This window comes from Metopolophium dirhodum, chromosome 4, assembly GCF_019925205.1.
Source record: "Metopolophium dirhodum isolate CAU chromosome 4, ASM1992520v1, whole genome shotgun sequence".
Taxonomy (NCBI): Eukaryota; Metazoa; Arthropoda; class Insecta; order Hemiptera; family Aphididae; genus Metopolophium; species Metopolophium dirhodum.
The window spans coordinates 23,305,346-23,377,434 of record NC_083563.1 but is presented as its reverse complement, the minus strand read 5'-3'; the positions used below and the strand labels follow the sequence as shown (position 1 = coordinate 23,377,434).

At 28.6% G+C, this 72,089-nt stretch overlaps 4 protein-coding genes and 1 long non-coding RNA gene across 11 annotated transcripts in view; 1 reads left to right on the top strand and 4 right to left on the bottom strand.

Moving 5' to 3' along the window:
* Positions 1–20,121: 20,121 nt before the first annotated feature.
* Positions 20,122–24,318, top strand: LOC132943686 (uncharacterized). 2 transcript variants are annotated; one of them, XR_009664355.1, is made up of 3 exons: positions 20,122–20,334; positions 23,154–23,334; positions 23,540–24,318. It is a non-coding gene; the product is annotated as an uncharacterized LOC132943686 (long non-coding RNA). The 2 variants fall into 2 exon arrangements; XR_009664354.1 differs by lacking the exon at positions 23,540–24,318 and having other exon boundaries at positions 23,154–23,439.
* Positions 24,319–25,889: 1,571 nt separating this feature from the next.
* LOC132942490 (transcriptional activator Myb) lies at positions 25,890–47,000 on the bottom strand. Of its 6 annotated transcripts, none has more exons than XM_061010909.1 (15): positions 46,497–47,000; positions 36,279–36,441; positions 36,004–36,153; positions 35,706–35,938; positions 35,159–35,372; positions 34,836–35,089; positions 34,636–34,775; positions 34,459–34,580; positions 32,878–32,958; positions 31,809–32,090; positions 31,619–31,741; positions 31,408–31,545; positions 30,273–30,371; positions 26,677–26,820; positions 25,890–26,596 (listed from the first exon to the last, which is right to left on the bottom strand). In XM_061010909.1, the coding sequence occupies exons 1-15, from the start codon at positions 46,502–46,504 to the stop codon at positions 26,447–26,449; spliced, it is 2,301 nt and encodes a 766-aa protein (XP_060866892.1). In that variant the 5' UTR covers positions 46,505–47,000; the 3' UTR covers positions 25,890–26,446. The 6 variants fall into 6 exon arrangements, with proteins under 6 accessions (XP_060866892.1, XP_060866890.1, XP_060866889.1 ...); XM_061010907.1 differs by lacking the exon at positions 46,497–47,000 and adding an exon at positions 38,497–38,708 and having other exon boundaries at positions 35,201–35,372; XM_061010906.1 differs by lacking the exon at positions 46,497–47,000 and adding an exon at positions 38,497–38,706.
* Positions 47,001–49,525: 2,525 nt separating this feature from the next.
* Positions 49,526–54,806, bottom strand: LOC132943389 (T-cell immunomodulatory protein). The gene is made up of 4 exons (XM_061012364.1): positions 54,407–54,806; positions 52,731–53,373; positions 50,971–51,626; positions 49,526–50,911 (listed from the first exon to the last, which is right to left on the bottom strand). The coding sequence occupies exons 1-4, from the start codon at positions 54,419–54,421 to the stop codon at positions 50,396–50,398; spliced, it is 1,830 nt and encodes a 609-aa protein (XP_060868347.1). The 5' UTR covers positions 54,422–54,806; the 3' UTR covers positions 49,526–50,395.
* A 2,166-nt stretch (positions 54,807–56,972) lies between these two features.
* LOC132942779 (E3 ubiquitin-protein ligase MGRN1) lies at positions 56,973–61,520 on the bottom strand. Its single transcript, XM_061011418.1, has 12 exons — positions 61,238–61,520; positions 60,512–60,630; positions 60,087–60,289; positions 59,832–60,019; positions 59,618–59,772; positions 59,341–59,562; positions 59,121–59,278; positions 58,812–58,905; positions 58,618–58,743; positions 58,382–58,484; positions 58,195–58,313; positions 56,973–58,091 (listed from the first exon to the last, which is right to left on the bottom strand). Exons 1-12 carry the CDS (start codon positions 61,323–61,325, stop codon positions 57,966–57,968), a joined length of 1,701 nt encoding a protein of 566 aa, XP_060867401.1. The 5' UTR covers positions 61,326–61,520; the 3' UTR covers positions 56,973–57,965.
* Positions 61,521–68,644: 7,124 nt separating this feature from the next.
* Positions 68,645–72,089, bottom strand: part of LOC132943105 (fatty acyl-CoA reductase wat-like) — a 6,361-nt gene continuing 2,916 nt past the window's right edge. Inside the window, exons 7-12 of the mRNA XM_061011913.1 lie at positions 71,722–71,831; positions 71,363–71,555; positions 69,588–69,756; positions 69,372–69,496; positions 68,999–69,256; positions 68,645–68,928 (exon numbers count right to left, since the gene is read on the bottom strand). Coding sequence (XP_060867896.1) covers positions 68,841–68,928; positions 68,999–69,256; positions 69,372–69,496; positions 69,588–69,756; positions 71,363–71,555; positions 71,722–71,831 — 943 coding nt within the window. The 3' untranslated portion in view covers positions 68,645–68,840. The remainder of the gene's footprint in view (positions 68,929–68,998; positions 69,257–69,371; positions 69,497–69,587; positions 69,757–71,362; positions 71,556–71,721; positions 71,832–72,089) is intronic.

The following is a 72,089-nucleotide window of genomic DNA, read 5'->3' as shown; positions in this document are numbered from 1 at the left end:
TGTCGTGATACATTAAGTGTACTGTGTACCTATTCGGGAAACTTATTCCGAGCGGAGTTCAGAATTGCACTTTTCGATATATCTTAAACATTTTCAACGGTTGTCGGTGTCTTCTATACGCTTAGGAAATTGGAAAATGGATCTCTACGGTCAGGCGTCTACCAGGCATGAAGGTACTACATACAACTTTTGGAGCACCTTAGAATGAAAACACTCATAAAAGTATTTATAAAGTAATAGTTAATATATGTTTTTTAAACTATTGTACAACTATTAATTAATAATTATAATATAATACAACCTATCTCGCTTCACTCAAGATGTATAGAATAGTATGAAAACCTCATAATATATATATATAGGTGTTTAGTAATTAGTTATGATTTATATATTTTATATTTGTAAAGTAAGTGAAACAAGAACTTAAGTTGAAGGTAATAGGTATAAGGTACTTTGACGTGTATATAATAATGAACAATAACTAAACGAAAACGAGTTGATTATAAATTGTAACATATTCCATAAAATTAAGTAGCTATTACAGAATAACCTGTAATATCCGAGAAACGTCGCATAAAAAAGGTGAACTTTTGTTTCCATTTAAAGCGTACTAACTACTTATAACTAATTTCTAATAGTAATATAGTATTATATATTAGGTACCTACAACATCGATTTATGTATTAATGTCATGGATGAGCATCAGTATACATAAGCCTAGTGTATCACTATTCAGTAATCACTAATCAGTAGGTATATTATTATACATCATATTGATCTTGGCCTGCAGTATATATTGTCGAGTCGAAGAAATTGCATCGACAGCACACAACCTACTGAAAGTACCTATGTATAAATATAATATAATAATAATATAATCAATTGTCACACGATGTCTTGACCCTCGAGTATTTTAAAACAAACACTCCTCACTCGTCGACCCAACAATCGCACGGTGGTTTGATTTTAAATTAAATTTAGACGAAACGAATATGGTTTGGAGCTGAGTGATTTTGAGATTTTAAATAATAAAAACTTGGCCAACGAGTTTCGCCAAGGTTCTCGCGTCTTATTCGAGTACCTATACCTAACGCAATTATTCTCCATAACGAGAATGACATTTTATTTTTAGAGTATTAGAAACATTGCTAATGAAATCCCACCTAACCTTAGAAGAGAAAAACTACTGCTATTATATTGTGCCAGAACCAAAAGAAATATCAACAATCCAGCCATCAAAGTAATAAATGCACACATACAGCAAGCCGAAAAAGAAAATATAAAAATAAACAATATTTTAGAAAGAAAACCGTACATTTTTCCCCCTTGGAACACAACATTCAATGTTAACCTTACTTTAACTCAATTCAAAAAAGAAAACACAATGCCATCCATATATAAAAACATGCTCAACAACATATTGCAAGAACACCCAAACAGTGTACACATATACACTGATGCATCCAAAACAAATGACGGTGTTGGTCTCGCTATGATAATAAACAATTTTATTTTTTTCTATCATTATATGATCGTATACTATAATATTATATATTTTATTCGAATGTAATTAAATAATTATGTCATTATGCATCCAATAGTTTCCCAAAATTTTAGTAATTATTATTGTTCACGTGGAAATTACCATTCCGTCGTCCGAAGTATAAAATTCTAATTACTTTATAAAGTCATTAATTACAACTAACGAGTGTATCTAAATCAAAATCAAACATTTTACATAATATGCACTACCTACGGAATATCGTTTTTTTTTTCTGTAACCAAATGCAAAAGAAAATGTACCCGCACTAACCATATAAATAACATAAGTTGTCGAATCACATTCGACGCATTTTGTTTTCTTAAAATATAATATATCTATACCTAATATGTCATGATTTCGGAATCATCGCGAGATAAAAATATATTATAATTTATAACACATATTCCTATTGAACGAATAAACAATATATACCTATAATATTTTGAACATGACCGAAATAACGATTTTCAACGACAGCTACATAAGTGTACTCGCGTCCGTCTAATTTGTTATAATTATTGCCACTTTAATTATATATTTCGTATGTATATGGTTTAAACGTAGGTACATGTATAATAATAATAATAATAATATGTACGTAGGTATACATAGCGTCTCATCGATAGTGTGACCTTTTCGATCGAAAACGATTCTAGGCAATCTGGTTTCCATATAAATTACGTGTGTGCGCGCACACGACATAAACATAAACTTGTGCACAACTTTGATATACCTACCTTGGTTACTCATGATAAAATATAATTTTTATTTTTTATACTCTTAAGAAACCATGAAATTTGCAATCGTTTGGCTGTCTCTGTTTATTTTTATTTAGACATCTCTGTTCAATAACCTAGAGTTGTGTGTATACACACGATGTACTACACACGCACGGTGGTTATAGAAGGCAAACACTGTTGTAAGTGACACATTTTTCAGGAAAGCTGAAAATCAATAATTACATTATAATATATTGATATGTTTCAAAAATCGGTTTTCAGATAAACAATTTTAAGTTATTTAACCTACCTCGTGTATTCAGCAAGCGATTCTTATAATAATTATATCTAAATAATAATTATCTATTTTAAAATTAGTTTACAATTTACACTTTTGAAAAATCATAGAAAGTAAGGTATATTGAGTATATACATATATAGGTATATTGAGAATACATTGGAAAAATATCAACTGGATCTTGTAATCGATATCCGTAACGTAATGTAAAACACTAGATTCAATAAAATTATAGACCATATTTATATTATATATAGTTAAATACGACTGGACAGTGGACATTATGATGTAGGTATACAGATTCCACAAAATAGTGAATAATAAAAGTTGATTACTGGAGTGTAGAGTGTATATATTTTTTTTTTTTTGTTATTAAAGTATTTTTTATTCGATTTGTTTCAATACATGAACAATAAGAATAATTGATGAAAATAAATAAAATAAAAATAAATGACAGATTATCCCGTATGTAGAGGCCTCCCAGCGGAGGTACTACGACATGAGTAAGAGTGTATATTAATTTAATTTTAATAACGAGTAATTTTATATATTTGTTTGTGAGTTTATGACTGTGAAAAAAACATGCTAGCTGATAAAATAAGTCGCTTACTACATCATAATAATATGCTATATGCATATATACAGATATATATGATGATAATAAAAAATATAGCTGTATGTTATACACCCTGTTACGTTACATGTCATATTACAATTAAATAATCTTTACACTCGTTGGTGGTAAAATCAAATTGCAAGTCGTACACATCAAAATATTATAGTATTATTGCTGACTTTTCTAAAATATAGCAATGACTATATATAGGATGATGACAAATATTTTAAATATTGTATCAAAATGATCCTTTCATGTATGGTCATGTCTTTTACAAAAGAAAAAATGAAAAAAATTACCGCTTATAAGAGTTTATGTGTACCTATATAAAAATTATGTGCATACTGCATACATACTGCATCAACTGCAGTTTAAAAAAAAGTTGTCAATTTATCAACTTGACGTGCGACTTGTTGTTTTCTCGACTCATATAATTTATTTGTATATTCATTCGTATAAAATATATAGGGGGATTTTTGCCCCTTCTCGTCAGTGAATGTTTGACACGGCCGGAAGACCTCGTCCTAGTTCCGGCTTAATAGACAAAAAAAAATGACAAGTGTGTTCGAACGTAATTAATAATAATCAGCTAACAACAATAATATGAGAATAAAACCAACTCGTGTTTATATACGTACGTCTCACCAACCATCGTGACGTACTGAGTACTACTAACGTACCAAATGTATATAATATAAATACATGTCATACTCATATATTATAATATATTAATATATGTATAATAATATGTACTGTACCGCTGTGGTTCACCTGTCGCTCATTTTCGATTATATAATAATATAATACGTATTATGTTTAGGTACTAGTCGCATGACGTACGCGCATGACTCGATTCAAATCGTCTCCAGACATTCGAAAATCCGTTCACTTTTATTCAGTCGTCGGAGTTCAACAGACACGGGCAGCTGATGAATAAAAAAATTCACTAAATTACGGCCGGTCTATTTTTTCAATTCCTATTCGAAACGGTTAAGGCCACAAAATGTACGGTAATCCTCGAGATCCAGTGACATCGGTCCAGCGATTCTCTCCCAGAATATTTTTGCGAATAGTTTTTTTTCTTCTTTTTTTCAAACAGAGATAAAACGAGATCGCGTTTACGAACACCCAGGCACCCAGCTATTAGTCATAATCCCAATGCTTTCTGTCCAGTAAAGGACACTGCCGTGCTATGCAATAATAAGGCTTGCGAATTTTGCTTGTAATGACAACAGATAAATCTTTCAAATGTTTGGTTTATCGACGAGGATGTCTGATTCCTAATGACTAATAATGAGCATTGTTGTCAAAAAACACTTTTACTACCGAAACTGTATTAGGTACATGTTTGATGAGGCACAATGAATGACCTTAAATTAATTTCAAACCTATATAATATTGCAGTTATGATAATATATATTTTATCGTGTGTGTTTTTTAGCTACCGGCAATAACAGTTATTTATTGCCAACTCATAGGAAATGTAAAGGACCTCCAACCGTTCACCGATCAGCGTTTATAAGTTAAACTGTGTAGTGTGTACATACATGGGTTAATGTACAAATAAGAACTAATATTATTAGTGATGAGGACAGACCTCCTCGGTGCATATTGTTCAACGGGAATATTATAATATTGTTCTATTCGCACATAAATAATATCATATGGGACTCGCATAATTCGAAATAATTATCTATTTACCTATATAGGTACCAGTATGCTGACGGCGCCTATATAATATATACACGTCTATGACGTATATGATTATATATTTCAATCGAAATCCCGATACACAAGGACGAGTGGATCAGTGTCCTGAGAACAATAAATAATATATTTGTATAACAGAAAAAAAAAACGTCAAAACGTGTTTTTACTTTTTGTTTTAATTAAATCTAACGAAATATCTTTTCAGTCTTGTTACGCACAAGTCCACCATCGATATATTATTATTTATAACCACTAATCAAAAAATTAAACTTATAATATTCATACACACTGCCCTTAAATTATTCGCGATTCCCTTAAAATATCCGTTTCCCCCGATCATTGCGCCGCAACCGGCTATTATAACGCGGTTTCTGATTTGAATTTTGAAACGCCCTATACCGTTTACCTTGGCACACACATGGCCATTCACCGAGTGTGTTATTATTATTAATTTTCACATTTCTAATGTACGAGCTATATTAGCTATAATATACTAATAAGGTTTGTATAATAAATATACTAATATTATAATACCTATCCATATTCGTTTTTATTAAATTAAATCGAATCTAATATGTATCGTCGCGCGTTTTATTCGAAGAATCTACAACATAATGTTACACAGGGTTGTTCACAGTGTACATGGCCTTGTGCATGCACAGTCATACCACTCATACCCACTACCCGAAGGCCTAACATTTATATACGTAGAATATATGTATATATATGTCCACGTACTCTTCTATACCCGCCTGAAAATGCATTCTATATTACTACTATAATAGGTTACTTTGAACGTTTGAAAAATTATTTGACAGTTGTAGTTTTACATAGGTGCCTCGTACCTATTTTAGTATCAGCTAATAATTAAAATTTTAATTTTTTTTTTTATTAACCAGATACCTATCTCAAATTTTAAAGTTTCACGAAAACAAATATTTTAATTTATTTTTTTTTTTAGTCAAGGTAATTTTAAAAAAAAACTTCAAATTGTTATAATGCGTGTTTAATACCACAATGATAAATTCTAAAGTATGTATTTGATAAAAAGTTAGAAATTACCTCTATAATAGACATCGAATTGTTATAAACATGGTGAGATATTCGAATATAATAATTATTACCTATGTGTAATAAGTAATAACTACTAATAGGTGCACATATAGTGACACACATATCAATATACCTATTATTGTTTTCGAAAACAGATCAGTACAAAAATGAAAATGTGTGTAAGATAGGTATCAGCATAGCATTTATAATAACGATATGAATTATTATTTATATTAATCTTGTTCCTATGAAATAGCTAATAATTTACTTAACTGTTATTATAACTAACTTAACCCTTTCCCTTACGAGTTTGACCACATTGTACAAAAATAAAGCGATACATTTATACAAATTTACCAAACATTATAGGCACAGCACACAATTAATTCATATTTTTATTATGATACATAGTATACGCGCGCAGACATCGAATGAGTAAAGGTACTTTAGTAATAATAAAGTACATATTATATTGCACCATGTCTTTGTCCATTCAACTTATTGTCAAGCCTGAAGCCACTCAGCCAAACGTATATTCTATATTTAGTTATTGCTATAATTTATAATTATTATTGGTATCACTGTCATACATAATACTTCGCCGCGGTTTTTAATAGCGTTTATAATGTGAGCCGAGTGCGACGAGTGGGTTATACGCACTTATACCAAACTTCTAACGAAGAACTTGTGTAGTTTTTAAATATATTACAAGTACCACAATTGCACCTTTATATATATTATATAAATGATCTGTGTGCGTCGTATTTTTGTAAACAATAAAATGCAATATAAACAACGTGCACTATATATATCTAATTAATTGTATAAATATTAAAATTTAGTACCTGGTGCTATAGCAGAAGCCGATATTTAATTTTCATCACTCCACTTTTTTACAACGTATAAATATTAAATATTCTATTATGTAATACAAAATGAAAAAAATCACTAAAATCTTTAACATCAATTTCAAAATCAAAACTTACACCTAAGGGCATAATATATTTAATATAATGTATTATATTATTATATTATAATATTATAATATTATAAATATTAAATAATGCCTGGTAGGTTCTATAGCAAAAGACGATATATAATTTTCATCTCTCCGATGTTTACAACATAAATATTAATTATTTATAATATTTATATGTAATATAAAATTAAAAAATCATGAAAATCTCCAACGTCAGTTCAAAATCAAAACTTGTACCTACTGTACCTTCATAGTTCATACACATATAGCCATATAGGTGCGTATATTAAATAAGTATATGCATTATAATATTATAATATCAGTTTATTCATAACGCTTCAAATTATAATATATTACGTATAAGGTATTATAGAATATTATAATATCAATTATATTATTATATGCAAATATTATAAAATATTATGAACATGTCTCTGTAGGTCAGTATATTATATACTGTATAGTGTATTAGTGTATAATTATAATTATATTATAACTATATAAGATGCATATTATTATATTATATTATCGTTATTCGTTATTTGTTATGGTTTACCTACTTGGTTTAGTATATACAGGACCGTTTAAAACTTTATTTAAATTTATGCTCACACTCATAAGCAAAATGTTGACCCCTATCGTTTTATAGAAATGGTTGGGGCACTCGGGGGGCAATGATATCGTTTTCCCTCCCGTTTTCAGTTTTAATTTATTGTATATTACAACACGTTTATTTATTTTTGAAAAGAATTTTTTTTTTTTACGTTTTATGTAATTATGAATTGATTATTCAAATATTAATATTGTAATTTGTAAAGGTACACATATTATATAATTTAAGTTATACATATTACACATTTTAATTTGGATAGTATTAACTTGATATAATATTATTGTCGTTAATTTTACAATTCTACAACACTTCAAGCCTTCAAGGACATATATACAGTGTTTACATTTATAGAATAACTATTGGTAAATTAGGGTGGTCCCTCACTTTATAATCACATTGAGTGAAAAATATTAATATATATTATATAAAAAATATAATATATATTTTCCCCAAAAATCCAAGTTACACCACTGCAGTAGCCAGTAGCACACATTAAGTACATACATATATAATCTCTCCCCCTAAAAACTCGTCCTCAAGTGTTCAAGGAAGAATAAATTGGTTGCAAATAGATTTCGTGTTGATATTGTTAAACGATAACCAATAAAAAGAAAAACATGTATCTTTTATTATTGTTATCTATATATATATATATATATATATCAAAGAAATCGGTATTTAAGAAGAATACGACCTCGCAGGTGCCAAGGCGAAATCCATCATAGTAATAATATTTAATTTAATATAATACATTATATATTTATATCTGTGTGTGAAAAAAGCCAATAAAGTACATTGACATTCCGATCACAGAATTGAGGCGTTCTGCATACTAATATATAGGTGTAGGTACTATAGTCTATAGGTAACCCGTGATGAAGACAAAATTACAATATTTTTTATGTAGGTACATGTAATTTATGGCATTTCGATGAGGCCGCGTTACCCCGTGACGAGCTTCATTTGGACACAGAAAGTTCAACAATATGTTATGCGCGAATGGTTATTTTAATAGATAACACTAATAGATAGTAAATAAAGATTTTATTCATTCCGATTTTCGATTATTCTATAAGAATCTGTCGTTTGTAAATTGTAATATTGTAATATTATATCATAATACTATTACAAATAATAAACAGGTTTGAAACCCTTAAGAACATTTTTACAAATTGCATAATTACAACAATACAATAACACTCACAACAGAATATTCAATTAAATTAACCTATTATATACCTATCACCATAATATTGTACCTATATGATGTGTTTTCTCGGACGTCGAGATGAAACTAACGAAATTATAATAAGTACCGAGTAATGGACGAGTATATTATATTATGGATATTTTACACGTATGCTATTATATAAGTATTAGTGATAAATGATAATACCTAATTTATTGTTGTATACTATTTAAGTATAGGTAATTACTAATTATAATTAATTCATTGACCGAGAAAGTCATTATTTTATACTCAAACCACGCGATTTGTGACGTAACGCATCGAAAAAAACCCGTTTTTTCATCACTCTTCATCGTCGTATGAACCGGCCGCCGCGCCGATACAGATTTGGTGGTTTTCGCGTAATAAAATATTCGTAATTCGTCTACAGTAAACTCTATACAACATTACACAATACACACAATCTACAATATTATGACGTGTATATTATAATATTGCGGTATATGCGGTACACCGTATAACCTACACAACATTCAAAACACGGTACCATACGCTCGGTAGGTAATGTGCTCGTCGATTTAATGTGAGTACCTACTGGCTACTACCTAGTACCTACCTATGCGTATTTGACGATGATAACAATAATAATAATTAATAACAATAATAATAATAGTAACGATATTGCACTCTTATGTTATTATAATAATATTATATTATATTGTATACAGGTTGGGTAGTGATTATATTAGTATATGTGTATGGCGCGCGTTGCGCATATTACGGAGACGTGAAATAAAAATCACATTGTCGAGCTCTGAACAAACAAAATAATATTTCCTTTCGACCGGTAAGGTCACCCGGGTTGACCAGCGAGTTGGGTGGGTGGGTGGATGAATCATTTGGTACAGAGGACCTCGACCTACTTAATCCAGTCAACATTAAACCAGCCAGGAAAACCCGTTTGCGTGTATATATTGTTTTTTTTTTCGCCAACTCTACCGACTTCCTTCGAATTACGCGATAGCCATTTTAATAAACGGTCGTATACATATTATATTATATTATTTTTTTTAAACGTTATATAAATATAATATATATGTATTCATTAAGTAATAAAAATCTTTTAAAAATGAACGTTAAGGCCATGTACGATTACTGTTTTCGATTTGCATGTCTGAAAAGAACTTATCGTTTGTCGCGCGTGTACACGTGTGCTTTAAATTCCGTACGACTATATATATTATGCATGGTGTCGCGATACTGCACTATTGGTACCTACGTATGTAATAAGACTTATAAAACTATCTATGGGAACTATTGGACCGAAGTCGGCTTGAATCGTACGTGAATATATTCCGTATTGAACGTTTAATGTCGATTATTGAGGTACATCTAACCAGTTCAGAAACGACGTGACCGTGACGCAAGATCCGATACCCTTATTCATATATATTATTATTTATTTTACCCGTATAGGCACGTAGTACAGTAAACTGTACATGTATATTGTATATAGATACATTAACCGTGTTCCTAATGAGTGGCTACTACTGTGCTAGGTATTATAGGTATGATATAATATTATAGAGTTTACGATGGCGTGGCGTCTGTTAAAAATTTTGCAACGGTCGAGATACAAAATAAATTTTATACGTATAAAATATCGTGTACCTATAAAACGGCTATACAATACGACGGTTGTCAGTTTATGTATACACTATATATCATACAGGGTGTATCAGTTTTACATTAAAATCGCATGACATACCTATGTCATATTATATTCCGATATTCGTGATACATAATTAGGTTAGGTAGGTATATATTACCCACATATTATATTATTATGTTACAAGCATTAATAATTATGCTAATACTATAAATTAGTGAACGTGAACCACTATAGATTTGGCTATGATATTGTGCTGTAGCATTCTTATCATATATTATTATAGGACTCAGACTTGGGTAGTATTCCGAATAAACTATAATTTTAAAATACAGCTGTAAGCTATTTCCCAATAGTATTTACTATTTAATGCTGTATTATGAACACACTCTTGAAAGTATTTTTTGAATACTTTGAAGTTTGAGTACTTTATTCAGAAATATTTTATTATGTTGTAAATAATAAAATATCATAGTTTTATATTATATTCAAGTACAATATATTTCAACATTGGCCATAATTTCAAATATTCCCGATTTCCCGAAAACAAATACCTATCACCTTTTTAATACCTACCTATCTACAACAAAAAATATTAACAAAAAGTATTTGAAATACATTTATACTATTTTTATAAGTATTCCAGTATGAAATACTATATAGTAACCTACTCGTATATAGTATTTAGAACAAAATTTATTCCAAATAATTTTTAGAAGTATTTTACCCAAATATTATTGGTACTGATAGGCGATTTTAGTTATATTTAATACAATCATTATGAACTCAAATAAAAGGGTATATATTTCATAAAAACAATATTACGGTAATTTACTTGGCAGGGTCAATTGTGGGGAGGGGCCAGTGGGGTATTTGCCAGGGGCCTCTCAAAATCACAAAGCATATTATTATTTATTATATAATATATCTCCGCGTTCCGTTAGGTACTGCACATAAGTACACTAGAATCATATTGAATTAAATATACAATCATCGAAACTAAAAGTTGCATGATCTAATACTTAAAGTAAAATTATAAACGCTAATACACTATTAGTTGCAACTTGCAAGTATATTAAATCACGTTGTCTATTTGTCACAATTATCTACGTTGTAAATTAACTGTATCCTGAATAAATCATTATAATGGTATACCGTATACCTACATTTTTTACACATACTAACAATAGTCATTTATTGAATTATAGTTATATATATTTACTAAACCACGAATTATATATTAAATTTCACTAATCAAGGTCAATATTTAATGAGACTTCTGAGTTGTTTTACACGTTGTTTCATTTTATTATGTTGTAATAAAATAAATATTAAGTAGATGATACTTTCAATGAAATTCTAATATTATTCAATCGGTGAACTTCAAATTGATTTATATAAAGGATAATTGACAGTTGCAGACACTCATCATTACTTATAAACAAAATAATCGTTTTTACAAAAAATAAGAACAAATACGTGGTGATCCATTTGACGTAAGACACTCTTTATTTCAAAAAACACTGACGTTTCTGTAGATATACAGGTATAACACACATAAATTAAATTAACGGTATAGGTATAGATAAGTAGATAACTATACATTAGTAGCCACTAAAACTATCTAATTTAAATCTAACACATAGATAATAATTTAAATGATTCTTTCTATTTTAGATTCTGAGTGGGACGATGAATGTATTGATTTTACAATAATGTGTGTTTTTTATTTTATGTGTGTGTCTATGTACACGATAAGTAGTCGAGATAATACTTCGATTTTGACGGATTTTCAACTTCAGTATCTTGTTCGAAGGGAAAGTGAATATTGTTGGTTCATTGGGAAGATCAAAATTTAAAATTCCCAATAGTATTCAAAAGCGCCGGGAAAAACAACATAATAATTAAGAAAAACAGAATTTTTTACGCAAAATCAGTTTTCCCAAAATCGATTTTGGTTTTAGGTGTAACTCTAAAACTAATGAACGTATATACATGAAATTTTCACTGGTTGATTATATTTGCATTTTCTATACACGATAAAATTTTCAAAATATTTTGATTTGTTTTGAACTGTTTAGGAACATTTTCTGTTTCCAATTTTATTAGTCTCTTTTTCTATGAATGTAAATAAAACTTTATTTGTTGGGTAAAAAAGCTTGAAAATTTAATATAAAGCTCCTACTATATTGTTACAATGACATTTGAAAAATATTAAAAATCCTTAGTCACAGTTTTTATTTATAAGCATTTAAAGTTCAAATCTTGACAAAATAAGAAAAAATCACAAAAATTAGCAAATTATTTTGAGTTGAGAATTCATAAAAGTTTTTCTTTTTAAATATAAGATTTGCAAAATTAATAAAAGATTCCTCATAAGTTTTTCTATCATTATCAAAAAAAATGTCAACAAGCAAATCAAATTAAATGTTTTTGAACATGTGAAATTCATATTTTTACAATATTGGATTTTCACTCGATTTCTCATGTAGCGGTTTTGTTATTTTATTGTTATTCGAAAATGAATAACTGTAAATACATGAAAATTTTACTGAATGTTTATATTTTCATTTTCTATACACGATTAAGTTTTGAAAATATTTTGACTCTTTTTGGGCTGTTTACGGACATTGTCAGTTTTCAATTTTTTTAGTTTTTTTTTTCCATAAATATCAATAAAATTTTATTTGTTGGGTAAAAAAGCGTTAAGCTTTAACGCAAGGCTCTTAATATATTGTTACAATAGCAGTTGAAAAATATTTAAAATACATAGGCACAATTTTTTTTATAAGCATTTAATGTTCAAACTTTCACAACATTTATCAAATTTAAAATTTAATAATTATTTTGTAGTTAAAAATGTATAAAACGTTCAACTTTTATAGTTAAGGATTTAAAATTTAAAACAAGGTTCCACCTAAATAGGTATATATATAAATTACTTTATTCACAATAATATAATACTAAGTAATAATACTTAGTAATATCATATAGGCTGACTGACCGTTTTCGCTCAGAATCGTTTTTCTTATACAATGATATTATATCATTGAATTCAAATTTAACACCATCCATTACAATTACCCACTTATAACCTACTGTACAGCAGAACGACATCCACCTACCCACATTTTTTTTTTAATTGTAATTTAATCAAAAATGAAATTATTATAAATACTTGTTTCAAAATTATGAATAAATTATCTAGTTTAATAGTTGGTATATATTATTTACTTGTATACATATTTTGTTGAGGACAATTTTTCTCAAGGGTGTATCGTATATAGATCTGACAGAAGTAATTTTGATTTGAAACGTTTATAAAATAACGATACCTATGTGTATCTTATTAAGGTCATTTTATACATTGGTGTGTACCTGTTTGGCTGTTTATATAGAGTAGGTACAGTCTCGTACAAAATATACTAATCACCTATTGCTCATCTGACATCCATGACACTTTTGATTCCGAACAGAGTGCTGCTAGGTGCCTAGGTATTATAATAGTTTTACAATAAATTATTACATTATACTACCTATATATTCTATGAAAAACTCTTTTTGGGTCCAGTATTCTTATAGTTTCGTACAGATCGTGTAGCTCTATCGAACGATTTAAAATTAAACACTATTCATCGCTGTAACAGTACCTATACCACTTATATTACTTTAGGGGTTATTTACAAATATTTATATTTAATTTAAAATCCAGTAATATGGATACGATATTTTAATTATAAAAATATCTGACCAAAGAAGTTCTGCACATATTTGAAGGCAATAATGTATTGTTGCCCCCAGGTGTGTGAAACTGTATAGTTGTATATACACTATTATATACTAGTGTCCTCTAATATCCTAACACTAAATCCTGTTCATACTTACTACCGCTTTGTAATTTCCATTGTGTTTTTTCAGTCTAAATAATAACAATAAAATCTGTATTCAGCCCGTAACCATTGAGCTGGTGGTGGAGAGTGCAGAGTCTGCCGACCTGCCATGGCACCAAAAATAATAAACACACGACAAATATTGTATTATTTTATATGATATATTAGTGGCCAATTGACAATTATAATCGCATACAAAACGATTCCATAGACAATGGTCCCATGACCTATGCTATTGTAAAAGTATATTACAATTAAAATTATAGGTATTTAAAAATAAACCGTTCTATGAGCTACCGAAAAAATCTCGATGGGCCGGTAGTCAAAAATGCCCGGTGGGCCATTATTATTTTTGGACAAAAATAATATTTAGTCTTTGTAGACAGTGGTATATATAGAAGGATATGATAATTTATAATAATCCAAATTGATGATTAATATATTAATTATCATATTATAACAATGAATGCATCGGTTGTACATAGTATATTACTGTATTGGGCATTCTATTTCAGAAAAATATAAACTAGAATTTTCTAATAAAACTGAATATAAAAATACGAACAAGTGGGTACCACTCCGCGTCTCCGGTATACATTAGGTGTCGTGTGGGTCACTGTAATGTGTTAAATTTGAATTCAATGGTATAAATGTACTACACTACTACACGGTAGATCAGGGGTCGGCAACCTTTTTATCCATGCGGGACATATTTTTTTTCAATTTTTCATCAAGGGCCGCATTAATAAAAAAAAATGTAGGTACATATGATATAATAGTAATAATTTAGTAATCGACGATATATACATAATATACGATTAAATTACGACCTAGATAACGTTCTCCCTCATACCTTATTTCACTCTAATAGTCATGATTCGATTTTATTTATTACAATTTAAGATATAAAATTAAAATTTTAAACACCATGAAATATATTTGGAGGGTCGCGGGGTTGCCGGTGCCTGCGCTAGACACTAGACTTGAATTATAATGTAATAAGTTATTGTAATGTGAATTAATAATGTGTTGTAAATTTGTAATTATTAATGTTATTTAAATAAATAAATAAATCTACAGTAATTGTACCTATACCTACGATTCTGAGCGAATACGATCTGTCAGCGTATGTTCCTAAGGATATTTTATTAATTTATTAAACCTATGTTAGAATCACTAACTCATTTGGTGACTCATTTTTCTACTAAAATATGGTAGGCTGCACTAATTATTTTCGAAAACAAATCGCATATTATGTTATATAATTATTATTGTTTCCATGAACATTTTCGTAAAGTCGTAACTAAACGATATTTGTATTATAAAAATATGATTTACTAAAAAATGTATCATGTAGATTATAGGTAGCGGTACATTTCTACTCGTATTAAATTAGTAAATACTAAATTCACTTAAATACATTTTAATTTTTCAATAGCATGTATTATTTATATTTTTCTGCAAACATTTTTGTTATAATTTATTGAATTGTATTAAAACTATCTACAACGCAATTAGATAATATGCCTAATTATTATATATATAGAGTTATAGCCTATAATCTATATGATTTTTTGAAAAGTAAAAACTACAAATTCAGACCGCGGGAGCTGGTATCTAGTCATCTCGCTTCCGCGATTAGCGTGGGAGTCGGGAGAGTGTTCAAATTGTAAGTCCGGAATATTATATTTTAAAATATATTAATAAGCCATTGTATTCTAAAAACTTTTCTAATTGAAACGTAAAAAATGGAAAAATAATTTCTTTAAAGTACCATCCAGACTGGATTTTTACCTAAAAAAATAAAATTGCTGAACCAATTGAGCATTTTAACTCTAAAAAGTAGGTATATACTGAAAAAGATTTTAAAAATCACTGTAAGACCAATAGAATTGTAGGAACTGTTTCAGAATCTTAAAGTTCTCTAAGTAGCTATAGGGTTCTAAAATAAAGAACCTTCTATATATATTATGTGCCTATATTTGTGGTTTTTTCGAATCACATAATTTATGCCTATTATTTACGCACAACAATTTTATATTATGAATATTAATATGATGAACCGAGTCGAACGTATAGATAAATTAAATTATATATAAGGTCATACGGGTTTTGGAGGTTATATACCGTCCATAAGTGTATTATTATTTATTAAAGTAGCAAACATAATAAAATTGTTTTAATACAAAAATAAAAAAAAAAACGTGAATAATACAATATTACCTAAACAATAAATGTTGATAAAATAAATACTACCTATATGTATGCGATTTTGATGAATATATATTGACATATTGCTTAGGTATATAAGTATATTGTACAGTATGTGCATGAACCGCTGTTTCGTAACTATATATAATATATTGACACCTCAAATCTTCCGCCATCGTCTGTACATTTATTACCTATACTGGCTATACTGGTAATACGATCATATTATTTAACATGATTCACAAGTCAATGCCAAAATCGTTATAAAATATATTCTATCGATAAAGTTAAGTTACATATACTGATATACGTAACACATCGCGTGTATCATAATGTATTAATCATAATAAAATGACAATAAAAATATAGCAATAAACTATATATAAAAACGCATAATATTCTTCCTATACGAATATGAATTTCATTAATATAATATTTTCTTGGCGGACAGTTGTATAGGTAGCTGTACTAGTTGTACTTATATGTATATATTAGAGTTTAAGACTCTAAGTTGTAAGTTATAACTATCTAAGTATTGTTGTCAATATTTGCTCGCGGGAAATACCTGGCATCTGATATAGGAGTGAATAAAATAGGTAGTATAACATTATATTTTACTGATAGTTTTGCGTACCTATTTTATACTGTTTTATGTAGTCAATCAATATAATCACTATGTATTTAACTACCTTAAAATACCCTCTTTTAACTCTTATTTTCTCAATAACGAGATATTAATTTATCGGCAGCCAGGCAGCGGCAGCCTATAACGTTATAGCTAGGTACTCGCGCGTACTTTTCTTTCCCTGCACCAACAATTTGCATCTTCTCTGGTTTAATAAGTTATAGTTCTTATAAAAGTTATGTGTACCTATTATATATAAGTTAGGCCAAGAAAAAAAAATGATTTGTTTAAAGAATCAGTAGGCAATAATTATTCTCATGGCCAATTATCTAAAGGGTGATCGAACAGGTTGCAGGGTCTCCTTTTTTTTACGCAACCAAGACAATGTATAATAATATTAATGTTGTGATATAGATTATGATATGTCATAATAAGGTGTATTATATAAAGGGCATGCCATAGCCCGTAAGTGACAGTCGCCTAGGGCGCCGTTTTTTTTCCAGAGACTACAACCTTGGACGCTTCTACTCTGAAAACAAAAATAATTATAATTCGCATACAATACGAGTTATAGGGACGTAGGTTATTTTAGTGAAACCACTTTGGCCATGTGAAATTTATACCATTAAGGCATTAACGCCACTCAACTGTAGATTATAAATTATAATATAATAAAGAGTCTATATAGCTTATAAGTTGTAATATTGTAATGACGTCCTCATCAGTCATCAGTGGTCAACGTTTTATGCTGCAGTCTGCAAGAGTCTTAGACTCTACGCGTATACAAGAAAAATGTTGTATTATCTCAAGCTGCGGATAAATATGCCTGGTAAACTCGGTCCCAATTCTCAATACTGTAAAAAATTTAAAAAAGTATAAAGCATATTTATATATTTTCTAAATTTAAATTAAATTCATTTTACTGAACTTTTATCAATGCGGGAAAATGCATTTTTATGGGCATTACCGACCAGTCACCATTAAATTCAATCAATTAGTTCCTTTGTTATAGTTTATACTTTATTATGATTATATCGTATAAAACAACTAATTAAATAACGGCATACACGTACCCTATATTGTCAGTAGTCAGTGCTGTGCTATCGCATTCAAATAGATATCTCAAACTCAATACTTCATATTATACAGTCCTGCATTCATACCTAGGTCATTAATATTTATTAATACATTCAAATACTTTATAAGAATGAAGCAAATAATTATTAAAGTTTAAAGTTTTAAACCCATACTAAAAAGCATATGTTAAAAAAAACTAATGATCCTGTATAAAAAAATATCACGATTCATATTCGTCAAAAATTCGTTTCTTTTAGGTACGTACTATTCAGGTATACATTTTTACCCGCAGTACAATATAAAAATGTTTAAAATAACGACAAAATATGGGTAGAAATATTATGTTAAATATGCTTGAAAAATTATTACTCAAACAATTTTGTATGAAAACTACAATGCTGACAACTTGTTTAGATGTTCCTTGGATAATGTTACCACCAACGGTGCGCACGGTAGGGTATGTGTTCTGGGTCCTAACCTTGGAAAAATCCTGCAGGTACTACATAGTTATCACTTAGTATACTTACCTGTAGCTGGTAAACTTTGACTATTAAATAATATTATTGGGACTAGGTTGGGCGCCTAATTGAACAACCCACTGACTCGATGCGTGCCAAAACGCCAGATAAATCTATTTCCGCTACCTCTAGCGCTCGTTGATGGTCTTATTACTCTTAGCCGTGAAATTATTACATAATAATAAAAATATAAAATAATTTTACGGTGTATCGTCTTTGCAGTGGACCGCGTAAAAAGTTATTTCCGCCCCTCCTACGCCACGCCACCCGATTCCGGGTATAAGGTCAAGAACTTCACGACTCGTTTTCACTTGCGCCAACTATCCGATTAATGACTGCAGTTCAAACACGACTCAATGTCGTGGACAACCCACCCCGTCGTCCACAAACAATCGTTTGAAAAAAGAACTCATTTTTATATTATTATTTTATATTTATTAACTATTTTCAAAGAAATTAATATATTTTTTTTTTAAATTGTGATTATAATATGGTAACTATTATAACAAAAACAATAAACTTTAGAGATATCAAAAATACAAATTATTTTTCCGATCGTCACCGTCTACTTATATTCATTAATAAATAGGTTTTATATGATATAGGTATAATATTATGAAATAAATCGGAAAAAGTCAAAAATGTGTTATCTACTATCGTGTTACATGGCCACGATCATAACGACCAGCACACAATCAACGTAATCTACAATCTGTGCCAAATCGTTCACCAAACCAACCCGGGCAACCCGCTTCTTACTGCTTATGTGATATACTGATATGCCGACGAAATCTAGATCACTCGCACAAAATCCAAACACATAAATTCACACAACTGTCTCCACCCCAATTCCAACAAACAATTACAAGAATAAAACATATTTGTTTAAAAAAAATAATTGGATTATTCTCAAATTCAGTTAGGAGACTGTAGAAGTGGACCAAAAACCAATGCCCAACAAACAAACTTCTACTCAAATCAAAGCTCCATGGCCCATCTGCATTAGTGCACAAAATGATAACTTTATTAATCTTTCTGTGATAATAATATTATCGAAAGGAGAATTATTGTTATGCAAAAGAACCACAAACGGCATGAAAGTATGAAACTATGTGCTAGCTCTCAAGAATCATACCGGTTAGGTTGTCTAAGTTAGTTTAAGTCAGTGATTCCCAACCATATGGGGTCATCTTACGTACCAAATAGGAGAGAATCGTGCGGTCTGCTGTGGGTTATTACTTATTAACTACCCATCAATAATAATTTTATCAATTCATACCTATACGCCTACCTACATAAATAACATTAATATAGGTATTTCCCAAGCGCGCTATCGAAATTAATCAAATTATCGCTTGCGCTTATCGCTGTAGCCTGTAATGCATTTTATGAGACGACGATCGACGACTAATCGGTCGACTACGTACCACAACTCACAGTTCATAGATGTGTCGCGTCGTCACAATAATAGCAACACAAATGTCAACCAAATTGTGATCATTTTTGACTTTATACATAATGCAACATTACGACTGAATTTTAATGAAATACTTTGGAAATGTTTAATGAGTAGTAACTATATACGTGTAAAGAGAAAATATCTACGAATCATATTATAGCACTAGTAAGTATAATATTATATAAATATTTTCAAAATCTTATCTAACCAGCTTATTATTAAACAAACATAAATTACGAATTATGATTTTTTAAATTCAATTTATTATACCTACGTAGGTAAACATTAATGCATTATGTAGTTTTTAAATTAATGTCGTATTATATACGATTTGACCCTGTACATTTTGAAAAATTTGATCATTTTGATATGTTCTCATCACACCCATTTTCATTTAATATTTATAACATTTCAAATTGACTTTTTAGTACAACTTTTTATAATATTATATAACAATTAGAAAAATAATATTTAAATTTCATCGAACTTATAACATTTACATACTTTTATTTACATAATAGTCACCTATATGTAGATATTATATACTTTATGTATAAAATAGTACAAAGTGTTCGCGTAATGTATGTTATTAAAATAATGGACCGCACACTCACTATTAACTCTCCCCTTAGATCCCGGAGTGATTTACCCACGCATAGCCGCATTTTCACCCACAGTGGGATTTGGGTCCGTAGAAACTCGAATTTGGCGACCGGCGCCAGTAGGCGTATATTTTCTATCTCATTCTCGTTTCAATGGGAGCGCCTATTGGTGTACTTGTTAGTTGTTATATTTTAACTGGCAAGGTTACAAATTTTAAATTTACAATACTTCACGCAAACGAACCATCGGAATATATTCAAAAATCGAAACACTATAACTTCTAAACTATGGCTGAGCGAAAAAATCCGATTACACCATCGTTCTTACTTGTTGAAAACACGCAAGTATACTAATTTCAATAAAAAAAAAATCTTCATAATTCGTGAAAGGCGTGGTAAACTTTAAAGGGAATTTATGGGAATTTCCTATCAGAAAACGTGGTGTTGAAGAAAATCAAAGCATTTCACTGTCCCAAATGTGATGACAGACACACACAAAAAAACACACATCATTGTTAAATCAATATAGTGGAGCGATAAGCTCAGAATCTAAAATGTATATTCGTCTGGTTAAGTCATTTTGTCCCAAAAGTTCAATCTTAAGTAATAAAACGTCAGCATTCGCAAGAAAAAAATGATTTTCATATAATACACGGATAGTTAAAATAGATAATAATCGGTTTAAAGTAAAATCATATTTAAATAATAAATAATATGAATGTCTCAGGATTATAAGTAGGTATATTTGAAATAGGGACCTACTTGATGAAACGTTATCTGTGTCGTAGCGTTTTTATTATTTGGATAACATACAATAAAATAAATACAATTAAAGTTAGTTTGAGAACAATAGGTTTTATTTGTTTTTTTCGTTTAATTATTACAAATTATTGGTAAGTGCTATAAAATAAAAACGCTACGACACAGATAAAGTTCTTTCCTATGAGTTGTGTAATTTCGATAATTCTATCTACAATAAGCACAGAGGGAGCATAGCAAAACAGTTTTTCTATGTTGTGCATTTGTAAGACGGAGACAACGCATGCGGATGTAACGTCCTCTTAATAATACATTTTTTCTTTGACGAATTAATTATATCTACGTACTTTACACTCATTTCACTGTTCATAATATTTAATATTTCATAAAAACTATTTACGGCGGATAACCGGTGAGTCACAAAGCCCGATTTCACGGAACTTAACTCGCGTAAACATGGGGAATTCATCAGTACCTACATACCAGTGTTTATTTCAGTGGGTGACCGGGGGGGGGGAGTTCTCTCCCCCCCCCCTCGGAGAAAAATGTATACCCCCCGAAAAAATGTATGACAATACTACGTAAACTACACGTGATGCGATATGTGAAATGAGTTATCGGCTGATTGTGAGTAATGTTGTGCATCACGGTTAATATTATAAAATAAAATAAATATAATAACTTGTTAGTATTGCCTTTTTGCCAATTAATGTGTACCGATAATAATCGTAATATCATAATCGAATGTTATCGCAATATCGCGTGCAGGAGTCGTAGGTAATTTTTAAAATGTGCTGTCGTCTGTCACTCTGTCAGTGTAGTATAATCACTGTAGTGGTTTACGTGTGGTACGACTTGACGTTAAGATACGTTTAACTGTTTGGTACATTTGTATAAGTTTTGTCACGTTTTTGTTCTTTTGAAAATTAACCGTTAACTGCCAGTATGTCAAAACGCAAAAGTAATCCTATATTAGATACGTTTCGAAAAAAACAAATGCAGCCGATGCGAGAACACGAAGACGTTGATGACCCACCGGTTTCACCTCTTCCAACACAATTAATAATTGAAGATCAAAGTATTCATAAAGTATTAAAAACTTATTCTTATCAAAAAAATAATACATATATGACATAGGCTCAGAACGGAGCATCATTAATGATATTACTAAATGTCAATTACATTTTTTTAGACTTTTTTAGAATTAGACAATGAATTTTTAAGAATTTATATTTTATGTTTTTGTAGGTATCTATATCTAATACCAATAAATTGAGCTTAAAACGATATTTTTACTTTCCTTCATTATTTACTTCTAAAGTCTTATGATGTACCCCCTTGAAAATTTACGATACCCCCGGAATAAAAGGTCTGAAATAAACACTGGTACTTACACACAAATGATGATTGGATATTTGGATACCTAGCTTTGCAGTTCAAATTTAATTTCGATATGAATTTAATATATTTTACACATATATTATGGCAACAACTTTATAGGTTTTCCCCTTACTTTTGAACTTTAAGCCGATTATATTGCATGTACCACTGTACCGACTATAATACATTGCATGCGCACTTCATATGTATTGATAAATGCTGAGCTTTTGGTGTTTTTGATAGGAATTTCAATTGTGCTGACCGCGGAGACATGAGCGGTTTGAATGCGGAGATGCAGTAAAAAAAATGTAGATTAATGCGGATTGGCGGTGCGTTTGAAAAATGCAATCCCTGGGCGTGGGGGGATGACCATGTTAAAGACTTGGAGCAAGATTGGAGAAAATAATACAAATTCATGTGTTGCGTGAGTTTTATTTACTATTAGTCATCGGTAGTAAGTATAAGGTACTGTCGTACTGATGCACTTTTGTTCATTAATCATTACCAATAAACAAAACTTTTAGTTTTATTCCTTTTTTTTTGCATATAAAACCCTAATTATTTGATCTGCTTTTTATTTTCTAAAAGTCCACGTGGTTAATACATGTAATATATTAATATGTATATAGGTAATAGGTACTAAGCAATAACTAATAATTAATAATAATCGTCGCTATAATCGATCTACTCCGGCACCTAAGTCTGGAATCTGGATACAGTGCCACAGAGGATGGGCGAATCAGCGGGCTGGAACCTATCGAGGACACCACCGAGTTCAGGCGGCTGCCGTTAATCGAATTCAAAATTGTGGAAGTTACTTAAAGTGGCAGTAGTAGCCAAGTAGGTACAAAGTTACCAATTTCATATAATATCGCCAATGGTTGACGCGCCGGGAGGTCTCTTCCCGTTTTAAATTTGAATGTATATTCGGGCGATACGGTCATTTCTATTCTGTGTCCGAACCTTAGATCATAATAGGTACAATACTATAATACAATATTATGGTCTAAGGTTCGACCTATGATGGCGCGCTATCTATCTCTTACATTTCGACATGCTACGCATGGAACTACTGGCCGTCACTGCCTTACTAGATAGACCTGACGTTCATGGTTTTTGTAGGTATTTTATATTGTTTTCAGACTTCCCGAGTTCCAACCGACGTCGTCGCGGCTTACCACGAGTCACGACTATGTTTAATTTCTCTTAACGACCTTTATCTAATTTTTAATAACTGGTAGGGGAGGTCGATCCGGGGCACAAATTTCAAATCCATAAAGCATATTATTGCATAGTGGCACTAATATTATGTTGTAATCCGGGTTACATAATTTGTAGATCCGATACTGAATATACATGTGATGTCACTCTCATCTTTTTTCATTCCAACATTATACTTGTTAAACCAATAAAGATATTGCTAAAAAGTTTAACAAATAATATTTATAAATAACAATGTTCCTTGTAACGGGAACAATTTTTAATTTTAAAGAAACGATGTTCTATGTTAAAGTAACAAATACTTTAAAGCTGAAAACAACAAAATTATTGTTATATTTACATAGTTTTTGTTACTTGTAATAAACTCTTATTTTCTATAATTATTACTAGGTAGATATAACAAACGTTTTGTCGGCTCAGGAGTGACAAAAACATTGTTAAAACAATGTATATTTTAGATTCTGAGCGAAGCGATGAATGTATTGATTTTACAGTGTGTTTTTTTTTTTGTGTCCGTCATCACCTTTTGGGACAGTAAGTGGATTTTCTTCAAACCAATTTTTCTGATAGGAAAGTGAATCTAGTTGGTACTTTGGGGGGGTCAAAAGTAAAAATTTCCCAGTAGTTTTCAAAAGCAACATGAAAAACAAAAGAAAAATTAAGGAAAAACGGGAATTTTTACACAAAATCAGATTCTGTTTTCGAGAAAATCGATTTTGGTTTTTGGTGTAACTCTAAAACAAATGACCGTAGGGATATGAAATTTTGAATGAATGTTTATATAAGCATTTTCTATACACCCTAACATTTTGAATTATTTTGAGCTGTTTACGGACATTTTCAGTTTCCATTTTTTTTCTACAAATATCAATAAAATTTTATTTGTTGGGTAGAAAATCGTGAACATTTTATGCAAGGCTTCTGATATATTGTTTCAATAGCAGTTGAAAATACAGTCACAATTTTTTTTTATAAGCATTTAAAGTTCAAATTTTGACAAAATTCATCAAATTTTAAATGTAATAATTATTTCGTAGTTAAAAATTTATAAAATGTTCAACTTTTGTAGCTAAGGATTGAAAATTTAAAACAAGGTACCACGTAAATAAGTAAATATATAAATTACTTTATTGACAATAACATCATGAAATATACTTAGTAATATCATAGGCTGACTGACCATTTTCGCTCAGAATCATTTTTCTTATACAATGATATTATATTATTGAATTCAAATTTAACACCATCCATTACAGTGACCCACTTGTAACCTACTGTACAGCAGAGCGACTTTTTTTTTGTTTTCATGTATGAATTTCTTTTAGTGTAATATTAAAGCTAACACAAATTTTATTTGACTGCGCATAAGGGTTTCATTGCACCCATCCTTCCCCCCCCTCCCCCCAAATAGAATTATTTGAGCGATATAAAAGATACTTTAGTTTATTTAATATTTAATAAAAAAAATTTTCATTATTTTCAAGTAATATGATTTATTTTAGAATAAGTTACTTTTTAAAACATTATTTATGGCATGGATCTTTCAAGTTTCACCTCCTGACGCCTATATATATTAAATTTGAACACAAAATATCTATATGATAGTACTACTTTAAATAAAGTAAGTTACCTTTACAAGTTTTACACCACTAATTTAATAATTTGATATTCTGTTAAATTTAAAAGAAAAACGTATAATGGAACCATTAAGGGTTTATTAAAATTTAATAATTTACAGACAATAAATAAAAATTATAGTCTAAAATCACTATTTTATATATTTTTTTCAAAACAATTTTAATTTACATCTGGTACAAAATCAAACCATTTTTAATACAAATGAATGATATATATCATACATAAAATTAATCATAATGTTAATGGTAGTGCTGATAAGCAAAAAAATAAAGAAATCAATGTCAAATTTCAAATGTGCACGACATAAAACTAGGTATATACAAAAAAAAAATTACAGTAAAATCAAACACTAATTAAGTAATTTGTAAAATAAAAATTTTAAATAATATACATTGGTACACAATCACATAAAACATTTAAATTAAAAGTTACTAATAAATTGCATTTGGTGACTATATAATTGTAATATTAAATTACAAAATGGAAAAACTAAGAAAAAAAATAAGAATCAATAAGAATAATAACAATACGAAAAACCAACAGAAATCAGACAACACAAAAAAATTATAAAAGAAAAACTCACTAAAATAATTTAAAATGATACAATTATAACAGAGCTGGTACACAAACTTGCTGTACTATTAAAAATACAATAGGGAAAAATAAATATTAAGTATTTAAAATGATAATTGCCGTGGTTTAAATCCAGGCGCTTTAGTGCTAAGGTTTTTATGTGGTGTTTTCATTTGCAAACATTGATAAGCTAAAGCCGTCATTTCTTGTTGGTCGACAGTCTTTCCACATGTAATCTTCCACATCACATCATTCTTCAAGTAATACATTATTTTCAACAAGAAATTTAATAATTTAATAATTTAATAATTTTCCAAAGTAAATTGCCAAATACCTTGGATACGAGGCCGGACCATTTTTGTCTGAGTGGACTTCCAATGTGTAGACGCTTGAGGACACTGCTGCCGTCGGACGACTGTGGTAACTGTCTGCGGATGACTGTTGTCTCCGAAACGTCTGGTGAGGCAGTAGAGCCATTCTGGTCATCACAAAACAATACATACAGCCACCATTTACTACACCATCACCGTAATAATAACGAATAGCTACTACTACTTATTATTATTACTTTTTCATAATAAATAATACAAATAAAGATGTTTTTAATAACTCTAAAGCATTTTCAAAGAATAATTAAATTGCACATTGATTGATAGTTTAAATAGAATTAAAAATTAATTTTCTATACTACATTGCTACTGTAGCTCCAACAGTTTTTTTAATATCAGAGTATAATATACATGCCAGGTCACGTCAATTAATATGAATATTAAGTATACATTTATGTGTAAAATAAGGACCAATCTTCATAAACACTGAGTAATTTTAACTGCTGATACCAATTTTTGGTGATAAAATTTCTATTCTTTGTATTTTAATATAACAAATGCAAACTTCTTTGAAAACGCTGTAGGCTAAAATAAAAGACCTAGAAGGAAATTATATTAGTGATGGCCAGTGGGTATTCACTATCACTTTATAGTAATAATAGGTATTTCATGAAAAATCTACATTCTTCAATAATCTTATTTTCAATCAATATGAAATTTGGTACGGATTTAAGTTGTAAGTAAAAAGAATACATATTTGTATATATTTTTTAATAAACATTGATTAATATTTTTAAGTTAAATCTTTTTTAGCTTGGCTCATCACTATTTAGTATAAGTTAGTATTTCTCAAATTATAAAATGTTTGTCGTATTTTTAACTACTTTAAATAAACTAATACAATTTTTATTTTAGATTTTGAGCAGAAGGAAACGAGTTATGGTAAAATGGTAAAAATATCAAACAATATTCATGCGGAACCTTTTATTTTTTATTAAAAATATAATAATCCAATTAAAAGGCAATTATGTTTTTTGTAAGATGTAAGAAAAGCCTGTATTTAGAACATATTTGTGCTAATGCTCAAAACCCGTTTTTTTTCTTGTTATATTGTGTATATTCAAAATCAACATCATAACAAGTTTAATTTGAGAAATGCTTAATCAAGTCATGCACAGTAAATAATTTGAAGCATAAAGGTAAATATAATTATTAATAATTTTTATATACAATATAATGTATCGTTTTGTATTTTGAAAAAAAAATAACACTAATTCATCAGTTGTACGGATTTCTAAAATATGTATTCAATTAATTTGTCTCTAAATTAATATAAATTATTGTTAATATTTACCTTTATAACTTAAAAGGACGCCAATACAACCAATATTTAAGAAGTTTTATGTTGGCAGGACATAATGAGAAGAATTAAAATTTTAAATCTTAAATGCAATAAATTACTGATTCAAAATATTTAAAAATTGTCCCGTATTAGCACCAACAATAGTTATTGTATTGAAAAACGGTTTTATGTAACACAAACTTACAAGTACAATATTTAAAGCAGATTTACCAAAATTTCTTATTACATAGCAGATAACTTTATCTCGTAACGTTTTTGTGTGAAAACTTGCTTGTACATATAAAAAAAAATGAACCTTTATGAATGATTTTGGTTGTCTTGAAAGCTTAAGTTAGGTGTATATATATATATATATGATATATAAATAATATATATAATGTATAGACATAGCATAAGTGTTTTTCTATATATTATAAAACTTATGTAAAGCTTCTAAGAATATTGCTTTTGTATGTTTGTCCTACACAAATCTATTTCCATATAAATGATGGGTGGTAGGACGTCCTTTTAAATCCCAATTAAAAATGATACAATAATAACAATACATTTAACAATCAAACAAAATTGCTCTAATTGCACTACTGTGCTCTATGAATAGGTACTATGTGTAATAAAATATAATAAAGTGAACTAATTATACTTAGTAGATCACCTCTCATTACCACAAAAACATATAATTATGGACAATATACAAACATAAATGACACAAATATCTATACAAGTCTATTAAGTCTTACAAGATTAACAAAATCTATTTCCTACTTGAAGTTTTAACAAAATTTGAGAGACCACATTGTATTCATTGCATACAGGTTATAATTCTTGATCCAATTTTTTATAATGTAATAATAACATGACTAGGATTGGAATAATATTAATTGATGTTTTAAAACTATAAAAAATAGACCATAAGTTCTTTTAATAGTCTCATAAAACAAAATATATTGGTGCCTAATACGTGGTTGCTTTAAAGTTTGAGCACCTTAAAATCATTTTTCATCTGAATAATTTATAAGGATTTTCTATAGTTAATCTGGGCACTTGATGATTTCTTGAAAACCTGGCACTTATGTACAAGTTTTACAAATTATAATAATTATGGCGGTCCTATGAAAATAAAACACTATTGGTGTTATCTCCAATAAGTCACTTGAAAATTTGAAATTTTTAAAATTCATATAGTTGTAATGTATAGAAAAGTTTGGCATATTTATCATATTTTTGGCAAATTTGATGAAAAATGCAATAATTTATTTATTTTCACTTGTACTAAATATATTAAATTGTTTTGAGATTAAATTGTTTATTTTCATTCTAAAATCAAGGACTGACTGGATATTTATTTAATCATATTATTATTTATTAATAGACATTTTTTAAATTATTTTTCGGAATTACATTTAAACAAAACAAATGAAATATAATTTTTTAAAAATATGAATCCAATATTTTCTTGTTATTCCAAACATTTTTTATGATTTGTTTTTTTATCTTTAGTTAATATAAATGCATTTTTTTGAACCTTTTAAGGCATATTTTGCCAGTTTTTAATGCATAGTTTATAATATTATAATAAGCATTATTTATGAGCCCTGGCCATTAGTATGTTATGCATTATCATATATTTATTATGTAAAAAAAATTAGATTATATTTCAAAATATTTCACTAAATCCTTTTCTCTAAAAACATGAATTTTTTGTACCAAAAATTTACTTTATGAATTGTAAAGATTACATTCCCATTCATTTGCCAACTCACGTATAATTGTAAAATGTTGACCTCTAAATATAACTTTACTCATCTCTGTACACACATTGATATTCAGTTAAAAATACTCAATATGATATATTACATACACACATAAGTCACTTTCAATAACAGTTTTACAATGTACATCATAAAAGTGGTTTTTTCAATAGAATTGTAAGAGTGATTTAAACTAAGTATTCATTAGTGAGGTGCAAAACTATTGCTTTAAATTTATCCTACTTGATCTAAGGGTGCAATAATTTAAAAAGTAAAAAGAACTAGGTTTTTTTCATGACCTACTCACCCAAATACCTGAAAAATATTAACAAAACAAAACAAAAAATCTAAATTACGAGAAATAATAAAAAATAATGTCAAATCTAAACACTAGCACACTCAATAAAAGATGGCAGGTTTGGTGTATGATATAATATTCACTCTTCAAACCAAATTAGTGTGGATGATAAAATAAAAACTATATTTTTACCTTTGAAGCTGAATATTCTTCAGATGTAAAGATGTTCCTAGTATCATCTACATTTGTTGAATAAACATCTTCCGTATTCGTTTCTCTAATTGTTTTAGACTAAAAAATAAGGATTTTAAAGATTTAATTTAAGATTATTATTCTTGAAAGTGGAAATAGTTCAGTTTGGGAACAATTGTGGTTTGAACAAGAACTCGAGCATCTCATACAGTTTGAATAGTTTGAGTATAATTAAGTTTGAATTTTTTTAACTAAGTTTATTTTCCTAGTATTATGTATAAACATTTGTTGTATTTAAATGTTAAAAAGTTTGAATAAGCTTCAACATTGATTTTGGACAGTTTGAAAAACAAATTAAATATGTTTACGCCGCAATATTTATTTTACAAAATCCCTAACTAACAAGTAACATTCCACATTTTATCTAAATTTTTTTCTTCAAATATAATTTTATTATAATTCTAAGCTATAGAAATAAAAAACAGTGTATCTAATCGACAATTTTAATCTACATATTTTGAATACATTTTGCGGTATGCAATAACTATAAAAAGTACATAGTACTAACTTGTACATTTCTTTAAAAAATCTATTGAAACAATAAGTGTAGTGATTAAACTGTTGTTTTCATAATATTTCATAAAAATTGATTCTGTTTGTTACTGTTAAGAGTATGTCACACCCGCATGTGTTGTCTCCATCTTACAAATGTACAACCTAGCAAAAACTGTTTTGCTCGGGACAACTTTTATCTTTCTGTGTTTGTAGTAGTGGCTCCAAAATTATCGACACAAAATGTTGACGTGGAAAACTAATGGGCGACGACAGCACTTTATAACAGCCACATCCATTTTTCGTCAATATTTTGCATCGCGTAAATATGGGCCAGTGAGCGATCTATTGTATTTATAATCAATGCTAATATGATAGAATTGGATTGTAATAAAAATAAGAAATGTGAATCAATAATAAATTCTTAAAAATAAAATTATATTTGTTTAAACTAGGTAGGGGTATGATATTATTAAGACAATGAACTTGAGGGTGCTGTAGCACCTCTGTAGTTGCGCCACTGGTTTATACACATAAATTCTTGTTATAACTTATCATACTAACACAAAAAAAAAAAACTTACAGATGAGTCTATAGGTTGATTCCAAGAAGCTGTTGGAGAAGCCCACACAGGTGCAAGAGATTTTCTTGCTTTTTTTTGAGGTGTAGGTGAAAGAGGTTCGGCATTTTCTTTTCCACATGCAACTGTGTCATTAGTATCCTATACAATTTGATAATAGTTTTAAAATAAATAAAATACAGTAACATATAAAATTAATGTTTAAAATTATTACACAAAACATATTAGAGCTATCAGTTTCATACTGTGAATCAGAAAATTCAGATTCTTTTTTAACTCGATCTTCTTGCTTTATGTAATCAGTTATATCTTCAATTAAAGCAGACGGAGATTGAGCCTAATAATACAAAATATAATACATTAGTATATTAAATAAAAATGGGTAATTTTAAACTGTAACTTACTAAATGTTTCACACCCATTTTACGACCAGCCTCAGCAAGAGCAATTTTGAATGGTGTAGGTGTGTGAGGAGTATTAATTCTATGCATTGTTTCTGGAGTCTTTACATCATCACGACTTCTTCCAGCAAATTTATAAGTTAAATTTGGTGTAACTAAGGTTTCAGATTTTATAGTCTGATCACTAATATCTTCATTAGGTTTACTACTACAACTAGGTAATAGACGCCTGACGGGTGTTGAAGATGAGTTAACATCAAATGACAATGACGGACTATTTAAAAACTAAAAAATAAAATATAAAAAATTGACTGAAGTGTAAGAAAATTGTAGTTTAGATTAATAAAACAAATTAAAGGCATTAGAAACATACAACAAATTGGCAAAAAAATGGCAATCATATAATAATTGTACCTCTTATGAAGGTGCAAACACTATAGTAACAATAATTTTAAATATCAAATGATAAACAATAAATATTATGACTGTACTGCCATAAGGAAAACAGTATTGTTAATTTAAATTATATTAAATATTATTATCATTTTTGTTACTATAATATTTAAATACATTATTTACACAAATAAAATAAGTAAAAATGCAAAACCACCAAAAACTATGTGCAGAATAAGAATAAAACGAAACAAAATAAAATACACCTTGTAACCCTAAACATATAATTATTATTATTTATAAAAAGATAGAATAGTTATTTAATTAAAACTTAAAAGCAAAGCTAAATGATAACAAACCTATGATTTTTAATTTGTAGTTAATCAACCAATACAAATATAATCATCTAAAATCCTTAGAGAAATAAATGAATTTCTAATTATTCAAAATCATAAATATTTCATTACACCATGAAATGACTTCAATAATTGAAATTCACCAAAAATATTATATAAAAAAAATGATTACCATTATAACCATTATAACCATGTCTAACTACAAAGACTGCTACTGTAAATGCAAAAGAACTAATTGCTTACATGCATATACATTAACAGTAGTATTTAATGAAGTATAAAACTATATACGTTGGAGATTAAATCATAACATATTTACATACTTGTGAGGGACTGAACGGTAGTTGTTTTATTGGTGTTCGTTTCTCAGGCGTTCCAGGTATGCTCAAGCCTGACAAAATAGTCTAGACCACAAAGACACACACATCTCAATCTTTTTTAAGCAAACAATCAAACCCAATTTAAAAAAGTGCCAATTTTGTCTACTTAATATTTACGTAAAACCATATTATATTTTTTTTAAAAAAATAGAATTTTATACAACACTTAAACCAATTTATTTAATTTTAAAACACTATTAACAGCCAAATTTGGTTAGCTGATACATGGGCAACTTAATCACCGAGCATTAAGCAAATTGCAAGTCTTCACTACTTTAACAAAAAATATATTTGGTTAAATGTATAGCTTTATAACAAATTAAATGCATATAGAAAATTTTCTGTTGTAATTAAATGAACTGTAATGCAAATATAGAATTTACTTTTTATTTGTATAGGAAAATTAATTTTAAACCATGTTTAATTATACAAAACTATTAAATCTCATTACTAGCATTGATATTAGGTATGGATATCTACTCGGATCTAACAGTCAAATGTGAACAAATAAACCTGGTATACTCTATTCAATATAAGTTAGAAAAAACTGGACAGCCTCTGAACGATAGAACCGCTATGATTTGTTGCAGTAGTCAGCCGTGCCGACCGCAGCCAATGAGATGGCAAATGCGCAAACCACGACGTTTCCGTCAGAATTTTTTCCACTTATTTTGAATAAAGTATAATAATTGGCCAGAATTCAACACATAAAATATTTAAAGTTCAAGTGTTAACTCGCAACCAGAGTAGAAAACCATATAATAATAAGTAATCACTTTATTTACAAAATTTTTTTTTTACTGTGATTACTTTTACTTTGAATATTTACCTGGATTAAAGTAAAAAGTGTCCCATAACCTTTAAATTAAAATAATGCACCCTTAAAATGATTTGCTATGATGTTGGTACACAGTATTTGACAGAATTGGTAGATACATATAAATTCAGAATAATTTTATATCAGTCATATAGAGTATTTAATTAAAATATAAATGCAGTTACTTAATAATAAAAAATCAAAAAAATAAGTATAAAAAATTCACAAAATTGATATTTCATTCTCTTAACAAATATCGTAGAATGACGTCATGATGCACCAATTACAAAGTTACACAAGAGACTTATTTCATTCAATAAGCCATTTGAAATAAATGTTGTGCACAATATAAACAAAAAAAGAGTTACGAAATAAAAACAGAACAAAAACATCATATCAATATCATGCACTGTTAAATGTGTTTAAAAAAACAATTAATGAACATATTTTATTTTATGTAGTACCTGTGTCAAATACAGTATATTAATGAAAACCCATACATAAGCACCCGTATATTAAATAATCAAACCAATTATTATCTTACCTTTGAAAAAAACAACACTTTTTGTGCTAGTTATTAATTCTCAAACTCAAAAAAAGCTTTTCAAAAATGTAAAACAAAACTAAGTGAAGTACCTACACTGATTTTAATACTCTAACCATACGTAATGTAAACAAAATTAGCTTATTTTTTTTTTTTTACTTACACTGCATTGTAAATTTAAGCCAACTTCAGGATATTCTGAAAAACTCCTACGCCGCCGAGTAACTTTATTATTTGGTGAAAATATATTTGATTTATTTGGTGTAACAGCATCATACTGATAATCTGCAAGACATTATTTTAAAATTTGATAACATTTAATCATTTATATGTTACTTACAAAGTTCTGGGCAATTATCTTTTTTTGGTGTCTTTGTAGGTGTAACAAGATGAAGTTCCGCATATCCTTCATCAGGAGAACTACCAATAACACTATTACTAGTTTGTTGAGTTTCAACAAAACCTCCAGTCTCAAATAACCTAAAGAACAGTACATAATTACTATTGACTTCATTTTGATTTTTGATTTATTTTTTATACCTGTATGGTGAATAACATGGCGGTGAATTAGATTGCAAAGGTACTGAAGCTGGTCTAGGTGGAGATTCCAATTTATAATTAATATTGAACACATCTTTTATTTTAGTTTCATTTTTCTTTTGAGGCGTTGACATTAAAGAATTCAAAACTTCTGCAGCTGCAACAACTTCAGCTTTATCCCGGACATCTTGTTCGGGATCTAATTTAGACTGAGGATCATCTGGAATATATTTTGGAGGCATCCAACTGTAATACTAAAGAAAAAAATTCAAAGGAAGTTAATTATTTATTTAACATTAATACATTTATAGACTTCAAATTACTTGTGATGGAACATCAATAGTAATGTACTCTGATTGATTAACCTGTGATGTATTGGGGTGACTTTTGTTAGATTCTTCTCTGTTTTCCATTGGTGCTCTGATACTTTTTGATTTAGGCTTTAACATGCTCCTACCATATACTTCTCCTTTATCATCTATTTCATATTTCCTTCGCATAGTTGAATTCCAATGATTCTTTATAGCGTTATCAGTCCTAAATATTTTTAAAATAAAATAATTAATAATTATCTGAATCATATACTATTTAAGTATGTGTACTGTGTATATTTTACAAATTACTTTATACATATTATGTAGTATATGGTAATCAGAATTTAATATTACAACAATGGTAGTTAAATGTTACAGCATTTGGGTCAATACCAATATTAAAATATTTAGTACAAAAATCAATAATACAATTTCATTTTGAATCATAATAATGACATTACCTACACCCGAGTGATTATATATCACATACATTCATATTATTTAAGTGTTTTATTAATAATCTTAAGTTAAATAAATAATTAGCCCATTAACCTACCTTCCTGGTAACAACTTTGCAATTTTAGCCCATTGATTCCCCCATTGACTATGTGCCCTGAATATAATTCTGTCTTCTTCATCAGTCCATGCACTTTTTTTTATATTTGGATTCAAATGATTATGCCATCGTTCACGACACTGTTTACCTATTCGGCCTTTTAAATGTCGTGCTATTAGAGTCCATTTTTTGGGTCCATATTTTTCAACAAGTTCTAATACAGTTTCGTCTTCCTATAAATACAAAACAATAAAATATTAAATCAATTTTTTTTGTTACTTTACTTAATTTAACATACTTCTTTTGTCCAAGGTCCTTTTACTAAATCGGGATTCACAACTTTGTGCCATCGTTGTTGGCATTGAATATCTGAGCGATCGTTAAAATGTTGGGCGATGAGATCCCATCGTTCTTGATATTCTTCTACTAGTTGCTTTAACCTCATATCCTGTAGAGGAACAAATATTACACATATCAACAATTGTATACTATAATTATAAATTTATAGGTAACATAAAACATGTATAATATATAAAATATATGATTCTGTTTTTGTAATAATTAATTATTAACCTCTTCTTTGGTCCAGCGACCTTTATTGATAGAGTGGTTTGATGGTTTATATTCAACCAACCGTCGACCATCTTCACTAGATACGATTGGGATGCCGAGTGGCATCGCATAATCATCTGAATCTTCTCCATCATCCGTTTCGCTATCGTAACCTGATCTGGACCTACACAATTTAAATAAATATTAAAAATACATATTCATTAAAATAACATGTGTAATGTATAAATTATAACTATAACAATTAATCTGTTATCATATAATTTAGAACCATAGTATAATCACTTAATGTTTGAAAAATATAATTTAAAAAAACCTGATAGGATGCATATAGAAATACATAGCCACTTCTTTGCTCAACTCAGATCATGATAACAGTATGATATATTATTAAATGTTAACACAATCAGCGGTAGATTTAAGGGGCCTGACCCTCTATAGCTTATTAACTGTGCTATATATGCTAAATATAGTTGTGACATAAAACTCATGAGTAACATACAAATAGTTTTAAACTAAAATTATAAGTATATACACTTATTGTACATTATAATTAATAATATAAAAATCCTTTATACTAATAAGTAGTAACAAATAAAAGGGGTTTTTTTTTTTATAACTACGTATTTAATATTGTTTTGAACAATTTTGCCTTCTCCCTCCAAAAAATCCTAGATCCAAAATGTGCTATTGAAAGCAATAATAAATAATTGCTTTCAAAATAGATATAAGCAAAGCAGTTAAAAAAAATGGTTAAAATAACAAGTACAAATATATTGTATATTCAAGACCCCTCCCCCGCTTGAACCAAAAACAATAAATATAATAAAATAAATAATTTTCTGTTAAAAAGAAGTTTTGTTTAAGAAATATACATTTGTACGTATCCAAAACGAAAAGTAACACTTTAATATTCATATAAATAAATGTGACCAAATCATTTTTATAAAGAATATAGGGGGTTACAGACCGTGAATCCTGTTTCCTGGACCCTTCTTAAAGAGTATACAATTCTAAACTAATTATAGTGCCATTCAAATAGAAAAAAGCTACAAAAAATAAAAAATATAATATATATCAAGGACATTAACACATATTCATACTACAATAATTAAAAATAAAAACACATTTTAAACACAACAAAAAACTATTTTAGCTATTGTAAATCAGTTTTTTAATTTTTTTTAGTATACATTTTAAAAGAGCATTATCTTATATTATATTATAACATTATTTAATAACATATAAACACATAATATTTAGAACTTCTCATATATAATTAAAAATATTCTATGAAAAAATTGATTAATCGATTATTTGTTATATCTATAAATATGTATACAAATCACTATTTTGAATATTCAACACTGTAATTTATTTCATACATCATGATAAAAGTTTGATTTTTTGAATAAGCTAAAATTGTTTTTAGTAAAATGACAACTAATTAAAATAGTGAACAACTCTTCATATTTATCTAATTGTTAAAAAAAAAAATAATAAAAAAAAAACCGATTATATTAATTTAATTTTGTATTGGATTACTCATTATCAAATCTACAAATATAATTTAAAACTGATATAATGTATGATGGTATGATAAAACTATAAAACTATAAAAGGTATAGTTATTAGTATTTATTTTTACCTGTTTAAATCTATTCAAAAATATTTATCAAAATATACGTTTTGTTAAAAAATAAATAAATAATAGCCTAATATCCTAACTTAACCCATAGAAACAAAAAACGAAAAAAATAGATTATTTAATGATAAACGATTAATAAAAATTAAAATACATAAAAATCCGATTCTATTATTCTAAAACTTCGATGGGTACCTATATATATTGTATGTCTATAAATTAACTGGCCAAACACAAATAATAATATTCGAGATAATATTTCACTATTTGCCTTATTTTGGCTTTTCCATTTTAATTTTTACTAAGAGCTATCAAATAATAATAGAGATATTTAATAGGTAATTTGTAAAATAAATTATTTAACTAAATAGTCAAGTACTATTTATAATCAATGGTAATACCAAGGAAACATTGAATAGAAGTCTTTAATAAAACAAAATACAAAATAAAAACGAACAATATATTACTATAGCTATTGCATTTATTGGTTCGACTATTAATAATCTACCTATTCCCAACTAAATATTATTAAAAATAGTCTTAACAAAAATGTATATTGTGCATTTAAAGACTTACTCATCGTTTTGCTGTATTAAATGCATTCGTTTATCATAAGTGTTTTGATATTCTAGAAGACCACTCACGCAGCTATAAGGCCGTTTAGACATGGAGACATTCAACGAGACTATCTACTCTTTAAAATAAACTTTGAAATCTATAAAAGTTCAAAATTATGAACAAAGCAAGAAATATATACGTCGTATTACAAAATAAAAATTTTACGTGGGTAAAGAACTACGCCACACTATAATACCACACTACTATAGCTATATGGCGGGAGAACAGAGGCCAGGTGGTACAAGACAGCTGGGGCATTGGTTAGGGGATCAACTAAGCAGTAATACAACCCCTCCCATTGGCATAGCGGACATGAATACTTGATATACATGTAGAAAAAAAGAGGAAGCTGATTTCCTAACAAGAGAAGAAAGGGGCTCAGCCAAAAAATATATTAAGTGATGCAACATTGAATAATAAATTAAAGAACTAGTCACTAGAAAACACTTGCATTTTAGTCAGGTCTCGAACACCTTTAATAATGTTGCAATATTGTTTTTTTCAAAGTAAACACAAGGAAACACGTTGTCGCGTATCTGTGTAACAAAATATTTATGCACATTATTTCACATGCAATTTAGTCCATCCTAATAAAACAAAAGTACAATATTATGTTCCGTAAACATTTGAACTTCGATTTATTATTTAATATAAATTACTACCAAATTCTAAAATCCACGATACCTAATATAGCTCTGTAAAATATAATATAGTGATCAATTTTAAATAAAACCATAATTTGCTTTATGATTTTTTATATTTGCTTTATAAAACAGTTTAAATACTAATGTAGAATTGAAGTTTTATGAGCTTGCAAACCCGCTATAATTTTTTGTTTAAAACTATTGTTTTGTTTGCTAAATACATATTATTATTATTATTACTATTATTCATATGTGCAGATTTTCTAAAAAATATTTTTGTTTCCACAAAAGTTTGATTTTCAGTAAAACGCATTTCTTATAATTGTTAAATTTTGATCTTACTGGTACTACTTTCTAGATTCTTCAAAGATATAATATTATAAGTACAACAATTACGTAAAAATGCGAAACAATATCGTGGCAAACATTAAGATTAATATCCTGGGTCTAATTTTTATTCGAAATACTTATGCCTTTTTTTATAATATAAAATATGCGTTAATAAATTATTTATAGAATAAATATTAATTAGAAAGCAGTAGTATAACAACTCATTGTTCTTTTTTTTAGAATTACGGCTCCGAGATAAAGAAAAAGTATATTTTCCATCCATCTACTATTCTTAAAATGCCCAATTTCCCAATCAATAAGGATTTATGGAAAAAAAAATAATACTAAATACTTAATAAATACTACAAGTAATTTTTCCATAACACTCCTTCCTATGCACAAAGTATTTATTGATATAAATGTATTGTTATGTTATCCGCTGTCGGGTGCTATGACATGGTTTAAAATTATTTAAATACCATAAATTAAATTCAGGAGTTTCAAGTCCGTGATACCTAAATCTAGCATTCTATCATATTGACATTGACTTAATGAAACTTAATGTATAAGTATTAATCTTAAAAGTTTAAGACTGCTAACAACACAAAATTAAAATAGCTTTTACTACAAATTTAATTATATTTTTTGTAAGTTGTCGGATACTACAGAGACAATAAAAAACGTATAGTTTTGAAGTAACTAGGCATGATTTCTATCGATAGATACAAGACAATGATTATAACTCGCAAGAAACTATTATAGGTACACAAAACATTAATACAACATATATTTTCTGTCAAGATATAGATTTACAATTTACAAATATATTTATGGCAGGTATCTACCATAAAAATATATATTATAACACAACGATTCTCAGCTTTTACACTAAAACGAATTTGTGATCGCAGAAGGCAGTTAACGCTCGACTAATTTTTGAAGGGGGATTAACATTTTTATTATAGGACTATTAACTTATATATTATGTAACCATCAGTGTCAGCAATCCTCAGTAACGACTTGTCATTATTGAGAATGGCTAAATCGGTTAATCAATATAGACATTGCCTAGACAATATTATAATAGGTAGATATGTATTAGATTTATCAGAATATTATTTAAATGAGTAATGACCAAAGAATACTTAACTTTACGAAAGCATGTAGCTATTATGTTATTATAATTTATACCTATAATTTTATTTATAAGCCAAACAAAAAGTTATTTTGAATATGGAAGGCTCTGGATTGCAATAAAAAAAAATCGGCTGAAAATAGGTATTTAGCGTGTATTAATTATATCACAACGGTTCTTGACACTATCGTTGTCCGTTTGTTCACAAAAACTATTTTTGTAATAATTCCTATATGACAACTCCCCCCTCGCCTCACACCACAAATAAGTGGTATTAGAATCAAAAAGTAATATTCAATTTCACGATCGATAAATCTATTAACATTTATCACCTTAGGAAAATACAAATTACTGACATTGACTAAACATATCAGTCTGTAATTACGGAAATATATAGACCGATTCCCAACAACGCCCGTGCCTCTCCGGCATTACTGACATCGCTCCCTCATTACCTATACATTGCCGGAATTTCCGACATTTATGGTAACATACCAACGATTTATGAACCTGGATCTAAAATGTGTTGTTCGGAAACTGTTTTTATTAAATTATTCTTACGTACATTTGTGTTCAGCAAAACCAACTATGCTAGCTTTAATATTAAGTATACAGCACGAGGGAGTCCAAGTAGCCATTCAACTGCCCGATCCTACCATTAACATTTGTACATATTCGCTTGGCGCTCTTCACAAATATAAGTAACATTTGTACATATTCGCTTGGCGCTCTTCACAAATATAAGTATAACTTGCACTCACACACCCTAGCAATTAAAAAAAGAACATCATTGAAAAAGCCTACAAGAACCTACAGTTTATATGGACACCAGGCCATTATGGAATAAATGACAATGAAAAAGCTGACAAAGTATAGCTCGTGAAACAGTCAATAATCCTATGACGGAAATACACACCTACTCATTGACATCCATAGGAAATAGGAATGTTAGCACCTATTGTACCAATTTATGGGAATCTGAATAGCAGCGTACACCAAACAATAAACTCAGATAAATCAAAAATACTACCATATACTGGCCTAAACCCCATTCATTTAATCACAAAGATGAATTAGTTATTAACAGTCTACGTATAGGTCACTCAAAGATGTCCCAGAGAATAATCTGTAATGTGCCAAACCTGCTGAGAACCTCGAGCAGGGAAACCGTAGCTTTACACTCAACCACCCTGTCTACTGTCAAAATGTTACAGAAACCAGAAAAAGCCTAGAAATATCTGACAACCTCTTCCCTTAGCTCTTAGTCTTGAAGCCCTTAGCCCAATCCAAGACAACACCAACAAAACCATCACATTTCTAAAACTTATTGATATGTACAACTTAATCCAAGGAAACCATTGTATTATTTATATGGAACTAATATTTATTTTGTTATAAGCTAATAAACTTATTAGCTTACTTATTAGCAAACTAGTAGTTAATGCTGTATACGAATAAAAAAAAAACATTGTCTGTATTTGTACGCTGGATTTTTTAGGATAATTAAATTGTTATGCAAGTTATAAGTAGACGGTTTAATATAACAATTAAAAAATGCAATGACGTCCTTTTAAGGTAGTTATGCTCATAATCAGCGTACAACAATGCTCCAATACTCGAGAACATTTTTTAGCCCCCTCACCTTTTTGTAACCATGTTGTTTTTTTTTAAAAAAAATTATATCTGGCGCATGTGTTGTCTCCGTGTTACATAGCAAATATGCGTTCAGCAGTTTCAATTTTGTGTTTTTAGTGTTAATATTACAGGGAATTGACTTATTATCATGCTTAAAATTTAAAACACTATTTGTTTTTTTCGATATTTTAATTTTCAACGATGTAAAGGCGTTTTTAAACTGTGATATCTCACATACCTACTCATATTTCGTTTTAAAATTAAAATGTCGCTAAAATAACCGACGTAAAAAGCAGATAATATGACATTAAAGTATGATAATAGCCAATAGGATTAAACTGTAATATTAACACAAAAAACACAAAATTGGAACGGCTGAACACAAATTTGATGAATTCGTAAGACAGAAACAAAACAGCAGGTGTGTCGTCTATGTTAGTTATTACTATACCCCAAGGACTAAATGGTCTTGAACGAAAATATCTTAGGACAATTATAGGGTCTCGCATTATTTTAAAATTCCACAGAAATACCAAATACCTATTAACTATATTATATTAATAGAAATACTTATAATGTAGGTGACAAATTAATATCATTCAGATTAAAAATTGTAAAAATGATTGGTACTTACTATTTAAAAATAAAAGACATAGACAGCTTTAGATTACGTAATTACAGCTTGTGGTAAAAAATGTATAGACTATTTTAGGCCTAATTATGTTTAATTTACTGGGCATAATTCTAAAAAAATAAGGTGTCATCAGACTTGTTCATTCGGACTTAGTTTCGAAGTTATAGCGAATTGAATTATTGAAATATCGTGGCACAATGGGTAACGCGGGGACTACAGACATGGAAATCTTGGCCGGCTGTATAATATGTGCTTCGAGTTGTGCTAACAATTTTGTTTTAACTCCGAGACCTACCTAAGGTAGTCTTACATAACAAGTTGAGCCCGGTCGAGGGATGTTTTAGATTTTAATTGTCCAAGCGAGTGACCATGCCCGGTGTATGTATTATGCTTCTAATTTAAAAAAAAATTCACATGGGAGCTAAACTAGCATTGTTCCTCGAGTTTAAATTTAAAATTATTATTAATATATAGTTATGTCATTAAATTGTAGTGACTTATATCATACTATAAATAATATATACTACAAAATAAATACTAAATAAAATTATAAATAACAATGAATGTTCTAATTAAATTATAAAATAATAGATAATAGGAAGCATATTTATATTTTGCAAGGACTATTAAATTAGGAGGACGTTACATATTAAGCAGAATTGTCTCAGTCCTACAAACGCATAACATAGCAAATTGTACATTCTGAATAATCTAATTAGGTAACTTTGTTATGTTTAATATTGTAGTGAATTGACCTATTATTAAATTTAGAATAATATTATCTAGTGAATCTCATAGGATTTTTATATTTTAATTTTAAAATTGTAAATTTACGAAGACAACACATGGGGGGTGTAGCATACTTTTAAGGGTAATGTTCGAAACCCAGTGGCCAGTAAAATGAAATTATTCAAACTCAGAAAGTATAGATGTAATTTTTATATTATACTGCCTACATACAGGTACATTTTGTTGAGAAATCAATCCTACACCGCCATCTATATATTATATATATTAATTGTTATCTAAGCCATTATTATTATTACTATTAACCTGTTGAACTGGTATCAAATAAATGCTAGTCTGTTACACACCGTCAATGAGGTAGTCACATTATTTTCACGCATGTTAGTCAATCCATAGTTATATTTAATAAAAACTAATACATATTATATTTGTTTTCTATGACATAGATCAGAATATTTTAATATTTAATTGTTTATATTTATTAATAAAACTTAAAAGCATATTTCAGAAATGTACACAAAACCTAGATTTTAGATCCTAGAATGACTAAAAAGTTTAGAACTCTTTTCAAACACCATAGCAACAATAAGTTTGCTTGAGTAAAACCTTTTTTTTATTGTTGCATTCAATATAAGTATAATTTTGGGTTATATCATACAATAACCACACTTCACAGTCATCATTTGTACCTATTTTAACAAATCAATACATTCTGTGCATGTTATGAAAAATATATTCTAATGTAATTTAAACGATAATAAACATTTCACATTTGTCATTCATTGTCATGATACATTTATTATAGTTAAGCTAATAAATATTAAAATACAAAATAAATTGTAAATAGACCAGCTACATCCTTAACTTCCTAAATTATATTAAAACAAAAAATAGGAATTGTTGAAATGGATCAATAAATCTAGTCTTGACAGAATATATCCAAATACCAGGATAATGAAATAGTTTACACAAAGGTAGATAGAATTTTATATTCATTAGTTTGCATAGAATCCCGGAAAAAAAGACCAAGGAAAAATAGAACACGGAAAAAAAGAACAATTTACAATTGTTTGGAGAAAACTACATTTTAAAACCGAGAATAATCATTTTAATTATTTTGTTAAAATTTCATAATTTTAACCATGTTATACATTATCGAATAATTATCATTATACACTACTGGCTATGATGATTGGTTAAATTATTTTTATTTTTTTATTATTATTTTACCCATCACCCATTAGGTTTAAAATTTACAAATAGAGTAATGTAACATATATACAGTAAAACCTTATAACGGAATCGCTCGATACCAACTGATATTTCCGTTGTAAAGGAGTTTCTTTTTTAAGGAGACTAAAATATACGGGATATAAATTATTTAGGACTATTAAAGGACTATGGAGGTTTACTGTACACCTACTACTACTACTAGGTTAATAGAAGTATATTAATATGTACATTATAATATATTTTTTGGATATTATATACAATTTAAATATAATAAAAGGAGAAATTACCTTCATTTCAAATGTACATATTTATACGACCATTTTTATTACTGGAAATTTCCTATGTAGAGATCACAGTGACCTTTTCATACTTTATATGATACTTTACCCTAATGGGTAATGGGTAAAAATAAAAATAATTTAACTAATAATCATAGCCAGTGGTGTAATTATAATAATCGATAATGTATAATGTGGTTAATATTATAAAATTACAACAAAATAACTAAAATGATTATTCTCGGTTTTAAAATGTAGTTTTCTCCAAACAATTGTAAATTGTTCTTTTTTTCCTTGGTCTTTTCACCGATAACCGTTTGCATAATATCAATGTAATAATTACATGTTTGTCATAAGTCAACCAAAGTACGGTACATTATACATTGAGAAAAATAATATAACAATATGTAGGTAATTACCGAGTGTGTGAGCATTTATATTTAAGAGCTAACACAAGTCACTAAATAATTTAATTGATTTCATAACATTATCTTCCATTTAATAAGTACTAGATGTTATTATCAGACTGCCAAGCGATAATTTATCAAATCTCACATCGAGTATTTATCATAGCACACGTTTGAATACCGCAATTTAATGTAAAATGCACATTATCGACTCAAAATTCCATCAATAAAGGTAGATAAAAAAATTTTAAATTGATTCACCAGATCAGACCCATAAAAAAATTATGTTAACATCTTAATCCCATAATTATCTGATAACACAATAAGCGATTGGCATAAAATATATTATATAGGATCAAAAAATATTACAATTGTTTTGGTATTTTTTCTCTTGAGCAAATGACTTGGGCTCAGGTCCCCGTCATTTCGCCCCACCCCCTCCACTCAACTAAACCTACAAAAAACTCCATCATTCATGCCTCAAAACAATCCCAAAAACAATTGTACCAAATACCAATCTGAGTGTACCCGTATGGGCTGCTGACCACCATTTGCAATCGGTCAGATCGTCAAATTCGAAAGGGGAATGATCGCGAAAAGTACACGTTTTCCTAGCATTGCGCTAAGCACATTCGAAATGCGCAACCGACAACGGACCAAGGTCACGGGAAATTCAAAATTAAGCATGCTGGGTGACACGTCTCCCGGAACTAATGTAACGACTACCTACTGTGTGTCCGACACCGGGGCAAAGGCGGGGGCGGAAAACGTGTAAAAATCCGTCAACGTCATTTTTGTGCGGAAGACGATGAGAAAAAGCGATACGGCGAATAGTGCATGTTGTGTAAATAAACGTGTAAATAGATAAAAAAAAAATGATACGCAGGTAAGTATGTAACTGGCGTGCGGTCTCACCTATTCATTTATCGACCAATAGTGGAGACAATGACCGTTATGACGACGTAACGGCCGACGACCGTCGTTCCGTTTGATTTTGAATGGCCAACTGCTGAACGCTTCCGGCCGTCCTCCCGATGTCTAGGCAAACGGACATAGCATAGTATCCTAACGGACGTTTCGTACTTTCGTAGCGATGGTCACCGCCACCGTCGTCTGATTGCGTCGCGTACTGCGGGCGGAAATATTGAGAATCGCCGTCGTTGACGTCGTCGTATGACTTTACGTGGCTGGGACGCGGCCGGGCGAACGGCGCATTCAAAAAAATGCAAAAAACGTACGGAGTAACGAAATTATTGTTATTTTGATATTATTTTTCCTTGTTTTCGTTATTCTGTTTTTGTCCTACTGTTGTCTGTACGTACTGCCGTCCGTATACGCTAGATGCTGCTAGCTGCTGCTGTCCGACGACGGTTGGTATCGGTCGGTACGAGCACCAACGCTCGTCGATTGGTCGGCGTCGGCGGCCGTCGCTGGAGATTGTGTTCGGGTCGTTTTCATATTTTCGTAACCACGATGTTCTGGTTCCGGTTGCGCAGTGTAGCCACACGTCGGCCACGCCAAATTCCCCGAATGGATGAACTCCGTGGGGTCACCACATACTAGTTGTTATTATTGTTAATGTTGTTGTTGTTGTTGTTGTTATGCTTATGTTGTCAGTTTGTCATTAATTGTCGACTGTCGTTCGAACCATCCGATTGGCCATTGGCGTTGACCGATGTGGCGACTGGTGGGTTCCGAAACTTCGAAATCGTGACTTACTACTTAGTACTTAGCGTTTTAGTAGTTTGTAGATCGTAATTCGTAGGTGCCCGGAGGATGATCTGATGATCTGGGTGCAAAAATTGTAAAGAATTCCCAGACCGTTGAATAATACATTAATACTGTACAATAATTTAAAATGTAGTCTCTTATTGACTTACCCCTATAATGTACCTCTTTATGTGTAACCATGTGAATTATACAAAAAAATTATAAAAATAGAATCGATCACAATATTACATGGCAGCGATGGGGCTCTGGTTAGTTTTAGTTTTTTATTATAGTATTCTGTTTTATTAAAATTTAATGTGTTAAACATAATTTCCTATCAATAGTTAAAAATGTGTTACATATTTCGTCTGGAACAATGACACAATGTCATTTGCCAGGTTTGGTAGTGCCGTAGTGGTCTGCATTCTCCAAATAGAAAATTAATTAAATTATTTGATTAAGTTCTTTTTTTGTTTTGACTGTTTAAAAAATTATATTTTTAAATAATTTACTTTAAATACCATAGTCGTAGTACGAACAGAAAAGCTAACTAACCTGGAGGGGGAAACGTCCAATAATATATAATTTATCATAAATTTGTACGATTTTTGACCATAACATTCTGAAAATGACTTCTTTTCTCATATTTTGAATACTCATTCAACACCATTAATAATAATTTTGGCCTTTTCTAACGTAGCCGTTTTGGATTGTAGTATTGTTCTGAGTATGCCTATAACGCTCCTAACAAATTTCTTTAAACGATTACCTATTAATACCTACTATGATATTATAAATTTACATTTTGTAATTTAATGTTATATCACAATTATAATATAATATAATCAGAATGCTATAGAATGCAAGATAAAAATAATAATAATAATGAATTTTTAAAACTGAGTATTATTTTGAATTTACAATGATTTGGAACATGCAGATAGAGGTGCTTAAATAGTACTGTGGTATTTTTACTCCAGTAAATGATGCAGCATACTTTAGCTACTTTAGCCGTGCACCCAATTGCTGTGGTTACGCAAAACTAAAAAAAAGATAGGTACCTTTATTTTATGGTCTCTAGAATCTGAGCATAGCATTGCGTGATGAATTTATATGTGGATGTGGAGCTATAGCAGTAAGCTTATAATATGTCGGTACACACTACACAACATATATTCTAAAAATGTAACTAAAACAAAATTTACGGGCTGGGACCAAATAAAATTCCAATGGGCTATAGTCCCATCTCCAATGAATCTGAGTACTTTATTATGAACACTAAATAGAAAAAGGGCAAAAAAAGTGGGCTGAAAATGGGTACCGCTTTGGTGTACATTAAGTGTTTAGTGGGTCATTTCAATGGGTGAGTTGAATTCGAATTCAATCATAAAAATATACCATTGTAACTATAGGTATACTATTAACGTTTCTGAGCGGAGACTGTTGGTCAGTAAGTAGTAATAATTTATGATATATTTTTGTCTTTATGATATTATTAGGCATTACCTATTGTATTAGAATAAATCACGGGGGGTTAATTTAATTCTTGTCAAAAAATATCACATATTTGCATTTTTTTAATTATTAACATAATATTACAGTTAAATTACACCTATTGGCTATTATTGCTACTATTTACTAACTTTGAATCAATAGGTACCACCTTACCGTAGAATAGACAGAACCATATAAATAGGCTCATGGTGTAAAAGTTAATAGCTTAAAAGTTAAAAATATCATAACAATAATTTTGAAAAATTCATTGCTTATGGTATACTTACATTAAAGTTTTAGTAGCTAAAAATAATGTAAAATTCTAATTTTAAACGCTCATTACAGTATTTTTGTTTTTTTTTAATTGGTATATGAACCTGTGTTAAATTTTCAAGTTTTTTGAATGAACAAGAATTCATTTACTGTCAATACCTAATTGAAAATGGTTTAAAACAGTTAAGTGTCAGAATATTTTGAAAATTATATCTGTATATATATATATATTTTATATAACTAGAATTATTGATTTTCATAGAAATAACATGACATAATTTAACAAATATAATAACTTTATATTTCATTTATGTTTTTACAATTTTAGGCATATGTATTTTTTTTTATACTTTATATTTACATACTATGATATAAAGTACTTATAGCAACTATAAATATTATAATTATTAATTAATAATTGATGGTCTTAATTAACATTAAGCAGAGGTAATCAAATATGTCTGTAATTAGTTTTACAGTTGTATAATGTTTTAATGAAGTATTATATAATAAACAAATTATGGAAATAAATGAAAGGCAAAAAATATCATGACTAACATATAAATAAACATCTCTATCAAAAAATATTATAGCTTAAAATATTAAAATATAAATCACATTTTAATAATGAATAAAACATTTCTTTTAAATAATTGTAAATATAACATTTAATGTAATTATTATGCTTATCATATTCCACAAATCCAAGGCTGTACCATTGTTATTTCTGGTATTGGTGATCAATAATTTGTTTTTTACTATATATAATTATAATTTATCAAATTTTAATATATCTTGAATAGCAGACAGACAACACATCCCAAAGTTACAGCCTTGTTTGTAATAATTTATAAATTCCACAAAAAATATATTCTTATGATTTATAATTTTATATTTATTCATAGACTTATCTTCAATAACAAATATTATCATCCTTCAACAACAAATATTTAAATGTTAAGACAGGTAAATACATATTATTGAATAAAAAATAAAAATACATATATTTTTAACTAACTTTCTATTAAAAATATAATAATTTAAAATTTTTGATTTATTTCTATATTATGTTTTTCTATAAGTATGTATTTATTATTTTTAAAATCTAGGTCCACAGTTTTTTTGTTTTTTAACTTGTTAATAAATAAGCTACTATCTTGAATTAAAAATTTGTTGAAATTATTAAACTAAACTTAGGTACATTAATATTTTTCAACAAAATTAAAATGTTATTTAGGTATACATAAAGAAATTTTTTTTATTATAAATTTAAAAATAGGAATATAATAATAATCACAGTAACAGAACATAAAAATTATTTAAAAACTTGAATTTTTTTACATAGCATCAAAGTGAAATTTATGTGCTTCCTGGCGTTTTTCAATACGATCTTCTTGTCGTTCTTTAAAGTAGAGCACTCCAATTATAACTAAAATAAGTAGGCATGTTCCTGCAAGTGCAGCTGCACTTTGAAATATTAAACGGCTTGGTGTCACAAATAGTTTAGCATTCCATCTACTTGGATCATTTATTGGATTTGGAATTACAACCATTTGAGAATTTGGGATAATTTGTGTCCAAGAACGGGTTTCATTTAAAACCGAAACAGTAAGTTCATCTACAAAGTTAGGAGTACGTCCAAGTCCAAATATTGTGTAAGGCAAATAAAGAGAATAATACGCAGACTGGGGTAACTGTGTAGCTATGCCTTGACGTGGATACCCATCCTGTGTAGTAGTCACGTAGCTAACTTTTGGTCCAGGTAAGTTAGTACCAAATGTACGAGATTTTTTTCCCAATCGACTTGGTAACATTTCATATTTACTATTTGTCAAACCAGTAACAACCATTACCTACAAATAACAAAATATGATAAGTCAACTAAAAAAATATTTTTTAAAAATGTACTTACTTTCAAAAAATTTGCATCATAGTCCAAACTGTTCTTAAAAGCTGACATATTATACTCTCCATTACCTCCACTAACTAACAACACATCTAATATACCATTTTGAAAAAAATCATAAAATGCTCCCATAATGTTGTTTTTATCACCATTCATTGCCTGAAGTAAGTCCCATCGAACAACAAATGTTCTGTCAAACCCATCACAGCCTGTCGTACATGCAACATTTTCCATTAAAATTACTTTTGTTTTTTTTATACTGCCTCCAAGACACAATGTGCCCAATAAATCAGGGTAGCCATCCATATTGAAATCACCAGGGCGTACCGTGATTGTTTCTAGATACGGTACATTAGGCATTGGTGGTACAAATCCCCAAACACTGTTACCATTATGGAAATTTATTCCCAAATTATACCAACGAGTTGAATCATAAAAATAAATAGTGCTGTTGGTACATTGTGTATCAAAACAAACAGGGACAATATGATCCATGCGCCCTTTAAGTTGTAAATCCATGAAAGCTGTTTGACCAACATTTGTAACCTTTAAATTGTCAGGAAATGAGATAGTTTGGTTAAAAATAAATGCATCAACTTCAGAATTAGAAAGCCACACTTCATATCCCTTTGTAGTTGTTAAATATAAATCAGGTGCAACATCTGAAAATAAATATATAAATAAGTATTAAGTATAAATTAGGAAACAATGTTCAAGTTAAGCAAGTACATAACTACATAAGAAAATAAATCTTCCATCAAAATATTTTTAGTACACCTTAGCGGCTTTTATTTATGTTAAAAAGAGAAAAGAATATTATTTTTATTCAAACAAATACATTCAAATCATCATATTATTTTGTTAGTTGTTACATTAATTTTGTTACGCTTCAACCTAATGGGTGATTAATATTTTATTTAATATTTTAAGAATAATATTATATTTAATAAAATAAAAGATAAGATGTATTATTCTGGTAATAAAATATAATTTTAGGTTAGGTTGGAAAATAAGAATAAGACTTAATAAGTATTTTGAACGTATGGAAGTTTGAGAATTTAATTGCTTTAATACTAGCAATTTGATAACTAAAAAGTCACTAAAAGTGAAAAATAATAAAGGATAAAATCAATAATATACGAATACAAATAATATAATGGTAGACATAGGCGCAAATTGACTAAATTTTTTGGGGGGACTCAAGCCCCCCTTTGCCATAGGCCATATTGCTTAGTACCACAGAATATAAAAATTAGTACTAATTACTAGATTTTGAACTGGGGGACTTGACCGACATTTGGGGGGACTAGGTCCCCCAGCCCCCCTCTATTTGCGCCAACGATGGTAGATAGTTGTTTAAAACATTTATCTCAAGGAAATATAAGAAAAAATATGGAACAGAAATATTACATATTATTGTGATAGTTTAATGTAACTACATGGATAGATTGATGTTTTTTTTTCGAAATACATTATGTAATGCTTAAAATTTTAAATCTCCAACCAAAACTATTACAAACATTGTAATAATTTAAAAAAAATGATAAAACCCAATTTTAATTCAATTGATTGACATTATTTATAGTCCAATAACAGAAGGATAAAAATAAATGTTTTATAATTGTTCCAATCCTAATTGTTTTTCTTGGTTATTATTTGAAACATATAAGAATGTAATTACAACCATTCAAAACAACACATAATTACAACAATCTTACACATTATGTAGTTTGATAAGTAAAAATATAATTATTTTCAAAACTAACCTCCGCCTAAGTCAACAAATCCGTGTGATTGAGGAATTCTTATCTCTTCAGATTTATAGTTTTCCATTGCCATTTCTGTAAAGTTTCCAGTTGAATTGAACAGCCAAAACATTCTTTGTGTTGTACCATTTGCCATTTTTTTGACACCAAATAAATCTACTATCATATTACTGTCATAGTTAATAACCAAAGGTTGGTCAATAATAGTGAAAAGGGGTTTATCTTCATTTGGACATGCCAAAACATTTAATCCTCCCCACAGTATATGTACATCTAAATCATTATTCTGTTTATTTGCTGAAAACCAATTGGAAAACCCTCCTGAACCAACTGTTATGTTTTTTACAGTAACCAGTAAATCCATAAGAGCATCACCATTGAAGTCTCCAGGCACCACCGATGTAATTTGGTGTTTATTAAACTTGCATTTAGTCTGTGTACCAGGCTTTAAAAAAGGTTCAACATTAGAACCAAACATAATTTCAATAGATCGACCTTGATCTTTTAGTACAAACATATCTGTAAGTTCATCAGAATCAAAATCTCCAAATGCAGCAGGTTGTCCTTGAACATAATATCCAAACACAGGATATGTGATGTCAATAGAGACACATGTATGACTTAAAGCCACCAATAAAAATATCTGAAATCAAAATTTAATGAATTAAAAAATTAACTTGTAATAGTAATTAAAACATAAGGGTAAAATCAATATGTTTTGTGTATAATTTATAATACTTCAGATGCATCGGTTGGTTACCATATTTAAAATGTAAAGCTAACAAGTTATAATATAACAAAAAAAAAGATAAGAAATAACTAGGCACTATCAAAATACATACATTTAAATTAGGTACAAGAAATAAATACACCATACCAGTATTTATTGTAGCCGTTCTATTTGTCTTCCTATGCTTGTAAGTTCATAACATGACAAAATTACTTTCAGAAGTTTGTGAATAACTTTGTTAGTTTTGTATAATATATTTGTTTAATATTAGAGTAAATTGATATTATCAAACTTAGAAGTAACTATATTACCAGTATTTTCAGATATATTAAGTTTAAAGCAAGTTTAAAGCAAGTTAAAAGTGTGTTTATAAGTCAATTTTAAAATGCTCATAACTTGCTTCTAAATAAATATATTAAAAACATAATTTTCTGTACATTTGATTATAATTACTAAATACCTATAGTAGGTATGTGTACTATCTTCAGCTGTCAAGTAAACTAAACTAATGGCTGAATCAGTCAAAACACATCTAAAATACTCAATGTAATATGAAACTAACATGAATAATAAAACATATTATAATTTAAAAAACATATTTTAAATTAAAAGTATATAATAGAAGTTTTAAATTGATTTGTGTTAATAAATCCTATAGAACTTTTTATTAAAATAATTATGAGCATTTGTTTTAAACCTAAAAATGATGATAAATATCTCATAGTTAAGAAATTATAAATTAAATTTAGTACCTACCTACATAAAATAATAATTAATATAGACAATTAATTTTTTAAGTACCTACCTATCTAGAGTATATTTACATTAGGCATATTAATATATTATGTAGGTACTGAGCATTTACAAATATATTAGTTATTCATCAATATGTAATTGTATTAAGCTATTTGGGTATAATTTATATAAGAACTATTGTGATACTTACACTAGTTGATATCATGATGGCGTTGGCAAATCGTGAATGTATAACCGTATAAGTGACAATAGTTTTTTAATTTTCACCCAATCTTCTGAAATAACATCATAACAACGATTGTCTAATTAACCAGTTACATGCTGTAGTGATACATACAATGATTGATTATTATTTTAAAAAGATATTTCGTTCAAATTATTAAATAGATACTAGTGAAGACACAATGTAAAAATACTTTATCTTTAATGATATTTTTTATGTTCTATTAATTACAGAAAATCAGTATTAGTAACTTATGTATTACTGTTTGTCTGTATTACAAATGTACAATAGTTAGCTACCTATTGAAATATTACATTTCAGTATTTAACACATCAAAATACGTAAAATAAAAAAATGTATGTGGTTAATCAATAATCACTCATCACTATCACTATCTGTTGTTTTATTGTGTTCAACAGTGTTAACAATCATCGTCATCAATGTTCATATTATCACAGAATAGGTAACATAATAATTTATTATGTTAATGTGTTGTAGTTAGGAAAACATAATAATATTATAAAGAAATCCATATTTTGTCAATGACTAATGTACCTATTGGCTATTTGTATGCATATGAATTTAAAATAATGTTTGTTTTTAATTTTTTTAACTGTTTCAATCAAGTTATATTGTCTTTATTAGTATTTGTTACTTAAAATCAGTAACATAATTATGATTAATACCATTTTTCAAAAAATAACTATTAAATTCTCTTGATTTAAAAATAAAAAAAATTGTAATTACTTATTATTAATAAGGTTGACTGTAAATTGAACAAATATTATAAGATTACAAAAAAATAACAAAAATCGTTATTCTTGGTTATTTAATATGTAATTTCGTCCATATTTGAATATAAAATGACTATTGAAAAAACTTTTTAGATTTTTTGGTTACTGCAGAATAAGCTGCTTACGTGGAATCTTATTTTAAATTTTCAACCCTTGGCTATAAAAGTTAAACATGCTAAAAAAAAAATTGTGCCAACGTATTTTTACATTTTTCAACTGCTATTGTAACAATATATCAGGAGCTTTGCATTAAATTTTCACGCTTTTTTACTCAACAAATAAAATTTTATTGATATTTAAAAACTAAAAAAATTAAAAACTGTCAATGTCCGTAAACAGCCCAAAAAGAGTCAAAATATTTTCAAAATGTTATGGTATATAGAAAATAAAAATATAAACATTCAGTCAAATTTTCATGTATCTACAGTTATTCGTTTTTTAATAACAATAAAATAAAATAACCGCTACATGAGAAATCGAGTGAATATCCAATATTGTAAAAATATGAATTTCAAATGCTCATAAAATTATAATTTGATTTGCTTGTAGACATTTTTTTTTTTTTGATAAAGGTAGACAAACTTATGAGGAATATTGTATTACATTTTCAAATCTTAGATTTAAAAAAAAATAAATTTTTATGAATTCTCAACTCAAAAAAATTTACTACATTTCGTGATTTTTCCGTACTTTGTCAAGTTTTGAACTTTAAATGCTTATAAATAAAAACTGTGACTAAGGATTTTTAATATTTTTTAAATGTCATTGTAACATTATAGTAGAAGCCTTGTATTAAGTTTTCAAGCTTTTTTACCAAACAATTAAAGTTTTATTGACATTCATTGAGAAAGACTAATACAATTGGAAACAGAAAATGTTCCTACAGTTCAAAACAAATCAAAATATTTTGAAAATTTTATCGTGTATAGAAAATGCAAATATAAACGACCAGTAAAAATTTAATGTACATACGTTTATTTGTTTTAGAGTTACACCAAAAACTAAAATCGATTTTGTGGAAAACCAATTTTGTGTAAAATTCCTGTTTTTCCTTAATTTTTATGTTGTTTTTCTCGGTGTTTTTTGAAACTACTAGAAATTTTAAATTTTGACCTCCCCAAATGCACCAACAATATTCACTTTCCCATCAAACAAGATACTGAAGTTGAAAATCAAAGCATTATTTCGTCTACTTATCATGTAGTCACAAAAAAAAAAAAAATAAAAAAACACAAATCATTCTAAAATCAATAGATTCATCGTTCCACTCAGAATCTAAAAAACAAACATTGTAAAAATTCATGAGAATTCAAGAGATAAACTGATTCATCTGTTGATATGTAAATAATGAATGGCCCAGAGATGATTGAATATTAAAAAATAATAGGTACTAGCCGTTTGATAAAGCCATCTAAAATAATTTTTAGTTTCCCTCGACTTCAATAATTTCTATTTAAAAAATGTTAAATAAAAAAGTTGTACAAGAAACCGGAAATACACGAGTGGGTAAACCAACAACTGATGTTTCGTGTTAAATTTTGTCAAGAATTTAAATCTGTTAGGTAATAATTTTTCACAGTTTAACACAACATTATCCTATGCTGTGTACGGTATACCCACTCGTGTATAATTGTGATTATTGTGTCACTGTTACCTTATAAGTATCAGGCATGTTACTCATCGAGTTACAGTGAAAAGAAATAGTGAGTAGGAGCCACATTAAAAACAAAAAAATGATATTTGCTTCTATATAAAATACATTGTAAGATATTATACATATAGTGTTTGGAAAGACTATATTTACATTTTACACATAGGTTATATGCAATAATACGCATAAAATCATAAAATATTATCATTGAATTATACAATTATGAATAAAATATATATAATACATGTAATATATTGTATACATAATATTACAAAGTTAAATCATGTATTTATACATTATTGGTACATTTTAATATTTTATTTTCCGAATACTTTGTAATAGGCAGTGGCGAGATCAGGAATCCTCAATTGGGTGAGGGGAGGGGGGGTTATCTTTATTTTGCTACAGAGTAAGAATTAGGAAGTCGTCATTGGACCACAAATGTCGACAAAGAATGCGTATGGTCAGAAGTAATTAAAAGATTAATTGGAAGCAGAATCGAAATGAATTAATTAAGAAATGTACTGTGGATAAAAATTGAAATGGCCAAAGTTGAAGGGATAGGACATTTGATGAATGTAAAATATGATGTATTGATGCTAGTATCATTATAATTAAGTATTAACTATGTAAGTTATCTTTGTAGCCCCAAAGTAATATAATCAACCTTAAAACTCCTATTGAATTTGTTAGGTTGTCTTTAAAAAAAAATAAAAATGTTTGGTTAAGTTACCTTATATGATATATGTCTTATGACAGATTTCTTTAATAGATTAAAATATATTATACAATTTAATAGTGAGATTCATACACTTACAATATTTATAGTAATAATTTAACAATTTTAAAATTCTTTAGGAGCTTTATATAAGTATAACATAATACATTTTGTATAAAATTTACATATTATTAATACAATCTTAATTTTAAATATTATTTATTATTTTTATTTTAAATATACTTTAAAATAGTTATCTTATATAATTCAAAGTTTGTACAGTTAATTATAATTAGGTTAGAGTATATATTATAAATAATGGAGAGAAAATTAATTTCATCAAATAAACATGGTTTTTTAAATTTATACAGGTGTAGTTTTTTCATATGCAGCTAATAACAAACGAGAAGAACCAACTGAAGTATAACTTTCACCACTTGAACGTTGACTTACAGTACTCATTGGAGTGCCAGGTAATGACACTCTTTCCTGTATAAAATCAATGTTTTTTTTTAATGAGTTATAAAAGCATAATATTTACATAAGCTATGTAGTAAATATAAAAACCAAACAATAATATAATATTATTTACTTGAGATATTGATAGTTGAGGCTTTTCATTTTGATGTGTAACTAGCATTCTTGCAGCACATTCACCATAACACTCAGCATCTTCTGCGCCATGATTAAGTATAACATTAATTTCTTTTTCTAGAAAATAAAGAAACAAACATTTATCATTTATCATTTAATAAGAAAACAATTTATTTAGTTCTTACTTTCAACTATAACAGGTTGGGGATGTTCAACTTTCTTTTCAATACTTTTCTCTGAGTCCAACAATGGAGACATTTTTTCTGCTTCACTATCTTCATCCTGAGTCTAAAAAATTTTGAAAGTTTGAAGTATACTCAACTATATAATATGGTCATCAGTTATATTCGTATTATTAATATTTATCTCTAGACAGTACTTATAACTTTGTGTTATAATTTAAGTAATACTAAATGCTTACCTCTTCCTCAGGATTTGCTTTTTCATTAATTACTCTCACTTTATCTTTACACTTAATTGGAATTTTAGGTTTTATTTCATCCTTATTAGAAGCTTTAGATGATTTATCACTGTTGGATGCAGCTGCCTAAAAAAAATTGAGTAATTAAACAAATATTTAATGAGAAGCTAAATTAATAATTCTATAATACATACATTAGAACTTAAAGAATTATCACTAAGGCTTAATGATTCACCATGTGAATCTAGGCTGCACGATTTTTTTCTGGAAAGTCTGTCTAAACTCATTCTATAAAACAGTATTTTTAAATATTTTATAAGAAAATCAAACAGTAATTTTGTCTACAGACATAAATCATTCATTTATATTCTAATTAATTCAATACTTAAATAAATAATATAGTCTACTTTTAAATGGAGCAAATTATTCAATGATAAACTTTGAAATAAAATTAATAAAAACTAAAATAATAAAAACTAAAACTTTTTTTTAATTTAACATACTTAGACATAGTGAGTCCAGCACATTGGCTATCAGGTGAAGATTCTAGTAAAGGATCACTTGGAACTTTAGTGGCATTACTATATCGTCGAAAATTTGGACCATTGAGAGCTTCAATCAAAGGAACAGTTTCATAGCCATAAGGAGTACGTAAATCAATCTATAAAGTTACACAATTTAAAAAATATATATACTTCAAATTTTATACTTGAATATTATTACTCTATGATTATTATCCAATGTTTTTTGTAAGGCTTTTATTTGTAAAAGAGCACGGAATGGAACTCGACATATTGGACAATTATTAGCTTGATATCTTAAAGAGTCTGCACATGATTGACATAAACACAAGTGACGACATGGTAAGATTAATGTGTCACGCATATCACTCATACAAATTACGCATTCTGAACTACCATCTTCTAAATCTTCATCTCCAGAATCCTTTAAGTATAAATAAATAAATATAAAATAAAAATAAATAAGAAGGTATACCAACTTTTAGGTCGGGTGTTTTATTTTCAATGCCATATATTTCTTGCAGCAAGTAACATAATCCATCTACAAATAATTTTTGTTTTAAAGCTTTTAAAATGTAGGAACCATCTGAATATTGTTCAACCACTGCAATTGTGGTATGTGACTGTCGCGTTTCTAAAATTTAAAAATTAATAAAAAATGAAATTGACATTATACATTGAAGACTTATTTACCTTCAGAAGTATCATGAGCAACACAATGTATAGCAATTGGAATAACTTCTTTGTTAAATGCATAGGTTAAGTCCTCAGTACTGTATATACTAGGATCAAACATATGCAATGGTTGAATAAATTGTTGATTTGAACCTCGTTTATAGTGATAAACTTCAGATGTCATCGATGGATCACGACAGTTAAAACTAAACAAAAACCAAATTATATAATGAAATATATCATACATCAATGGCATTTAATATTCACACTTACGAAACCCCGCTTGGTGTAAAATCTTCAGTGCAGAAATAATATATTGTTATTGAACACGGAGAATCGCAATCAAAAGTAAATTCTATATTGAATATAGTTTTACCTTCTTCAGTACGTATAAAACGCAATGATTCTTTTCTAATATTTACCAAACTTTTTAACGGTTTAGTAGGTTCCCCTACCTCAGGAGGCGGGTATGGAAACTACATTTTTGAAAAAATTATATACAAATTATTTTTTTATATACAATACTTTGCATGTTATAATTCTTAAATTCTATAAAATAAAAAAATATGGCTAATTGGCCAATTAAGATGGAAGGTTTTTGTATTTTTTTTATATAGTTTAAGTAGGATATTTTCAACTTAAAAGATTCAGAACTCAGATTAACCAGAACAAGAATATATGTAATTATATCTACTTACTGTAGTAGGGCATTTACTGAAAAAATTTAAATCCATATTTTCTCCAAATAAATATGCTTCTGGTTGTGGTGTATCAAATTTTTCACCGCCCATAATAAAGTGAGTGCTAAAATAATTTCCTGGAAAGATGTTTGAATAAAAACAACTATATAATACAGAAATATTATTGTTATAAAATAGGTAACACCAAAATGAATAAAGAAATGGAAACTAATGAAAACTATTGATACATGGAAAAAATTATTCATATCAGTAATTCATACGTTTCTATTTTTATATCGAATATAGCCGAATCTAGCCCGTGGAAGTTTCTCATCGGCTCATGACTTTTTTATAAAATTTTAAATTTGTGTAGGTATGAATAAAATTAAAAATAATAATTAAAAATAAAATACTATTTTATAAAGCTTTTGAGAATTACAAAATATCTTACAATTTTTAAGTATATTAATAGTGTATATTTCATCAAAATGAACAGGTATTATAACCCACAGTATAAATATAAATTTTGAATGTGGCCCGTAAGTTGAAAAATGTTGGGCATGCCAGGTGTATACAAAAGTGAAGTGACATACATATCAATTTTTTAAATGACTTATACTTTTATCATTTTTGAATACTTTCTAATTTCAATGAATAACATTCACAATACTAAATGTATATCCAGTACGGGGAACATAAAATATTATAAAATATTAATAAACTATTTAAATGTTTTCAACAAACCAGATTTGGGTGGATATTTATAAGCATTATTTGAGTTGTTGTCCACTTCTTCAACTCTAGTGCTTTGTCGACTAGTAAATGCACCCATTTTATCCTATAACGACTGAACTAAATTTACTATAATATTTCAAATAAATGAAATAGGTAAAAGGAAATATTTAATATTGTTAACTATTAACGTCTAAACCATAATATTATAGACAATCATCACATATAAACCAGCAATGAACTAAATGCTATAATACTCAATAATAGGTAGTTAATGGCAGTAAAACTGAATCAGTACCAAAATCACAACACTGTTATCAGCACATTATCAATATAGGTCGACGACGTCCGTGTTTTTTCAACGTTAACAACGTCATCTATGGATTTTACATAATAATTTGTTTGACAGACATGAACTAAAAAACAACGACGATACTTTATTCGGAGCTAGCGCGATCTATGAGAATATATTTTTAACTATATGAAATATCAAACTATCTATACTATAATTAATATACAAAATACATTTTCAACCATATAAAAAAGCAAAATACTGTAATATATTCATATTTTTTTCCTTAATTCATATTATTTAATTTTGTTAACCGCAAACGTACTACAGTGAAGTTTTTGTGTGAACTAAATCAATTTCATTATAATTTAATAATATAATTAAGACAAATTCTATAAAATATTAATACAGTTGTAGGGTTCAATTCCAACTATAATGAATGTAAATATATTTTATATTAATCAATATGTGATTTAAAAATATTAAATTCATATGATCTTGCACTTCCTATAGGCTAGTTAATTCTATAACTATAATTCTAGTAATAAAAAAAGAATTGAGTTTTGGAGTTTTCTGAAGAAATGCTTCGTTTTTTTTTTGCTACTTTTTACAGTTTTTGGTAGGATGCACCACTTATTTTGATTCGATTGTCTGATAAGGTATTTATTTATTTATATTTACTAATTATATTAAATCGTAAATAAAAACACAAGAAACACGGCACGGTCGAAATTATGTTAAAACATTTTATCATAGATTATATGAAAATATTATATTATTATTTTCATATAATCTGTGGTTGCGTTGTTGACTGTTGTCCAATACAACATTAGAAAATCACAATCAATTGTATACTTGAATTGTATTATAATAATATCGTTATTACCGAACTACTGCAGTCTATTGTAAAATTGGCTGAAATGTAGTCAGTTACACTGAATTCAACAACTGATGTGTCAAAGCTCGATCAATTTGTATTTGTGTATAAGTGTATTGTAGACGAATGTGAGGTTTTTTTTAATTTGAAAAATTCGTCTTTTTCTAAAACGAATTTTTATTTTCAATGTCCATTAAAAACTTGTGATATTTTACTTTTTTTATTTGAATTATTGAGTTTAGTAATCAAAATATTGAAGATTGCTTAGCTTAAAGGTGTAGATAATTTTTATTATTTCCTTCAATACTCTTTGTGTATAATTTAGTGTTAATCAAATAATAAAAATCTTCTTAAATAATAAAAAAAAAAAATCAATAAAAAATTAATGGTAGTACCGTTTTATAATAGTATAATATACCTAGCTACACAAAATTCAGTGAATACTTAACGTTGAGCGTGTTATCATATATAAAACAATAATAAATATACAGTGGAACCTCGATTATCCGGGGTAATGATGGGGAGGGGGTCACACGGATAAATGAAAATCACGGTTAATCGAGACTTTTTATAATAATGAAATTTTTATTTAATTTTAATAAGAAATACATAGGTACAATTTTATAATAATGACATTTTAAAAATTTGATTCAATTATAATTAGAAATATGTATACATACATAATATACATACAATAATTTTATATAGCAAGTTATTAGGGCTTAAAATATAAAGTTATCAGTCTTTGTTTTTTTTGGTTTGAAATAATTTTCCTTACTTCACTTCTAATTTTTCTTAAGCCAATAATGTCATGGAAGTCAAAATCGATGTACAATATTGCTTATCTTCATATTATTATCGTCAAAAATGTCATTAATATAATTGTCGATATCGTGTATTATGTAATATAAAATGTTCGATTATAACTACATATATATTTACAGTCCATACTTATTTTTAAATTTTTGGAAGAGTGAGCACGGTTAATCGCAAACACGGATAATCAAGTCACGGATAATCGAGGTTCTACTGTACATGGATAAATATATATTTACAACAGTCTCACACAATGATACATAGTTTTTACTTTTTTAGACAAAAGTCTCAAATAATGATACATAATTTTTAGACAGCAGTCTCATAATATAATAATACTTTTTTTTCAGACTCATATAATACTACATAATTTCCAATGAATTGTAATAATAATATAAACCTAGCGCCCGCCGTCCGGTCGAATAAACATAAATAATTGGTCGACTCATAGGATAGTTGAACTGCACATTTCGTTTTACACGGCGCTATCGTACCAGAGTCCGTAAATATAATAAATCTAATACAAATTTTGTACAAGTACAATTGGGACAAGTTGACATTGCATACGCGCGAATGCGTATTGACAACGAAGATTTCACTAATAAATCGAAACACTGATTGCAGTCGGGACGCGATACGAGGTGTTTACACTACTGTCCCCGAGGTACATTATAAAACACGCTGATTTACAAAAACGAGATAACTATGGTAATTTTGGTGGTATGGTACACGAAGTACGCGTGTACCGGAAAACGGCGTACACCAACGGGCGCAAACAACATCGGACGGACGGCGGTTGGCGGGCGAACAATATTACAAACTTTAAGGGGGGTGGCGGATGGTGGCGGTAGGGGAGAGGTAGAAAACTTGGTGAACATATTATTACTCTACGTCTACGAAGGTTTGACAGAAGCAAACCCTGCGTGCCATGTTCACCAACGACTTCCAAACGAATCGTTTGGTCCTCTTCCAGGCAGACCTCCGCCGATCGACAGATCGTGCTGCCGGGTATTCCGCAGGTACCAGTGGGACAGCTGTCTTCACGCTGTCGCACACTGCAGGTGATTGGATTCGCAGTTCGGGAGACGACCGGAAACGTTCGCTCCGACGTATCGGTCGCTGCTGCAGGACAGCCGCCGTGACCCTGCGATCCACGGCTAGATCCAGCGCGTCAATCAACGAGGTCGTATTGGATGTCACGCGAAAAGGTGCCTCCGACGGTGGTCCAATCACAAGCTGCACGTCCTGCAGGTATACGGCTGAGTTCATTATCAATTCCGGCGAACACCGGGTACTACAACTGTTCTCTGCAGCGTGTCCGTAGTGCTGCAGTAGCGGTGACCCGACCGCGGTCACGATCTTGAGGTTTACTGCCAAATCTAGGACGTCAACTATGGATCGTTCCTCGTTATTGGCATACAACTTTTTGGATTGTTCAGTTCCTACTGTGGCGTCCATATCTGCAGCAGTATATACGACGTGATAAACGAACGGCGAACAGAAAACTATGAACAGGACAAGAGCTAAACACTTAATGACGGTTTTCGAACAATTGTTTGTCTCCTACATTAAATAATTTATAGTTACTAAGGTAGTAGTGTTATATTGTGGCTAGTATATAATTATCTTGTAAGTAGCTAGTAAGTAGCAAATAGTTTAAATTAAATCATATTATATACTTTAAAAATAATTTTTATGAATGAAACCTACGAATGTTCTTAACATTATTCCGATTTCAGGGCAACGGGATCATACCACATTGTGTCATGAATACATGATTTAGATTAAATAGTGAAATCTACAAAACTTTTTTTACACAATTATTTCGTTTATTTCTATATTTAGAAGCATATTTACGAGGTATTTTAATACAATATTGTTAATTTTAGGTACGCACCTATCAAATCATGTTGACGCGGAGAGGTAATTTTAGTTCTAAAAACATAAATGTCTAACTTTAGAATTTAAAAACATTGGAAAATAATTGCAATTGCAATTCGATGTAATTTTGATTTTCAAATCGATATAGGTAGGTGGCAATTATATTATAATATTATTTATCAAGGCAGTTCATAATATAGTACAACACGTTAATTAAATTAAGGGATCTAGTTTGCTTGTTAGCTGTGATAATTATTTGATGAAAGTAATCATTGTAAATTGTAATTGTGTTTATAAAGGTTTGTATTTATCATATATTTCCATTGAAGACAAACAGAAAACGATAAAAAAATAGACAAATTTTACTCGAACGGCTATTATAATAATTAATGTAAGTACTCAATATTTTTATTAAACCGCAATATTATGGTATAATAGAAAAAATCATAACAGATCCAACTCAAAATGAAATGTTTTCCACACTAAGTATAGATAAGTATAGATCCCTTAAAATATATGTGTAAATATTAAAAAAAAAATAATTAAATAGTTGTAAAATAAATAAAACTGGAAATTATAATACGTAGTAGGTAAAGTGAGTTGTAGACAATCAATATAAAAATGTATAAAACTAATTTTATTCAATTTTCGTTTGTACATTCAAAAAATTATAAATTTATACAAAATAATATTGTTGGAAATGTATTCGAACATTTTATGCCGACCACCTAACAACTCAGGTAAACAACGGAAGAACATTGTGCTTGCAGGCAGGGTATAGTTGCGCAACCATTTCCCGCCTTTAATGAGTTGTGATTTCGGATAGTTCTCGACTTTTCAAATTCCAGATATTACACATTCACATATCATAGTAATCATAGATTTAAAACTTAAAAAAAAAACAAGAAATCACATTTTAAAAAATAAGGGTATAGGTAGTAGGTTAGGTTACTTATCTTATATATAAATGTGAAAATGAAAACCTTTGAGTGATATGTTCTCGGAAACTACTGAACCGATCGTTATGGTTTATTTTTTAAATTGAAAAGCTCATTGCGGAGAAGGTTTAAGGCTTTTGATCGATTCTCTAACTTTAAAAACAAAGGAGTTATCAATTATCATAAATAATGGCCTGTTACGTAATAATAAATCAGTATTATTCTCAACTCCTATAACCCATAGCAACCATTAATAAACAACAATTTCTATCGTAAATCTCAAAATTATTGAGATTATAATTATAATTATAATTACAACTTCGTTGCCCGTTAAATGTATCAACTCTATATGACTCAAACTTTGTTCAATTCGTCATTTAATATTCGGTGTATAGTATTCAAAATTTATTTTAACTTTTCCGTTTCACGGAATAAAAATTCTGATATACGCAGCAGTATATTATCAGGTAGGCAATCTACCTACGGTAGATCGCGGACACCATGCTGTTTGTACGTATGATTTAACTCTAAAGTATCAAAGTTATACCAAGTTTGTTGTTTTTACTTAATATAATCAATTTATACAAAATCCTATCCTAACCTAACTGACTGAAATCCGATGAATGAAATAAAAAACAAATTTAACCCTTTGTAAATATTAACCTATCTTCTTCCCAGAGGTCTAATCTACCAACTAACTATATAAATACACAGACTATAACTATACAGACTAAACACTGGAACTACTTATCAGATCTTATATGTATATTGACAAAAGACACTAATACAAATCAACAAATATGCCCGATTAACCAATAACAACAAATATATTATACACAGGTGGATTTTCCTAAAATTTTCTTTTATATAAACCTTCTCTGTGAAATACTCTTTCGTTTAAAAAAAAAAATCAAGACATTTATAATATATACAAGAAGATCTGATAAGTAGTTCCAATGTTTAGTCTGTATAGTTATAGTCTGTGTATTTATATAGTTAGATATATATATAAATTAATGTTTGTGGGTAGATTGGACCTCTGAGAAGAAGATATAGGTTAATTTACAAAGGGTTAAATTTGTTTTCTTTTTTATTCATCGGATTTTAGTACGGTTAGGTTAGAATAGGATTTTGTATAAATTGATTATATTAATCCACTGTAGGTGGAATTAAGTAAAAACGACAAACTTGGTATAATTTTAATACTTTAGAGCAGTGGTTCTCAATCATTTTTGTACCTCGACCCAAATCTTTCACGACCCACGTGATTTAACTTTCCAAGAAGTAGTTATATAAGAACAAAATTTGTTTATTACTTTTATTAGGTATTTATTATTTTATGGGTTTATAATCAATATATTTTTACAAAATAATGTACTTTTAATAATGAGGCGTATTAGTACCCGTCGTAATAAATAAATATACGGCAAATTATTATTTATTATCCACGTTATTTTTGGTACTATATTACTATAATAATATAAGTATATTTAATATTAATTTAACATAAATTTCTTGGAATCTATATAATTCAAAACATTTTTCACGACCCACCAAAAATTGACTGACGACCCACAGTTTGAGAAACGCTGCTTTAGAGTTATACACTATAATCATACACTTACGCACAAACAGCCCGGGGTCCGCGATCTACCACAGGTAGATTGCCTACCTGATAATGTACTGCTGTGAATCAGAATTTTTATTCCGGGCAACGGACAAGTTAAGATAAATTTTGAACACCATACACCGAATATTAAATAACAAATTGAACAAAGTTTGAGTCATATAGAGTTGATACATTTAACGGGCAACGAAGTGCTCGGGATCAGCTAGTTATTATATATATTAACACATATTCAGAAATCAAAATTATTGATATTAGGCATTATAGCGTTTCAAAAATGATTTCTCGTGATTACCAAAATCTTTTTTGTTTCACAAATTCCTTCTTTTTAATTTTTTAACGTTTGTAATTTGTATTTAATATACATAGTGTCAAATATAACAAAAAAAAAGTATTGAATTCTACCAATTTATATGTATACTACATAGATATTATTACATATCCACCTATATTATCATTGGATAACATTAGCTCATAATCGCAATTTGGGGCTTATTGTTTACCCGATTAAAAAATTTAAAAACTAGGTACTAGGAATCTTTAAGAGGACGTCGCACCTGCATGTGTTGTTAGTACATGTTACAAATGTTAAAATGTAATCTTACACATGGACGACATAGCAAATTTGAGTTTTACGATATTTTAATTTTCAAGTAAATTATGAACATTTTCAAATATTAATGTTTTACATAATCATTACTCACTTCAACATTAAAACATCGTAAAAAACCAACGAGATAACACAGATAATATTGTTACTTAAAAGTTTGATAATAGGTCAATTCACTCTAATATCAAAACTGACAGCACCCTATTGAAATTAACGAAAATTTGGTATGCCATACGTGTGTAAGACAGAAACAATACATGCGAGTGCGACGTCCTCTTAAGGGTTTGTATTATGTTTACACTTGTAAACACTGTTTAGGTATCATGTAATCATGTTGTATTGTTTTAACATTTTAAAAGTAATGAAAGTAAATCAAAATCAAGTATCAAAAATAGGTATATTCAAAATGTACAAGGTAAGTAGGTATATCAATGTAGGTATATCAAAAAAAAAAAAAAAATGAAATGTTCATTATAATAATATTATGTAAGAAGTAAAATATTGAACAATAAATATGGTAATTCGATTTGACCGTACATATGATTGAAAGTCTAGGAGTTAACAGCAATTTTTGTTACGTAAGTAAATTACAAATTCCATACAGCATTAAAAAAAATGTGGCAGCTAAAATGGATAATAATGTGTAGTAAGCCATGCATAATCTGAAAATAAAATAACAATAATAAATTCTTAGTCAATAGATAATTTACGGTAAATATGCGTTATACTGACTTTTGATTCCATTTTCTTCCTTCTGATAATGTTTCCATTGGATCTTTTACAATATACATTCGAATACCTATTACGTGTTTTTTGAAATATTCATTCCAGCTCAATTTGGTTAAATCGAATCTGAAAAGAGTCTGATCTAATTTGGATAACTTTTGTACCAAAGACCTCGTATTATTATCGTTGAATGTCCACGATTTTAAACTAAAGTAAGATATAACTTCGGAGAATTTGTGCATTTTTCTATATCCTTCCATTAATCTAAAACGTTAAAATATATATTATATTATATTATTAATAGGTAGGTGTTATTGGGTACATACGACATACGGATTTTCTATAAAAAAAAAATGTTTGTTTTTTGAGTGTCACTTACAGAGGCTTCTTTCCGGAGAGTTTGGCTAAAGAATCAATTATAAATGCTGGTATTATGTGGAGAATAAAACATAAAATGTTATATTCGTATTTGTTTTTGGATAATCTCAATAGAATTGGTGAAATCTAAAAATGTACGAAATTTTTGTCTGGTTAAATGCAACAATTTTCAATATACATAACTCTTATTAAGTTTAAACCTCTTCACACTACATACCGCTTTTACAGAAGGCACTTCGCAACCGTATTTTTTGTTCAACGCCGAAAATTCTCCCCATGTCAATGGATTGGCACTTGATGATACGAAATTGTAAATAGGCGGATCAATTGATGTTTCTTTTTCTAAGTTATCAGCTTTCATTTTGTTAGAGGCGTTATGTTCTTTCCTAAAATAATTCAAACGTTTTTATTTTTATTTAGTCTTGGTACATTTCAATATTGTTGAATACAAATATTATCAAATATCGTAGGTTATATTTAATAGGCCCGCGACGCACAATCCATAATTTAACGTAAATTCATGAATTGTATTATCTACCTAGGTATGGCTATTCCTAGACGGCTAGCCACAAAGAATTGATTATAAATAATGATTATAGAAATGTATTATGAATAATCCACAGATCACCAAAAATCATAAAAATGTACCTAAACTACCAGAATGTATGTTTAAAAAGCGTCCGGGTAGGTAACAGGTCTGATATAGAATAGGTGTCGAGTGTAGGTGTCTTGTCATTAAGTAGGTCACTGTAATAGTGTAATGACTAATACATGTTAAATTTGAATTCAATGATAAATATTGCATACAAAAAACGATTCAGAGCAGAGATGATCTGTCAGCCGATATTATACCTAATAAGTATATTTTATTATATAGGTATATTTATATTGCTAATGTAGTAATTAATTTTACAATTAGTAATACGGACATACGAAGAGGTTGGTCAAACTAATATAGCGTTCCCACATGCGCATGTACATTGTACAAGTCACCCCCTCGGCGTTGCGCGAGTGAATATAGTAAATAATTTATGCTAATTTGTATGTACTTTTTGTATGTATTTTTCAGAAAATTTATCTGAATTTGTTATAATGTCTACTTGAGATCGGTCAGTTTACATTTTAAGATTTCTGATTTAAATTCCGGATAATCAATACGTTTGGAAATTCTGAAATTTCAAAACATCAAAACTAAATTTATAATATTTTTTTGCAAATATACGCAAAATAAAAATTGATTCTTATGTAATATGAGGCGATCCATTTAGTATTCCTTACATTACTACCCAAATTTGAAAAAAGGCGATGCAAAAATAATCATAACAATGCATATTAACTATGCATAACTAACTATAATGGCGACAGACTCACATAATAATAAAAAATACACACATATTGTCATTGTGAAACTGCATTCGTCACTCCGTTCGATCAAAATCCAACCGGTTTTGTATTTTATTGTTGTTTTTATTATCTACTTAATTATCGATTGAATATTGAAGGTTGTTTGGTTTTTGTTTAAATGTTTTATTCCTTCCCGTATTAATGTATGGGGACTAGCGTCAAGCAGTTAGCCTAGAGACTATAACACGAAAACCTTTTTTTTTCATATAGTAATCAAAGTTTTTAAAGTTATTCACACAATTTTACAGTAAGGCAGTATATTATTGATTTATAAGATAATTACCATAATATGGGATATTATACTAAAATATATTATGCTTAGAATAGTTTTTCATGCGTACCATGATAAATCATTGAATTCAAATTTTACACTTCCAACACTGTGGCCTATATTATATAATATTCAATGACGTGTACGCTATACACAGCAGAGCGAGTTACCTTGTTTTTTATTTATATATATTCAATTATTTTTAGTTACACTTTATTGTCCACACTGGACATTTAGACAATTATTGTCGCTGTGGAATTAGCCACTCACTCCACTTTATAGTTTATAGAATTTTATGGCTTATAATTATGAATTACCATTGGTTGTGAATATCCCAAGCACAAGCCAACACAGCATTGCTGACGTAATCTCCAGGCACGATATCGGCTGTTTTAGTTGAATCGGCATTCATACACCTCATGAGACCAATGCCGGTGGCTGCTACAACTCCTGTCGGCCCATAGAAATTGTTGATCCATCCAGGAACAGGTTCATTATCAGTGGCAATAACTGATATTTTAAATACGAAATGTATATTAATATTATGTATACAAATTTGAAATTATTGCTAATTATCTAATGTTATAAGTTATTAGAACGTGCAGTTAAAATTATTTTTAAAATAAAAAATAAATTCCAATAACATAGTAAGCATATTGCAATATTGTATACTTACTCATTGACGGTCTAATAACTCCAATTGGCAACCCTTTGCCATAAGTCACTATTTCACCCTCGGCAATCGCTTTAGTCATCGCGTATGTATTTGGCCATTCTCCTAGTAACCTGCACGGATAATGAATTCACACGCTCAATCATTATTATTTAAATTATTAAAAATGATTTAATAGGTATACCTTACAGTATACGGTATACTTTTTTAAATTTTAAATCAGTACTTAACATACAATCTGTATTAGTTGACACACTAAAAATATTTGTGCTAAGAGTAACAAAAAAAATATGGGTGACAAAAAAAACATTAACTTATTATTTTATGTATTTATTAGAAAATATTTTTACGTTTTTAATGTTTAATTTTTA

What these genes read in the sequence shown, in the direction of transcription:
- LOC132942490 (XM_061010906.1), bottom strand. Translation starts at nt 38,588, where the DNA reads ATGTCTAAACGGCCTTATAGCTGCGTGAGTGGTCTTCTAGAATATCAA. An exon ending in GTCGCTGGACCAAAGAAGAG is followed by an intron (nt 36,154 to 36,278) that starts GTTAATAATTAA and finishes GTTCCTCTACAG; the next exon opens with GATATGAGGTTAAAGCAACT. An exon ending in AGATAATTGCCCAGAACTTT is followed by an intron (nt 34,581 to 34,635) that starts GTAAGTAACATA and finishes AATGTCTTGCAG; the next exon opens with ATTATCAGTATGATGCTGTT.
- LOC132942779 (XM_061011418.1), bottom strand. Translation starts at nt 61,325, where the DNA reads ATGGGTGCATTTACTAGTCGACAAAGCACTAGAGTTGAAGAAGTGGAC. An exon ending in TGCTCATGATACTTCTGAAG is followed by an intron (nt 59,773 to 59,831) that starts GTAAATAAGTCT and finishes TTTAAATTTTAG; the next exon opens with AAACGCGACAGTCACATACC. An exon ending in ATAAAACACCCGACCTAAAA is followed by an intron (nt 59,563 to 59,617) that starts GTTGGTATACCT and finishes TTATACTTAAAG; the next exon opens with GATTCTGGAGATGAAGATTT.
- LOC132943389 (XM_061012364.1), bottom strand. An exon ending in ATTTGTTGACTTAGGCGGAG is followed by an intron (nt 51,627 to 52,730) that starts GTTAGTTTTGAA and finishes ATTTATTTTCAG; the next exon opens with ATGTTGCACCTGATTTATAT. An exon ending in ATGATGCAAATTTTTTGAAA is followed by an intron (nt 50,912 to 50,970) that starts GTAAGTACATTT and finishes TGTTATTTGTAG; the next exon opens with GTAATGGTTGTTACTGGTTT.